The sequence below is a fragment of the Gouania willdenowi genome, unplaced genomic scaffold (assembly GCF_900634775.1).
Source record: "Gouania willdenowi unplaced genomic scaffold, fGouWil2.1 scaffold_188_arrow_ctg1, whole genome shotgun sequence".
Lineage (NCBI taxonomy): Eukaryota > Metazoa > Chordata > Actinopteri > Blenniiformes > Gobiesocidae > Gouania > Gouania willdenowi.
In genome coordinates this window covers 228,119-300,207 of record NW_021144938.1, presented here as the reverse complement: position 1 = coordinate 300,207, position 72,089 = coordinate 228,119, and the positions used below count along the sequence as shown (strand labels likewise).

The 72,089-nt window shown below is 37.5% G+C and overlaps 2 protein-coding genes and 1 pseudogene across 3 annotated transcripts; 1 reads left to right on the top strand and 2 right to left on the bottom strand.

The window, feature by feature from the left end:
- Positions 1-19,566: 19,566 nt before the first annotated feature.
- Positions 19,567-47,209, top strand: LOC114458805 (DNA repair and recombination protein RAD54-like; annotated as a pseudogene).
- An 11,442-nt stretch (positions 47,210-58,651) lies between these two features.
- On the bottom strand, positions 58,652-65,347 carry LOC114458804 (tubulin alpha chain-like). Its single transcript, XM_028441188.1, has 4 exons — positions 65,336-65,347; positions 65,033-65,227; positions 64,404-64,951; positions 58,652-59,052 (listed from the first exon to the last, which is right to left on the bottom strand). The coding sequence occupies exons 1-4, from the start codon at positions 65,345-65,347 to the stop codon at positions 58,671-58,673; spliced, it is 1,137 nt and encodes a 378-aa protein (XP_028296989.1). The 3' UTR covers positions 58,652-58,670.
- On the bottom strand, positions 59,857-63,693 carry LOC114458813 (G2/M phase-specific E3 ubiquitin-protein ligase-like). 2 transcript variants are annotated; one of them, XM_028441197.1, is made up of 8 exons: positions 63,446-63,693; positions 62,867-63,244; positions 62,367-62,471; positions 62,027-62,300; positions 61,755-61,933; positions 61,481-61,653; positions 61,163-61,377; positions 59,857-60,798 (listed from the first exon to the last, which is right to left on the bottom strand). In XM_028441197.1, the coding sequence occupies exons 2-8, from the start codon at positions 62,867-62,869 to the stop codon at positions 60,551-60,553; spliced, it is 1,197 nt and encodes a 398-aa protein (XP_028296998.1). In that variant the 5' UTR covers positions 62,870-63,244; positions 63,446-63,693; the 3' UTR covers positions 59,857-60,550. The 2 variants fall into 2 exon arrangements, with proteins under 2 accessions (XP_028296998.1, XP_028296999.1); XM_028441198.1 differs by lacking the exons at positions 62,867-63,244; positions 63,446-63,693 and having other exon boundaries at positions 62,367-62,804.
- Positions 65,348-72,089: the final 6,742 nt, after the last annotated feature.

Here is a 72,089-nt window from a genome sequence, read left to right as displayed (position 1 = left end):
AATGAAAAATAAAAAAAGTAAAAAAAAGACATTTACAACACGGCCATAGTGTACATCCGGGCATTTTTTTGCTCATTATTGGAACGCAATGACGTACTTTGGTACAAAGTAATTTGGTACAATTACAAGTTACCTGTTAAAAAAATAGAATCAGTAACTTACTCTAAGTATCACTATATTAAAGTAATGTAACTGATTACTTTTGGATTACTTCAACACCAAACATGCAAATAAAGACAGAAAATGATAGAATACGTGTAACCTGCTCACTGTATTATTTTAGACAGACATAAAATCACCTTCTATAGTCACACTGTATTAAAGGGAATGTTTTAGTTTAACATAGACTGGGAGAAACCACAATAGTTTAAATAAATAAGGTTATCAATCAATTTACTCATTAATTATGAAAAACTCAGTTTATTCATTGACCTAGACCACAGTCCATACAATAACATGATTATTGTATTGTATAAAATAAATGTTATTGTTACAGCTTTGTAATATATGTAAAAAATAAAAGCACCACCTGAAAGTGGTGTCAGATAGTTCTATATTTATAGTTACAAAGATTATATACACAACATAGCAACAATTATTATTAACATGCTCCAATGTTAACTATAACTTATTTTGTCTACACTGGTGTCAGCATGTACAACAACTGTGTTTGTGTTTATTATTCAAATGGTAAATGTACTTGATTTATATAGAGCTTTATCCCTACAATGAAATTCTCAAAGCACTTTACATATCAGCTCATTCACCCATTCACACTCACATTCACACAAAAAAGGGACAAAACCGACTAAACCTCATCAAACCAACCAAGTCCCCATTATTCACAGAATGAACAAAGAGCTGTGCAAAAGGCTCAATATTTAACATTTAATAACTCAGCTTCATTTATTAATATAAGTGTTTTATATAACAAAAACAAATCTACAACAACACCTTTATTATTAACAAAAACACATGTCTGTTAATTGTAACATTTGAGCATCATGAGGTACATTTAACAAACACTAAAGAACTAATCAAATGTAATGGTAAGTGCTTCTTTTGTTTAGCTAAGCAGACATTAAATTGCTGTTTTCATGGTACAAATCCCTTTTTGTTCGTTCAAGTTCAAGTTCAAGTTCAAGGTTCTTTATTGTCAAATATGCACCATGTTAAACATACAGCACAGATGAAATTGCAATCCCCCCCAACCCCCAGTGCAAACCTGCAGTGCATAAAAAGAGCACTTAAAACACAAAAACACACAACAAACACACAAAAAAACAACTAGCAATACTATACAACAAATAACAACTAAAGACATTCGGACAACAAATAACGAACAACAGACAATCGACAGACAAGGCACTTGTGAGTGTTCCACTATGAGGTAGAATGTTAGAGTTAGTAACAAGTATTTCAAATTGATTCAGTGAAAGGTATCAGGAGTTAAATGAAAACATTTTACAAACAACAAAAACATTTGGTGTTTCTGTATGTGAGACCATATAACAGTTTAAATGTACGTCTAAAGGAAGGTACAAACATGTTTCAGTTAAAAAAGAGCTTTAAAAACTAGTGTTGTGGTGGTCAAGACCGGTCTTGGTCTCGAGACCAAATTTTAAAGGTCTTGGTCTTGTCTCGGACTCTCAAGCATCTTGACTCAGTCCTGTCTCGGACTCGGGCTGCCCGGACTCGGGATTTTCCGTCAAGACCGTTTGAGACCAGCTCTAATTCCTGCTATTTTTAAACTTTTTTATAATGTGATAATAACACGGAGAAGAACGGAATAAAACAATCCTTTATTCATTATTTAATCCACACCGTATAATGACCACAACCTTCCTTAATGTGACTGAGTGACGTGTGTGACACACTCATACGTGTGTGTGGCTACGGTGTCAGTTTGGACCGCGGAGCGCAAGGGAGATATGAACTAATCACCGGTAAAAATCCCAGTAAAACTCCAGAAAACAATCACCATGAATAAATATTATCTCCCTGGTAAAGACAGTAGCTTTAATAACTGGTAAAATGATAAACTGATGATATTACAGCCTGTGAAGGCTGGATAGGGGACGCACTTACTCTGCTTCTGGGTCCTAGTGCCAGCCGACGGTGAAGCCTGTTTCGTTTACCGTGTGTACTGAGGTCCGTGTGTGTTTAATAAGTCCGTGTGAAAGTCTGCATGTTTATGCCTCTGTCCATCCACTCTTTTCATTATATCCATGTCTTTTAAGGCTTTATTACATAATGTCGGCTGTCGTCCGGGCCGCCGCCATCTTGGTTTATGTCGTCACCAGCACGTCATCGTCGCAGAGTTGCACTAGCACAGAATGAGCCAAATAACTGTAAAGAGGTCTTATATTAGTCTATTTTCTTTTTAAAGTGGTGTTTTTTTGTGTCTTTAGACTCCAATTACATTTATGTATATAATATGTTCCCCACAATATAAACAGGTTCACAATATAATTATTTTTTCTAGTTTCTGTTTCCACTGTATCCAGAATAATAATAATTCTCAACAAGAACTATTGATTGATTTGTCACATGACTGTTCCAGGGTTTGAGTTTGTTTTATTTAGTTTCACATCTACCTGTAGCTCTTTGTTTTTTAGACTGATGACAACTTGTTTGTAGTTTTATTTCAGAAAGTTTCACTTTTACAGTTACAGTTGGAAACCTTTGTTAATTGAATATCCTAGTTACATTACAGCAACCAAATTAAACTATATCAACTAAGTGAATTAATAAAAATGGCCTGTGTAAAGGCTTTTTCAAACTAAAAAAATATCTTGTGAAATCTGTGACCTGTTGACCTGCACAACTCAAAGAATCAGAATCAAGAATCATTATTTCTTGGCAGAAATACTTTAAAACACTTGCTGTACATTCAGCTGACATAAAAATATTGTTTTCAAATATGTAGAATAATTGTGAATTTATCAGTAGCAGTAGTAGTTTTAATATTTTAGTTAATTTTTTGCAGGCACCTTTTTTGTCCGTCAAATGTATTTAAAATAAACTAAAATTAAAGAGAGAATGTTATTTAACTGTTGAACCTTGCCATCATTTTATTTATTTATAGATTTTTTTAAATTGCAGAAAAAAAATGTTTATGGTCTCGGTCTCGGCTCCCGAAAGTCTTGGTCTTGTCTTGGTCTCGGTGCATTCTGGTCTCGGGCAAGTCTTGGTCTTGGATAGTGTGGTCTTGAACACAACACTGGTCACATGATATGAATTTCAATAGAAATACGGTAACAGGTTAAGGCTATTTTTATTACGATGCACTACTGGATCTATTTCACAAATAAAAAAATATCTATACAAAAACCCAAAATGTATTCACTATTTTTGGAAAATGTTGGTTTTTATTTTATTGTCTGAAACCACAGCACATATCGGTTTTTCAATATCGGTGAGAAAAAAAAAAGATACTCATGTCAAACGTGATTATATTTTGTTGCTAATATCAGCCGATAATATCGGTGGGCTAATTATATTGGCCATCTATAGTTGACATGGATTGCTGACCATTTGGCACATGTGGATGAAAAACAGAGAGAGAGAATAAAGTATGGAAAACAGAGGCTACATTTACACACCAGAAATAAGAAAACTGAACTAGGATCATTTTGCATTTAAATTAAAGCTAAATTTGTTCAATGCAAAGTGTTCCTAAGACGTCCATATGCTCCTATCTGCAGGCCTCAACATCAAAACAGCTGTATCACCATGGATACGATGCATTAATTACCTGTGACTGATGTGAGGAGCAATGATTAGAGTTATCAACAATGAGCATCGTGACTGAGGATAAGCAGGTTGGAGAAGTGAAGCTAACCCTGAATCTCTGCTGCCATCTACAGGTCAGAACACAGCAGTGCTCATTCAATATGTACATTTAGGAGACCATCAACAAGTACAATATATACATATAAATGTTCACTACTTTAAACTACAACTTAGTCTTAGTTTCCTCCTTCTGACAACAGTAAAGTGCAAATAAATAAAGTGGATTAAAAGTATATTCTAGTCAACACATTTTTGTTGTTGTTTTAGTAGACTTATCCATCCATTATTTAGTTAAGTAATTTTTACTTTTTTCACAGGTTTTTTTTTTTTTTTCCCGTCAAAATAATTTACATTTACAAAGTCATGGATTATGCAAGAGACTCATCGTGAAAACTTGATTTTGGATTTAAAGAAAAAGGAGAGTTTTTGTTTAGTGTCATTTAAAACATAACTAAGCTATGATTTGTTTGTGGACTCAAATAGAGCAGATTGGTCTCGGAATCTGGTTTTTCTGTATTTCTGTTTTGGTTTTAAATCAGAAAAACAAAATAACCACACTGTTTATTTGTCATTTTGATTTGGTTTTAAAACAAAATAACCAAAGAATGAAGGGTGCACGGATTCTTCGGATAGAAAAAAGCGGTCGTAGATGGTGAACGGCTTAGGACAACTGTATTAGATATTAGATAATAAAGTGAAGCTAGTTTAGTGACTGTGTATTTTCATGACACACCATTTCACCATGTCATTTCAAACATTGAAAGTATTTAGTTATGAAGATTCATCAGCAGCCTGGATGTGATGGGTGTGTATGTGATGCCTTTCAAAACTGCTCAGCAATAATATGTTCATGATGTCACCGTGTCGCAGTTTGTTTGGGTTTACAAAAAAAAAAAAGGGTCAATATTGAAAACGTTTTTGTACCGCTAAAAGTCATTTAAGTTAATATTGCATGGTTATTTAATATTATTCCCGTGATTCCAAACTTCCTTTAAATCTCGGGTCACAAACTCACTTCCTCCTTCGTCTCCACGACTGTGGACGGAGGCTGTGCTGAGAAAACATTCAGAGGAATGTAACGTTTTTGTGAGCGGAAGGGTCCACAACACGGCTCCACTATGATTATTGTTGCTGGACGTACTATTCTGGTAAGTAAACATCCATGTTTATCCGTGAATACAGCATTATAAATGCTCATATTTTCACCACATAAGCAAAACAAAAGCACGTGAGGCTTTTACTCCGGAGCAGAGCATCTCACTCTGGAGAAGTCAAGTCATTTATAGCAGAAAAACCTCCAAAGTCCGTGTTAACATGCACATAGTTCTAATGTCGGCAGTTAAGAAAGCTAAGCTAAGCTAAAACTTATCACATGGTGCTCGAGGTAATAAACCTAGACGCTGCATCCAAAGAAGGAGAGATGAATGATGTGACTACATATTAGTCTTTCTTATTATTGTTTTATATTATAGTTACTGGTATTCTCATTGTATTATTGCTATTACCTCATTTTCTTATATTGGTTTTATTATTATTGTATTATAGTTACTGGATTCTCATTATAGTATTTTGTTATTGCTATAATTATTTTATAATTGTACTACTACTGTATTATTGTTATTGCTAGTTTTATATTCTTAATTAATATTTTATCTTATAGTTACTATAATATTATCATTGCTATTACCTTATCTAATATTTCTTATTGTATTATAGTTACTGGATTCTCTCTATATTTTATTGCTATTATTATTATTATAACTATTACTATTATATCTCTATCTAATTGTACTACTACTTTATTATTGTTATTGCTATTCTTGTATTCTTATTTATAATTTTTTATAACCATTACTACTTTCACTATTAATATTATAGCTCTATCTAATTGTACTACTACTGTATTGTAGTATTGTTATTCTTATATTATTCTTTTTTTTGTATCCTTTTATCTTATAGTTACTGGTATTCTCATTGTATTATTAATATTGCTATTACCTTATTATTTTATGTTTATTATTCTTTTTATTATTGTATTACAGTTACTGGATTATCTTTGTTATTTTGTTATTGCCATTATTAGTGAGGATGCAGGAGGCATCTTCACTATTGTATTCGTTAAACTTTATTATTATAGTAGTTATTCTTCCGCCATCGCAAGTAACTCCAACAGTTTTCAACCGATTTTAACAAGTTTGGTGTCAAAACGTTCAGCTAATATTTCCCTCTTCTGCTATGTTTCAACTTTTTAGTAATTTTTTAAACTATTTAACTTTTTCCACTTTTCACTTTCCCATTCATTTTCCCATCCACTTTTGAGAAAATTCAACTTTCAACCCTCCAACTTTCCAAAGTTCCACTGTTCAGCCATTTTTTAACCGATTTAAACCATTCAACTTCTAAAATGTTCACAAATCTGTTGTCTTTTAACTTCTATCTTCACATTTTCTCCGTCTTTAACTGTTTTTGACCTATGAAGCTTCAAGCACACCCACCAACTCTTCACATTCCTGAAATGTAGCAGCCCTTATTTTAATCCTAAAAAATCTGCAAACAAATTGTCACAACTTCCAAAATATTGAACACAAAGACCTAATTTTCTCAAAAGTAGTAGAAATGTGTGTTGAGCCACTCACAATACCACATTTTTTGCCATAAGTTCAGCAGTTTTCGATTTATTAAGCCTGAAGTGGACATAATCCTACAAATCCACAGGCTTGTTTGCATTGGAGAACCGTCAGGTCACTGCTTAAAATCCATGGTCTTTCTCTCGTCCTCCTGGCCTAATTTTTTGTCCTAAAAACATACAATTGAACTCATTTGTAGCCTAAAGCCTTGTGATTCTCACAAACTGCTCAGTTTTTCTGTAAATTATACAGTTTTTCAGTTGTGATGTGTTTTACACAGGTTCCCCCTGGCTGTAACAGGCCAGTTACTGCCTCGTCATCCTGCACACACATTCTCCACACAGGTGCATGTGATTAGTGCTGTTACCATGGTAACTAGGTAACTGACTGCCCTGATGATGAATCCACCTTTCTGTGTGATTTACATGTTCTCCCAGTGCCTTTTTATCAAACTTGTATCTTCCAGCCCATTATTTAACCTTTCACCTATGACTTAATCTTTTAAATCCACCTTTCTGTGTGATTTACATGTTCTCCCAGTGCCTTTTTATCAAACTTGTATCTTCCAGCCCATTATTTAACCTTTCACCTATGACTTAATCTTTTAAATCCACCTTTCTGTGTGATTTACATGTTCTCCCAGTGCCTTTTTATCAAACTTGTATCTTCCAGCCCATTATTTAACCTTTCACCTATGACTTAATCTTTTAAATCCACCTTTCTGTGTGATTTACATGTTCTCCCAGTGCTTTTCTCCCCTTATTGGAACTTTTAACCCCTTCAGCCATTTTGTAACTGATTTAAATGAACCTTTAACATGTTCAGCTACTACCTCCAACCCATTACAACTTTTTTCAACCTTTCCAACACATTTTAACACATTTCAACAATTTCAACTTTTTTCAACTTTTTCAACCTTTTTCAACTTTTTACTACTTAATACTGTATAAACTGGACTTCTAACTGGTTTGACTGGTTTTTCCTTTCCTACTGGGATTTTAACACATAATACTGTATAAACTGGACTTCTAACTGGTTTTCCTTTCATACTGGGATTTTTAAACTTCTTTCAACCTTTTTCCAACTTTTTTCTACTTTTTCAACCCCTTTTTTTTTAACTTTTTCAGTCCATTTTCACTTTTTGCAACCCATTTCAACTTTATTAACCCATTTCAACTTTTTTTTTTCTTCTACTTTTCCAACCCATCTCTATTTTTTTCAAACAAATTGCTAATTCTTGGTTAGTGCAAATGTTAGAGGAATGCTAACACTAGACTAATGCAATCGCAAAGGCTGCAATTTTTTTTAATTATTATTATTTTCATGTCCTGTTAATTTCAGACAGTGTTTAAGAAGTACAGTCCAAATGTTTTAATGTTTCATGAAACGTGAAGTTAGTTCGATATGTTTAAGAGGTAAAGCCACAGATTTGTTTGCTTTACTGTTGTAATCTGTGCTTTAAAAATTACATTTTATATATATTTAAAGTTTAAATAAATCTGAAATTGTTTATTATGAAACAGATTGATTTATTGCTTGTGTTCATTAAAAAACACATGACAAGAGGCCCTTGAACAAATAACGGCATATTAAATCGCAATCGCAATATTGAGGAAAAAAATTAGATTATTTTCCAAAATCAATCATTAAGTTTGTAGTGTATAGTGCAAAGTTTGCCATTTTGAAGACAGCCCATGACCTATATGAATACAGACACCCTCCATTCAACCTATTTCTAGGTCACATGTAGTGTTGTGGTGGTCAAGACCGGTCTTGGTCTCGAGACCAAATTTTAAAGGTCTTGGTCTTGTCTCGGACTCTCAAGCATCTTGACTCAGTCCTGTCTCGGACTCGGGCTGCCCGCACTCGGGATTTTCCGTCAAGACCGTTCGAGACCAGCACTAATTCCTGCTATTTTTAAACTTTCTTATAATGTGATAATAACACGGAGAAGAACGGAATAAAACAATCCTTTATTCATTATTTAATCCACCCCATATAATGACCACAACCTTCCTTAATGTGACTGAGTGACGTGTGTGACACACTCATACGTGTGTGTGGCTACGGTGTCAGTTTGGACCGCGGAGCGCAAGGAAGACATGAACTAATCACCGGTAAAAATCCCAGTTAAAAATCACCAGCAATAAATATTATCTCCCTGGTAAAGACAGTAGCTCTAACAACTGGTAAAATGATAAACTGATGATATTACAGCCTGTGAAGGCTGGATAGGGGACGCACTTACTCTACTTCTGGGTCCTAGTGCCAGCCGAGCGGTGAAGCCTGTTCCGTTTACCGTGTGTACTGAGGTCCGTGTGTGTTTAATAAGTCCGTGTGTGTCTGTGTGAAAGTCTGCATGTTTATGCCTCTGTCCATCCACTCTTTTCATTATATCCATGTCTTTTAAGGCTTTTTTACATAATGTCGGCTGTAGTCCGGGCCGCCGCCATCTTGGTTTATGTCGTCACCAGCGCGTCATCGCCGCAGAGTTGCACTAGCACAGAATGAGCCAAATAACTGTAAAGAGGTCTTATATTAGTCTATTTTCTTTTTAAAGTGGTGTTTTTTGTGTCTTTAGACTCCAATTACATTTATGTATATAATATGTTCCCCACAATATAAACAGGTTCACAATATAATTATTTTTTCTAGTTTCTGTTTCCACTGTATCCAGAATAATAATAATTCTCAACAAGAACTATTGATTGATTTGTCACATGACTGTTCCAGGGTTTGAGTTTGTTTTATTTAGTTTCACATCTACCTGTAGCTCTTTGTTTTTTAGACTGATGACAACTTGTTTGTAGTTTTATTTCAGAAAGTTTCACTTTTACAGTTACAGTTGGAAACCTTTGTTAATTTAATATCCTAGTTACATTACAGCAACCAAATTAAACTATATCAACTAAGTGAATTAATAAAAATGGCCTGTGTAAAGGCTTTTTCAAACTAAAAAAATATCTTGTGAAATCTGTGACCTGTTGACCTGCACAGCTCAAAGAATCAGAATCAAGAATCATTATTTCTTGGCAGAAATACTTTAAAACACTTGCTGTACATTCAGCTGACATAAAAATATTGTTTTCAAATATGTAGAATAATTGTGAATTTATCAGTAGCAGTAGTAGTTTTAATATTTTAGTTAATTTTTTGCAGGCACCTTTTTTGTCCGTCAAATGTATTTAAAATAAACTAAAATTAAAGAGAGAATGTTATTTAACTGTTGAACCTTGCCATAATTTTATTTATTTATAGATTTTTTTAAATTGGAAAAAAAAAATGTTCATGGTCTTGGTCTTGACTCGGTCTCGGCTCCCGAAAGTCTTGGTCTTGTCTTGGTCTCGGTGCATTCTGGTCTCGGGCAAGTCTTGGTCTCGGATAGTGTGGTCTTAAACACAACACTAGTTGACAATGGCGTCAGGCGGGATATAGACAGCCGTGATGATGACAACAGTTAGCTCTCTTGGTAGTGTTAATGTTAATCTTCTGCTCATATTTCTATTTATTTTATTCTAATTCTTGTTCTATTCTATATACAGTAATTATATTATGTTGTTTGCACATTGTGTTCTTTGATTTGATTAGTCAGTAACACAAAACCTAAAATCAAACAGGAAAGTAGAAATGTCCTTGTACTGAAACTGTATATACTGTATTTTAACTTTTGATTGCACTGTTTTACATTGTTTTTGGATTTTTGCACCATTGTTGTTATTGTTTCTTGAGACATTTGCACTATACCTGTAAGTGTTATGTTGTATTATAGTGTATTATTGTAATTTTAAATTTTAAAATAGGTTGTATATTTTTTCAATGGGTTTGTTGTATCACAGAATTGCATTGTTTTGTCTTGATATTTAAAAGAAATGATAATGTGTTCACAGTGATTCCAGTATAAAGAAGTATTCTGTGTATAGTTATAAGTTTGTTAGTCATAGTTCTGATATAATCATATAATAATGAGTAATGATATGATTACAAACCGATGACAGTAGGCTCCAGGTCTACATAAAGCACTCTGGGGACACGTTTCCCTGTCCCAGTTTCGCTGAAGAAGGTATTGAAGGAGTCGTCTCCTCCTCCAGATTCCTGGTTAGAAAGCACCTGTCCGTTTGGCTGAATCCCATGCTCCAGACAGAAAAGTTCCCAGCAGGAGTTACCGATCTGTACTCCAGCTTGGCCCACATGAATAGAAATAATCTCACGCTGCAGAGAGAAAACAATATATCAGGATCCTGGCATCACTTAATCATGACATCAGTTGGTCATATGCTAATTTGTTTATTGCAAAATCTAATCATTTGTTCAATTATGAATATAAAGCAGATGAAGACAATGAAATCCTGTCTTACCATTGTTTATCTTTCTTTTTAAATGCTCAGGCTTTGGATAGAAGTTGTAGTGTCAGAGAGAACTTTCACTCTGCGTTTCGACACCGTGTAGAACCAGTCTCTCAAAGCATTTCATCACTATAGGTGTTAGGGCCACTGGACGGTAATCATTGTGGCTGACAGGAGGCGACTTCTTTGGCACGGGAATGATTGTGGCAGATTTTAGGCAGGGGGGGATGACTGCTTGGTTCAGGGAGAGATTGAAAATGCTATTGAAGATGGGCGTGAGCTGGTGGGCACATGCTCTGAGCACCTTGCCAGGTACTCCATCTGGACCAGCAGCCTTCCTGGGGTTCACTGCCAGGAGCACCCTTCTGACGTCACGCTCCTCAATAGTGAGTGAAGAGGTGCTGGAACCTGGTGGGGGCAGGGCTGAGGCTGGTGAGTGCTGTGGGGTCTCAAAACGAGCAAAGAAGTAGTTGAGCTCCTCTGCCAGTGAAGCACTTCCATCCACTGTTGGTACATCACAGCCCATGTAGTTTGTGATGTTCTGTAGCCCCTGCCCCACCTGCCGTGGGTTGTTGCTGGACAGATGGGACTCAATCCTCCTCTTGTAGTCCACTTTGGCTTCCTTGATTCCCCTTTTCAGGTCGGCTCGGGCAATGCTGTATAGGGCCCTGTCACCAGACCTGAAAGCAGCATCGCGGACTCTGATGAGTTTGCGGACCTGGCTGGTCATCCAGGGTTTCTGGTTAGGGAAAACCCGAATGATTTTGTCAACAGTCACGTTCTCGATGCAGAACTTGATGTAATCTAGTACAGTCACTGTGAATATTTCCAGATCCTGATGTTCAAATATGTCCCAGTCTGTGTGATCAAAGCAGTCCTGTAATTCTAGAAGTGCATTATCAGGCCAAGATGTAACAGTCTTAATGACAGGCCTGGTTCTCCGTCTGATGGGGGTGTATGCTGGAGTGAGCAGCAGGGAGAGATGGTCTGACTGGCCAAGGTGGGGGAGAGGTATAGCTCTGTAAGCACGCTTGATGTTAGAGTACACATGGTCCAGAGTGTTCTCCCCTCTCGTAGGACACTTGACATGCTGATGGAATTTTGGAAGTACAGTCTTTAGATTAGCCTTATTAAAATCTCCTGCAATAATGTGGACACCATCAGGGTGGACTCGCTGTTGTTCGTTTATGGTGTTTAGCAGGAGAGAGAGCGCTGTGTTGACATTGGCGTCAGGCGGGATATAGACAGCCGTGATGATGACTACAGTTAGCTCTCTTGGTAGTGTTAATGTTAATCTTCTGCTCATATTTTTATTTATTTTATTCTAATTCTTGTTCTATTCTATATACAGTAATTATATTATGTTGTTTGCACATTGTGTTCTTTGATTTGATTAGTCAGTAACACAAAACCTAAAATCAAACAGGAAAGTAGAAATGTCCTTGTACTGAAACTGTATATACTGTATTTTAACTTTTGATTGCACTGTTTTACATTGTTTTTGGATTTTTGCACCATTGTTGTTATTGTTTCTTGAGACATTTGCACTATACCTGTAAGTGTTATGTTGTATCATAGTGTATTATTGTAATTTTAAATTTTAAAATAGGTTGTATATTTTTTCAATGGGTTGGTTGTATCACAGAAATACATTGTTTTGTCTTGATATTTAAAAGAAATGATAATGTGTTCACAGTGATTCCAGTATAAAGAAGTATTCTATGTATAGTTATAAGTTTGTTAGTCATAGTTCTGATATAATCATATAATAATGAGTAATGATATGATTACAAACCGATGACAGTAGGCTCCAGGTCTACATAAAGCACTCTGGGGACACGTTTCCCTGTCCCAGTTTCACTGAAGAAGGTATTGAAGGAGTCGCCTCCGCCTCCAGATTCCTGGTTAGAAAGCACCTGTCCGTTTGGCTGAATCCCATGCTCCAGACAGAAAAGTTCCCAGCAGGAGTTACCGATCTGGACTCCAGCTTGGCCCACATGAATAGAAATAATCTCACGCTGCAGAGAGAAAACAATATATCAGGATCCTGGCATCACTTAATCATGACATCAGTTGGTCATATGCTAATTTGTTTATTGCAAAATCTAATCATTTGTTCAATTATGAATATAAAGCAGATGAAGACAATGAAATCCTGTCTTACCATTGTTTATCTTTCTTTTTAAATGCTCAGGCTTTGGAGAGAAGTTGTAGTGTCAGAGAGAACTTTCACTCTGCGTTTCGACACCGTGTACTGTGAACTACACGCACTAAGTCTGACGTCATAACCAGTACGTCATTGCGTTCCAATAATGTACACATTACACGCAATTACGTACTGGTTATTACGTCAGATTTAGTGCGTGTGTACACACACGCACACACACACACAGTACATACAAATAAAATTTAGAGAAGAGAGGAAAACAAAAAAAAGAATTAAATGAAAATAATAACAAATTAAAAAAAGTTAAGTCTGTAGAGCATTCATCATCATACCTTTAAAGATGTATGCTCTACAGACTTAACTGTATAACAATATAAAACAACAATCGAGCCTTAAAAGTTGATTTATATAAATGATCATCTCCTCCTTTATATTATCCACAGGTTTTTATCCAGAGAACTTTGCTGATGAACTTTATCCAGAGAACTTTACTGATGTCAGTAAATGTTTTAATGCAGATCAACCTCTCAGTGACTTTCACTTAATGATCTACATCTACAATGTTAGAAAGAAAACTACCATTTGCACACAAAAAAAAGTCGTAAAGCAACACAACATTAGTAATTATGTGAACACGTCTGTGGTGTGTGATGTTACTCATGTGTTTCAGAGAAAAGTGTTAAGGTTCATTAAAGTGTTAAGAAACGGTGTTCAGGTGGGCGGAGCCAGGTAGAAACCCAGGGTTTCTTTGATAAAACCTGCCAGCGACCAGGTTTAGTTCACGGACAATGTTGCCATGGTAACATACTCAGAGAAGAACATACCTCGCTTTTTGGAATGGGATACTCTAGGGCTGGGCGATATGGCCTTTTATAAATACCGCGATATTTTTAGGCCATGTCACGATACACGATATATATCTCGATATTTTGCATTACCCTTGAATTAACACTTTGATGCACAAAATCACACCAGTATGATGATTCTATATGTCTACATTAAAACATTCTTGATCATACTGCATTAATATATGCCAATTTTAAACTTTCATGCAAAAAAGGGGATATCACAACTAAGTCAAAGTTGACATAACTGTATTTATTAAACAGTGAGTGGCTCAAACATAAAATTGTCAACAGAAAGTGCACGTTCTGTGCAAAATTGTCACAGAGACATTTCAAAACAAGACATTAGTGCAGGATGCAACTCACATGGCATTTCAAAACACAAAATTAAAGTGCACTTTTTGTACATAATGCCACTACAATATTTTAAAACAAATAGTGCCCTTTTGTGCATGTTGTCATTAAAATGACATTTCAAAAAAAATCAAAAAAAAAAAAAAAAAAAGTCAGCGAGTTTAACGGTATGGTCATTTTCAACACCGCACAGACTACAAGCTGCGATATATCGAGTATATTCGATATATCGCCCAGCCCTAGGATACTCAGAGTTTCCCTCATTTGAGCCTGAACATAGTCAGAGTTTGAACATAACCCGCTTTATGGAATACCCCTCAGCTCTCCTTGTCTGCAACAGAAAGGAAGTCATTAAAAAGCAAATCATGTAAAAAAAAAAAACCCATTAAAACATCAAGTGATTTTTGATTGAATGAATGTCTTAGCAGCAGATTCAAGGTCCATAGAAAAACACTATTACATACAAAAGTAATCATAAAAACAGTTCAAATGAACATTAGATTAGACAAGGCATTTGTTTCATTTACTATGTATTTATGCTGACATAACCTACAAGTGCAATTCAGCTACTACCAGTGTTCATAACACTGGTAGTAGCTGAATAAGAGTTTTAAATAATGTAAGTTAATGTCTAGCACAAACACACACACAAACACTTACTTAAAATCATCGACCCTAATGAAAAAAAGAATAAAAGATCATTTAAGACAAGGTAATTTTCAAATATTTTTTTTAAATTGTATGTAAGCAATTTATCAAACTGGTTCCAAGTACAACTAACATCAAACAAAAGGGCTGACATGTTCTTATAGTCACACACAGTCTTTTTTCTTTGTTTAACTTAAGTAGTGTAGCATTAGCAACACTTGCTACATAACAAGGCAGCATATCTGTCTAGTGATTTCTATTTGTTATTGAGGTAACACTCATATTAATAAAATCCTAATTTAAACAGTATTTGAACGCCTCATTTCACACAGTTCAGACAATCATATCCTTTACAAAATAAAACGTTACTGCTTTGGTTGCATTAGGCCTGGGTGATATGGACCAATATTCGTATCTCTATATTTTTCTTCAAAATGGAAATAGGCAACATAAACCATTTATTTTTTTCAATAGTTTTACATGAAAAACAATAATGGGTCAAAGTCAGTGGAGCCACAAAGACCCTTTTATTAATCACTAGCAGCACAATAACAACATTTTGTGTCACTTTTGACTTTTTCCTTCATTAAGGCTGAAATGTGATTAAATTATGTAGTGTTGCTTCATTCAGGGCAGCTCTGAGTTGCAGAAAGTCGTTTTTAAAGTAAATCACATTCAGGACACTGTCTCTTTAAGAATGTGTAAACAGCAACAGAGAGTTAGAGAAGAAAAACACATGCAGTGTTTCCTCAAACATCTCTCAGTGTTTAACACTCAGAACTGAGGACAGACAGACATCTGCACTGAGCTTCTGACAGACAGTCGCTAACACAGCTGACTGTGTGTTCGTGCACTGGGGGGGAGGGGGGTCAGTTTTTTAGACAAGTAAACTAACACTGTAACACACACACACAGCAATATACAAAGCAGTGAACAAAATTGGGTAGTTAAATTCCATCTCAAACGGCGTCTGACTTCTAGAAACTCTTTCTGAAAGCATGCCGACGAGTCGGTACGCTCTGTGTCGAGAGAGGGCTCGTCAAGACCCGCCTTACATTGCTTCTGATTGGTTGATTATTGTGTGATGCATGCCATGGTTGGTTGGATTTAGGCACAAGGAGACATGGATTAGTTGTCTCGGTCAGTCAATCAGAATTACTCGAGCTACAGCATGCCACGAAGATCAAAGTTTATTATCATAAAAAAATGGGGAATGGGGAAATATAAGCGTGAGAAATGTCAAGTGTGGTGTGAGAATGCGTCAAATTGCGTGACTGTCACGCTCAAAGCATGAGGCTTGGCAGCTCTGCAAATGTAAATGTCTAACTTAAATACAAGCAACATGAAATTAACAGCAAATATGCAATGTGTTGACTTGTATATGAACTGTAAGTATAATAGATAAACACATGTGCTTCATATACCCATTTATGTTTTAATTTAGGCTGTATTATAATTTAGGAATTAGGACTGGGCGATATATCGAGATTCAAGATGTATTGAGTTTTCTATTTTGGCAATATAGAAAACTACAAAGTCGCATATACAGATATATCTCGTATTTTGTATAAAAATACTTGTTTGACCTAACCCATAACAAGCCACACTATAGAACTCACTCACACAGGAGATGTTGTATTGTGCAGCTGTTTGTTAATAAATGAGCCTGTGTGGCATTTTGCATCAGCAATTTTTTTTTTTTTTTTTTTACCAAGAATTGTCTTTCTGGTCAGACTTGATATGAAATACAAATTACTGAGATTCACCATTTTGAGAAAATGTATTGAGATATGAGTTTTGGTGCATATCGGCCAGCTCTAGTAGGAATGTTCACAGCATTTTAATTCTAATCACATTTGTATTTAAGTTTTAAGTTGTTGACATTGACAAGTGGCTATTTTAGATTTCCTGTACACTTGTATTAAAATATAAGGGATACTGGAGCTTGGTTGGGTTGGTGGGTTAGTCATATGTTAATGACCTGTTTGCCTTAAAATCACTACATGCTGTAAAATCATTATACTGCTGTAATTATTTTACTGTTGCAACTTAAGGGTTCAAGTTAAAGATTACTATATGATTATGGTCCAAAGCAACATCAAATGCAGTTTTTTTTAATCAAGGGACATGAAACTTATGTTGCCGACTGGCTGGCTGGCTCCCCACACCTCGTATGAAGTGGGTCGGTCTGTCAATGACTCCCGGGACACGTTCGTCCCCCAGTCTGCCCCTGGTCTAATGACAGAAACAAGGAGGAAATATATCATTGATCCAAGACGAGGGAGCCGACTTGTATGGATCTGCATCAGGTTGTCACCTTTCAGATTTTTTATTGAAAGTTATAAAGTGGTTTGATTTTTATTTGTTGATGACAATATCAATATATTTTGATACACTTTTCATTCACGTGTATTTTTTTAAATTACTCATAGTCTTGTTATCGTCACTCTAAAAAATGAAGTTGATGAAAACTGTGACGTATAAATCAAGGCCTGATAAAGATTGTGATGTCATCACTTGTCCACACACAGAGGAGGAGCCAAGCACCGAGTCAGCGGGCCAAACGCAGCCAGGACGAGGTGGACCAGGACTGGACACTCAGAAAAGTAGGAGTGTTACTCATGATGGTGACTGAGAAACTCTTTACTAAAACATGAACAACTTTTCCATCTGTGTTCTACGGTTTGAACACATTGAGCTCAGATTGATAGGCCATGTTGTAAATGTCATCCTAACGTACTACTCGTACGAATTCTGATGTCAAAATCAGTATGTAGTGTGTTTACATGAGTACAACAGTTTCTTCAGTGTTGTTGGGACAACGTTTTGGGGAAATCTAGCAAATATGGTTGATTTATTGGGAATTTCCAAAGTTTAGAATTTTAGAGGCGTACTGTAGCGCCACCTTTAGGACGATTGGCCTGTTTTTGCAGCTGGGACAATCTGGAATGAGACTGGACCTTTGTGCAAAATTTGGGGATTTTTTGTGCAAGAAGAATAAGTAGAATATCGTGATGTGATATTTTTGTCCATGATGCCCAGCCCTAGTTGCAGTTATTGCTTTATCCAAATAATGATTATAAAGATAATGTTTGTAATGTGTGTGTATGTGGAAGATTGTACAGATGTGGTAGTTTGTACTCAGATCTGTGTTTAATGCACTACTTTCCTGTTCAATCGTGATCTAACACTGCTTGGTTTCTCAGGAGAAAAGAAGAAAAAGTGAGAATGAGCTGCAAGAAAACCACATTTCTCAGTTCAGAAAGCCTCTGACTCCCACTAACAACCGACTGGCCTGTAGTGATGGAGATAAACACGTAAGCATTGGAAACAAGCAACGAACCACGTTTCATTGGCATTCTTTACTAAATGCAGCTGTTGATCACGTAACATCTGTTCAAATCTGTCTACAGGTGTTACGGGGCCGAGCAAACACCCAATCAGACCAGTCAAGTCAAAAATGTAACAGAATTTATTGAGACCAAAAAATGAAGGTAGTCGCAGTCCAGGAGCCAACCGTGGAGGCAGCAGGGCAGAGTCTGGAGGGGAATCAATATCACGTAGGATAACTGACGATCTGGCGTCGAGTGGAGGAGAAGACCAGGTTACACACTGGAGCCTGTTGGTGGTGATGAGCTGCAGGTGAGTAACGAGCTCCAGCTGCAGTGCCGACTCCTCCCCACTCCACACCAACAAGGACAGACAGGAACAAGAGGGAGGGAAAAACAGAGGACACAGGAGGGAGGAGCCACCAAATCATGACAACAGGAGGCATTTATCCGAGCTATCCTCTCCAAGCCTTTCAAAATCCCCATTCCGAACTACTCAGGTAACACTTTTCCTCTTATGTTGTTGTTTTTTTCCTTCTGTCATCACCAGAGGGGTATTCCAGAAAGCGGGTTGTGTTAAAACTTTGAGTATGTTTGTGCTCAAATAAAGGAAACTCTGAATTTCCGGTTGTATAAAGCAAGGTAAGTTATACTCTGAGGGCCGGATTCACAAAGATCTGAAATAAAGGGTAGTAAATTAGTTGCCTACTTAAATGAGCGTTTTGCTCGTTTATTGTGGAGACGTCACTGCGCACAAGCACTGACATTTGAGGCAGATGGAGTTCTCTGTCTGCTGTTCAAACATTTATTAACGTAGAAAAATAAATACACAATAAAAATCTTTTTTTTTTTTTTGGTAAAAAAAAAATACAGTTGTGTTTTGTTTTACCATGGGGAGGGACGTGTCCCCAAATAAGGTCCTTTTTGAGATTTGGCCGTTAACCTATTTAGAACAGGCTGATATTCCTCTATAAACACCTGCAGGAGAACTTCTAGCTCCATCAGGGAGAAATAAGTTGTTCTCTTCCGTCTCGTTGCCATGGTAGCTCGTTGTATTTTGGCTCCATTGATGATGGCTTTTTATCGTGCTCATGCACGTAAGTAAGAGTTGATTGACCCACTTCATACCAGCTGTAATGAAACCGGATACCCAGAGTTTCCCATGGTGGGGTATGTTAACTCAGAGTTTATGGATAGACTCAGAGTTTATTGAACCTCCTATCTGAAATACCCCCTGCAGCTTTCAGTTGTTGTCTTATTGATTGACCTGCAGGTTCACTGGGAATCAGGGCACTGGGTCTGAAACGTGCTGGAGTGAGGAAATCACTTCATGACCCTTTTGCAGAAGATGCTTTAGTTCTTTATGAGCCTCCAGCTCTGAGTGCTCACGAGCAGATAAAGGCTGAAAAGTAAGTTTAAAACATCCTCACATCAACACTAAAGCTGTGCACATTGTAGATGTTTGCAGTCAGTGAAATGTAACACAACTTCTCATCCTCCATCTAGAGAAAAACTACCAGTACATGTTGTTGTGGATCCAGTTTTAGGAAAAGTCCTCAGACCTCATCAGAGAGAGGTAAACCTGCAACTCTTTTTCTTACACTTCAGATCAAATCCAAATATCGAACATTATGACAACTTTCATCACAGCAGGGCCACAAAACTGTGTTTGTCTGATGTGAGGGTCACATTATCAACATACGTGTCTGCGTTAGAATAATGACCAATCAGAATCATGTGTTTTTGGAGCCATCATTGTTGTTGTTTTATGTTTTTTCTTCTGTATTTTAGGACTCCTTTGGCATATTTCTGTTCTCCCTTATTGTATTTTATTTTTTATTTTTTTTGCAGTCGTTTTGTGTACTTTTTTTTTGATTGTCATTTCTTATATTGTTCTGTATTTTTTTTTAGCCTCCTTATGTGTTTTTAGAGTCATTTTGTGTATTTTTGTTGCCCTGTTCTGTAATTTTGTTGTGTTGTGTTTTCAGTCATTCTGTGTATTTTTTTTTGTCATTTTGTGTTTTGGTATTCATTTTTTTTGGTATTTTTTATTGTCATTTTCTGTATTTAATTTCTTTTGTGTTTTTTAAATAATTTGGTGTAGTTTTGTGGTCCTGTTTTTTTTCTGTATTTTTTTTTGTGTGTTATGCCACATTTTATGTTTTTGGAGTCTGTTTTGTGTATATATGTTGTCATTTTGAATTATTTTGTCATCGTATTCTGTGTTTTTGGAGTATTTTTGTGTATTTTTTGAGTTGTTGTTTTGTGTTTACTTTTATGTTTGTGATGCCTGAGACTGCCTGTGTTTTTTAGACACCATTCTTATATATACTGCAGCAGTAAGTCAGATTAGCTCATAAAAAAACTACAACAAAATGATTCTCAATGTACATCTTTAAAGCAATAAATAGGATTATAATAAGAGCAAGAAAAAGTCATTGCCATGTGACGAAGAATACAGTGACGAGTGTGAGGTTTACACTCATGAATACTTTAATGAGGGTACGTGATGGCACTACAGGGGTACTTGAGCGAGAGCGAAAAAAAATTTAACAAATGAAAGCGTAAAAAACATGGGGCTTTATAATGTTTATTTTTAATTAAAAATTATAATCATAATCATAAATATTACCAGCAACTCACAAAACGACACCAAAAACATGCACTAAGAGAGAAAAATACTTATTATATCCAGCAACACACAAAACGACAACAAAGACACTAAATGAGAGAAAAATACACAATATCACTACAAAAAACACAAAAATAACAGAGAAACATACAAAATCAAATAAGAAACAACCAATCGACACCAAAAACACACACTGAGAGAGAATGATTTAGATAATAACAACAACATACAAAATTAGAGAAAAATATACTGAATAATGAAAAGAACCAAATTAGAGAAAAATATAATGAATAATGAAAAGAACAGACAAACAACAACAAAAAACCAAAAAATGATGATGAAAATAATCTGGATTAGAACATGAACTGAAAATACAAGGGTCAGTCTTGGTCCCACTACAGGAGGGTAATGACGTAAATGATAAAAACTATAGAAATAGATCTATTCAGGGGCACTAAATTTACAAAATGGCATTATTTAATGTGTGTTATCACTCCATCATTCCATCACTGTGCTCTAAAGTGATTTTTCCACACAATTCTAAGCAAAGGGGAGTGGTGGCCTAGTGGTTAAGGACGCTGGGCTTGTAATCGGAGGGTTGCCGGTTCAAGCCTCACTGGGGCCGTCACTGTGGGATGTTGAGCAAGTCCCTTAACCCCGAACTGCTCCCCAGGCGCCGCAAAATGGCTGCCGACTGCTCCTCAGGGATGGGTTAAGTGCAGAAGACAAATTCCAATAATGTACTAACATTACATGGCCAATTAAAGGCGAAAGCCCGATTTAATCTTTAATCTTAATCTTAATCTTAATCTTAATCTTTAAATTCTTCTAGTCGGACAAAGGGGGTACTTGAATTCAAAAGTTAGAGGAGGGGGTTTCTTGAGCCAAAAAAGTTTGACAACCTGCTTTAAAGCATCCAATGTGGCCCACAGAAGAAAGTAAAAAAGTATAGAGAAAACGTGAATGACATAATTCAGTTGTACATATCTCAGTCTCTCCAGTGAAACTCCACAATATTTACAGGGCTCAGTTTTTTCATGCTTATATCACATGATGGCAGTCATTTTTAATCTCACACTGTTGAAAGAACTCCCAGTTTTTCTAAAATCCTGTAATTTCATAGTAAATAGTAAATGGACTAGATTTATATAGCGCCTTATAACCACAGTGAAGCAGTCTCAAAGCGCTTTACATATCAGCTCATTCACCCAATCACTCTCACATTCACACACCAATGGGACAGGACTGCCATGCAAGGCGTTAGTCGACCATTGGGAGCAACTTAGGGTTCAGTGTCTTGCCCAAGGACACTTTGACACATAATCATGGACTGGGATCGAACCCCCAACCTCTCGATCAGAAGACGACCCTCCACCACCTGAGCCATGGTCGCCCGTATCATGCAAACAATAGCACAAAATTCCCCTAAATTAAACAAAAATCTGTCCCAAAAATAAGTACTTTTGAAGGCAAGATCCTGCTGGATTGATGTGTCATTCATTGCTTGAATATCGTTGATTCTTCACATATCTTACATATCAGTTAATACGTGGAAGTGCAAACTAGGGCATATTATTGTTAAATCTGCTCTTTGTCCTTCCTAAAATCTGTGGCCCACTGCAGATCAAACTGCTCCATCTTTGGCGCCTGAACTAAAAACAGTTTGACAGCAGTAAAACACTTCCTTTTCCTGTACTGACACACTTTAAATATAAAAGATGAAACCAATGAGGGACTTGTTTGAGTTCTGGAAGATGCACGGGTAGCAGGTTAGGGTTAGAAGCATCAGAACCTTGGTTACAAAAGTACGATTTGCAGCAGTCACTTATTGCATTATATTGTATTGTATGCAGGGTTGGGGTCAATTACATTTTTTAATTACATTTTCTTCAATTGTCTATGTTCAATTACAATTACAGTGTCAATTATCAGTACAATTTCATTCTCAATTACTGAAGTTTAACAACAATTAATCACAATAACTAAGCCTTTAATAAACAATCTCATGATATGTAACCTTCATCTTGTGTTAGCTTCCTGTTAGCATCTCTAATGATAACAGGTCAGTTTTGAATCATGTCTTAAATCAGCTGTAAAATACACTAAAAAATATTACCTTTGATTTCATTTGTTTCTCATCTGTTGGTTACCTTGTTAGACTTCCTAATCAATGAAAATATTGGTTTTAATATCTTTGGTGTGGACGTCTGTTCCTTTTTTTTTGTTGGCATACCTCTAGATTTCATTATTTTGGTGGGAAAAGTAAATATGAGACATATTTTAATGATTGCTAACTATGAAGATGGGTTCAAGATGGCTGACAGTGCAGTAGGGCTGGCGTGAGCTCTCCATTTATCTCAGTCTGTCGCTGTTAATGCTGATAATGCAGTGACCCACTCAACCTAAATATATCTTGCCACTTCCTTTGCCATTTGTTAGTACTTTTTTCTGTTTTTGGGCCCAGTTTGAGAGTCAAACAACGTGCTTTACTTACCTGTGCCCTGTGACTCTTATAACATCGGCTCGTTCAGGCATGGATGCGGTCACTAACAAAACTTTGATCGATACCCTACAGCAATTAAAAAATGACTTGTTGTCTCACTTTGACTCTAAACTGGACTGCATTCAAAGCAGCATGGATTCTATGAAAGAGTCGCTCGTGTCGATGGGTGCTAAAGTCGGTGAGCTGGAAGCCAGGGTTAGCACTAATCAAGACACCCTGTCTACTCTGGAGGAACGGGTTAAGGCCCTGGAAAAACAAAATGCTTACCTGGCTGAAAAAGCGGATGACGCCGAGAACCGTAGCAGGTCCTCAAATCTACGTCTTGTCCGTGTTCCAGAGGGTTCCGAAGGCCGGGACATGATCGCTTTGTCGGGCAGTTCCTCACTCAACTCTTCGGTAAAGAAAACCTCCCTTCTCCTTTGGTCATCGAGAGGGCACATCGATCTCCAGGAATGATCGGACGTGATTCCAAAGCAGGTCCTCGGCCAATCATTGTAAAGTTCCTCTACTTTCAGCAGAAGCTCAGAGTTCTCCATCTCTCCCGCGACAAAAAGGAGCTTGTGTACAATGGAGCCAGAGTGCATATTTATCCTGACATCAGTGTGGCACTGATGGAGAAGCGCCGCTCTTTTAATGCCGCAAAGAAGAAGCTCCGTGACCTGGAGATACAGTACAACTGGGTCTATCCCTCTACTCTTCGAATCCATGCAGATAACGGCAAATTCCTACTGCTCCGTTCTCCTGATGAGGTGGTCGTGTACATCCGTAACGTTTCCAAATGATCCACACAACTCTGGTCTGTAAACCTTCTTTCTGCGTGTCACTTATATTTAAGTTTCTGATCTGATGCGGCTGACTGCTGACTATTGTGCACGCTGTTCTCTGTTTGCCGTAAACGGTGGCTGTCGTGATTTAATCACCTGATGCATATCCCGTCTATTTGACTGTTTGGAGCAGCAGATTCGACTGTTATAAAGTCAATAATATTAATGGTTGAGTGGCTTCTGTTTTTGTTACATTAATTAGGGTTTATTTAATTTTTCTCTAACAAATCCTATGTCTTTGATTGATATACATTTTGGTATGCTATCTAGTCTAAGAAGATCTCCCTAATTTAATATTGCAGACTGAGATTTCTGTTCTGAGATTTCTGTTTTGTTTTTGTTGCTGTTTGCTGTTTCTTGTATTATGTATGTATGTGTGATTGTGTGGTGGTGTGGAAGTGTATGTATGATTATATTTGCTCTTGACTGGTTGTTCTCACTCTTATTTGTTGTAAATTGCTTTATATTTTTTCTCTATATTTTCTTTTTTATTAAGTATGGTTAATGGTCTTAAAATGATTCATGTGAACATTAGAAGCTTACTTCCTAAAATCGACCAATTGAGAGCCTGGATAACTTACAATAAACCTTGCATTATTACAATATCTGAAACATGGCTTTCTTCTAGCATCTCTGACAATGATATTCATCTGGAGAATTATATTTTGTACAGAGCAGACCGAGGCTCTAGAGGCGGCGGCGTAGCCACCTTTACAGCATCTAATCTTCAATCTCTGCTTATTCACCCAAAAGAAAAACCAGTGCACTTTGAAGGTCTGTTTGTAAAAGTTATTTTGCATGAAAATAAACAATAAATCATTGGTAATATTTACAGATCTCCTAACTCCCCTTCTGATTCCGTGAAAAATATATTGTCTACAGTTTCATCCTTAGGCCGTAATAATGAGATGATATTACTGGGTGACATAAACTGGTTGGCTCCTTCCTCTGCATCTGAGCGAAACATTTTTAATAGCTCAAACTTTTCCCAGTTGATTAATGACCCTACAAGAATTAGTCCCACATCACAATCTCTTCTTGATCTGATCTTAGTAACTCACCCTGAGCGCTTTTTAGACTCTGGTGTGTTATCTGGTTGTTTTAGCGATCACTGTATTGTGTATTGTATATGGAAAATTAAACCTCCATGTCTCCCCCCAAAAATTATTAAAGTTCGTAGAACAAAATGGTTAAACAGTGAAAACTTTATTAACGATATTTTAAATATTAACTGTGACAGATTTTATTTAATACCTTCCATAAATGAAGCCTGGGACTATTTCTCCTCTGAACTGCTAAATGTTATTAATCTTCATGCTCCATTTACAGAAATCAGAGTTAAAGGAAGCCATCTTCCCTGGGTGAATGGAGAACTCCTCAGTCTGTTTAGACAATGGGATAAGGCCTGGTCAACATTTAATCAAACTAAGCTTGCTGCTGACTGGGATGTATATCGACACCTGCGAAATATATGTACCGCGCAAACTAGAAATGCTAGATCAAATTATTACAAAAACAGTCTTACAAATAACTTTAAACATCCTAAACAGTTTTGGAAGCAAATAAACAAATTATCAGGTAAATCTAACTCTGCAACACATAATATGCTTATTAATGATGTAATTACCAATGACTCTGGTGCGATTGCTTCTGCCTTTAGCCAACATTTTTCACAACTTCCACAGGTCCATTCTCCTCCTTCACTTTCTTCCTCTGATGCTCCATCTTGCAGCAGTTTCTCATTCAGTAGGGTAAGCCCAGCTGTAGTAGAGCACATCATAAATGAACTTTCTCATAGCAGTGCTTGTCCAGACGGCATTGAGACCAAGTTTATCAAGCTTGCCGCTCATGTTCTATGTTTTCCTTTAGCCGATTTGTTTAACTTATCATTTAGTACATGTGAAGTTCCCTCTGCCTGGAAATGTGCAAAGGTCATCCCCCTGCATAAAGGGGGTGACACTAGTAATGTCAATAACTACAGACCAATCTCTATGATTAATAGTATTGTTAAAGTCTATGAGAAAATAGTCTTTAATCAACTATCAGAACACCTCTCAACCAATAACCTCTTATCTCCATTTCAATCTGGCTTTAGAAAACACTTCTCTACTACATCTGCTTTATTAAAATTTACCAATGGTATTTTTTCTGGCTTTGACAATAATCTGCTTACTGGTGCTTTATTTATAGATCTCTCCAAAGCGTTTGATATGGTCGATCACTATTTGCTTTTAGACAACTTCATTCTATAGGCCTGGATAGGTCTTCGCTCCTCTGGTTCAATTCTTACCTTCATCATCGGCAACAGTGTGTGTTTTACAATGGCAGCTACTCTGAATTTTTATTTATTGAGAAAGGTGTTCCACAGGGTTCTTCTCTTGGCCCACTTTTATTTTCAATATTTATTAATGATCTCCCTCTTGCATGCAATGACTGTAACATCCAACTTTATGCTGATGACACCGTGATTTATTCTGCAAAATCTAATATCTCAGATATTAATTACTCTATTCAGCATGACTTCAATGCAGTTCAATCCTGGCTACAATCTAATAAACTATTACTCAATAACTCGAAATCAAATTTTATGTTGTTCCAGAAGCGGGTTCGCCCAGTCTCAGCCAATGAGATTAAACTTACTTTTTCTGATTTGTCACCAGTCCCAGTTGTTGATCAGTTTAAATATCTTGGTCTATGGCTAGACTCCTCACTGTCATTTAAAACTCATATACAAACTATTACAAACAAAATTTCTTATCGCTTAAAATTGCTTTATCATTCAGTTAATTGTTTTAGTTACTCAGTTAGAAAAAGGATAATTTTACAATTGATTCTTCCCATTATTGATTACAGTGATATTATTTATCAAAACACCACTGCCACGATTCTCCAACCACTTAATGTCACGTACAATAGTCTGTGTAGATTTATCCTCCGCTGTCCCTTCAGAACTCACCACTGCCAAGTGTATGAACATTTGTCATGGCTCTCTCGGGCATCTAGACGACAGCTTCACTGGCTATTATTTATATTTAAATGTATTAATTTAAGTTTTTCTGATTATTTAAAACAATATATAATTCCTTTCAGATCGTCATACAGTTTGTGTCATGCTGATCAACCATATCTTGTAGTCCCATAGAGTCAAAAAAGTAGTCGGTAAATTTTCATTCAAATATAAAGCTCCATTTGACTGGAACATTCTCCCATTATCGATCCGCTCTCTAACCTCTGTGTCTCTGTTTAAAAATGCTCTTATCCTCCATCTCCAGAATATCTCAGTGTTTTTGATTATAGGCTATGTAACCGAAACCTTTTTTATTCATTTAATCTAATGAAAGTTTTTACTATCATTAGATAGCTACTCAGGGATTAAAGTTTTCCGTCAGGGTGACGGAAGTCCGTCAAATTAAAATTATGAGACGGAAAAATTATTATTTGTTGTGAGATGTTTCTAAGGTAGGGCAGCTCAGTGCGTGAATGTGAGTGGCGCAGGTGAGTGACGTAGGTGTGCGCGCGCGCAGGTGTGTGGAGAGAGCCGCGGAGACGAGGGAGAGTCCTACACGGCGACTGGGAGATAGCTAGGGAGTTAAACGTGTTTAAGAGAGGAATAAAGTGCAGCCTTGAAACAACGACACGGCCTGGTTCTTATACGCCGGCGGTATCAACTCTGCCGAGTGTGACGAGCGGGTGTTAGCCCCGGAGGAGTAGCAGCCTCCGGCCCTGGAGAACCCGGATCTCCCCTGTGCCTTTCGACCACGGTTGGGAGGCTTAACAGGAAAGGTTTAACATATTATTATTACAACAATATTATTATTACGATTACACCGCATAAGAAGAGGAAGAAGACTCTTCTTCCTCTTATGTCATATAAAGATGTATGAGAACAGCATTAATGTCACCATATTTCCTCTCGGGGATCAATGGTTTACTGAATCTGATCAGATTTATTGATTAGGTTTTTATCAACTTAGATTAAATTAACTCAGATGTTGGTCTCCCATCTTTTAAAAGCTGTCGTTTTTCCTCAAAAAAAGTTTCTTTATTGTCTCTAGCGCTGTCATCCTGACTGTAGTGTTATCCCGCCCACTAGCTAGAGAACATAGCAGCAGCGGTCACGTGGTATCTATTCACTAATGTACTGTGAACTTACGTATAGCATTTAGCATAGTGCGGTTACGTCCAAAGGCAGATCTCTACGCTGCCTTTGGACGTAAATGGTTGTCATCTTGGGGACCTGACTGCGCATGCGCAAACACATAAAACCACGCATTGGGAGCCGAGGCAGAGGAGCAACGTGCCTTTGGGAGGGGGCGTGGCCTCCCTCTGCCTTACAGCGGAGTGAGACTGCAGCTGTTCCAGGAAATAGCAGTAATTTGGGCTATGAAAATCACAAAATGCTGACACTTTTACACTTAGGTACTGTAGGCTATTGGAAATGGAAAATTAAATAATTTATAATTATATTATAATTAAAACAAATAATAAAAATATCAATTCACCCTTGGGTTGGCACTGCCTACCTTACCTACCCTGACGGCACGTCACTGTCTGTAGCTCTGATGAGATGTTGTTCGAATGTAACATTCTAATAACGTTGCTCCAACGGACTTTTATTTTGTAAACCGAAAGTTCCCATTGAAACGTTTGTACTTGAGGTAGCTTGCTGACTGTGAATGTTTACTTATGAAGCACGGACAAAAAGCTGGAATTAAAAGACCAAAATTACAGAACGGACTGAGTTATTCTTAGTTAGCCAGGCATAACAGTTCCAACACTGAGCAGGGGAAGATGATTAAAGCTGATCACGTTTTCACGGAGCACCGCTGCGATACACGAAGCTTTCAGGGGGGAGGGCGGTGCACTCAATAAGCGGTCCCAGGAAACATTTTGAAATGAAATCCACGTTAACTGGCTAGTTGGCTAAACTAGCATGTACTCAATGGGACCATGTTTGCGCTAAGTTAATGCGTAAAGGGGTCCGCTGACGGCTAGGTCACTAGTTTTACTCCATGTCATTCAGTCAGTGAAGGCTTTAAAGAGCTTATGATGTGCTCACACTCTGGTGTTTATTAGAAAGTACGGACAGAATTTGACATTTATTCATGTTTTCCAGAGAATTTCATTGCTCAGCATGGTTTGCGAGTACCAACCCCAATCCTCATCATCTCATACGAGACTTTCCGCCTGCACGCTGAGGTGCTGCACCGCTGCAAAGTGGGACTCGTCATCTGTGATGAGGTACGTGTGGTTTGAACTCATTCAGCCATCGGAGCGATCAGGGAATGATGAACTGCTGTAATGGCCGTGTGTCGCAGGGCCACCGTCTGAAAAACTCTGACAACCAGACGTACCAGGCTCTGAACGCCATGAGCGCTCAGAGGAGAGTGCTGATATCAGGGACTCCGATCCAGAACGACCTGCTGGAGTTCTTCAGCTTAGTCCACTTTGTGAATGCTGGCATACTTGGTGAGGAGTACTCGCTCTCTTTGTCCACCTCGTGCACACATACAGTACCTGTGATTTCTTCTCCCTCTACCAGGCACAGCCCACGAGTTTAAAAAGCGCTTTGAACATCCCATCCTGAAGGGTCGGGATGCTGATGCCAGTGATGGAGACAGACAGCGAGGAGAGGAGAAACTCAAGGAGCTGATCAGCGTTGTCAACAGGTTTGCCACCAGCTCACAAGTAGGACTTTCCTTACTGCTTCAGGAATGACTTGGGAAAATGTGAACGATACAAGATTTTCCATAATTTCTGTGTTTCGATTGTAATTGAGAAAAGACGTGGAAAAATGACATCTTCTTTCAGTGGATCAGATATTTTCAGTTTATAAATTGTTAACTTAAACACTCACTGCTTTCTACCCGTTAACTCTTCAAAGTCAATGCCACCATGCAGTGGTTCCATATTTGGGGGGCGTCATAACAGGGGGGTGGGGGCTACTAGAATGGCCTTAGCATGATCATTAATAATAAAGCTTTATTATTGTTCTAAAATATGTGATTGCAAATAGGGCTGGGCGATATGGGTGAAATGTCATATCTCAATATTTTTCTCAAAATGGCGACGTATAAATATACAATATAAATCTTGATATTTTTAACTCAAAGAAATTTTACCAGAAAGACAATTCTAGTTCAAATTTGCTGATGAAAAATGCCACACAGGCACTTTTATTAACAAACCGCTGCACAATATACTGCCATATTTGGCTTTTTCTCCTCTAAGGGGCAGCATGTGTGAGTGAGTTCTGGAGTATGACCTGTATAGGAAAAGATCTGGGTTAGGACGCACTCATGAATCCATCTAACTGTGCTTTTCATGCTGTTCTGAGAAGTAGTGAAGGCACTGATCCCTAAAACAAGTCTAAATCCAAAATGAGCTATAAACTAAAAATATATTGATATAAGTGATATTGTACATTTCTATATCGCCAAAATGGAAAACTTGATATATCTTGAATATCGATATATTGCCCATGTTTTTTTTATATTATTATTATTATTTGAAGAAGAAGTTTAAAAACTCAACACTTTTAAACCAATTGCAGAGCTACTGATATGTGCGCATATGCAGTGTTCAAACAAGAGTGTGGAGAAAATGTAAGAAGCTATATGATTGGCTGAAACCAAACACACCTGATTGGCTGATGAATCTGTCAATCAGTTTTATCAGCCAATGGTGACGTTTGTTGACCCGCTACGTGAAGGCAGTCTCATAATTGACCACACACATTTCTCTCACAAATGCACAGAGGTTTCACAGCACAGAAGCAGTTTGTAAACGCATATTCAGAAATTTTCATTACCTTTGGATTTATATTACAAGTGTGCCTCAAAATGTGAAGTAGAGCTTGTGCATTTCAGAATTTCTATTACAATTTTGCATAAAATATATATTTGTGAAACAGATCGTGTGCATTTGTGAATCTGAAATACAACTGCAAGAGTTCATTCATTATGGTACTGTTCTGATTCCATAACAAACTCTTCACCATTTACTTGAACCTAGCTGAGAATCCATTCTTTCTCTAATGTTTGTCGAAGCAGAGGATTTTCTACACTTGCGTACGAGGACGGCTGATTTTCTGCCTTGTCTTAATTATTTCAGCTGTTTCACTTTGTATGTTTTTTGTCTGGATTTCTTTGACCTGCATCCACAGGTGTTTGATCAGGAGAACATCTGATATCCTCTCCAAGTATCTTCCTGTGAAGATCGAGCAGGTTGTGTGCTGCAGGTAAGGAGCCTTTGAGTGTAAAAAGAAGCTGCAGGAACACACGTGTATGTCTGTGTTATGTAAGACTCTGAGTACATGATGCCCTGCAGGCTGACTCCTCTACAGACACAGCTCTACAAACGCTTCCTGAAGCAGGCCATGCAGTCCTTACAGGAGGACAGAATCAGTGTTTCCTCTCTGTCCTCCATCACTTCACTGAAGAAACTCTGCAATCGTGAGTTCTGCATCACCTGCTGTTCAAATCATGGTCGTATCTCCACACCTGATTGTGCTCTCCACCAGACCCTGCTCTCATCTATGACAAATGTGTGGAAGGGAACGAAGGCTTCGAGGGAGCACTGGACCTGTTTCCTTCAGGCTACTGCCCTAAAGCTGTGGAACCGCAGCTTTCAGGTGAGAACCTGTAAACATCAACATCAGCTTCCTTGAATTAAACAAATATAATAGAACGTCCTCATCGGAAGCACATTCAACAAGTAATGCAGCTTATTATCTAATAGCTAGCTCTAATAGCTCGGGGCTAAATCTCCAGTTTTATGACAACAATCTACCAAGTCCTATTGCATATGATAAAGATTCTTAGAGTGTTTAATTCAATTCAACTTTATTTGTATAGCACAAATTACAGCAGTCATCTCAATACGTTTATCAAAATATAAAATTCATAATAAGAAAGAAAAAACTCAACAAGATCCACATGAACAAGCATTTAGCAACAGTGAGAAGAAACAACTCCCTTTTAACAGGAAGAAATCTCCTGCATTTATAACTCTCTGAGGGCCAATGTTTGTGAAGAGACGCTCAAGTTATAGTTTTTTTTGTCTTTGTTACGTCATAACTTTAAAGCCAAAAGTGAATTGTTGAATTGATGAAGTTGATGATGAATGTAGTTATAGAGTTACTCATGCTTGTTATAGGCCCTCAATAATAAATACTCACACACACTGTAGAGACAAAAAATAACACTTGATTCAAAACTCTGATTTGAAGACGTACTTTTCAAATTTGAATGAGGCATTATGTGGGATCCGCAGTAATATTGGGACTATTATGGACACGCCCTCCCAACTCATTCATTTTATTTTTTTCTATTGTTTTATTTAGTTGATTGTTTTTGTTTAGATTGTGAAGCACACTGTTTATATGTGGCATTGAGTGCCACATATAAACAGTTGAAGTGTTGAAGTATTCGACTGCTTCATGTCCACAACACTATTAACTTTTCCTTGGAAATCTTCCCTAGGAAAGATGTGTCCATGTATCCGTACGTAGAGATCGATATCTATCAATCTTTTTCCCTGACTGTGATGCCTTTCAGTGATGAGTCAGCACTACTAGCCAGGGTTGGGTTCAATTACATATTTCAATTACAATAACGTCTTTAAGTATCTATGCTCAATTCCAACAAAATTATGATTATAGTGACCAGCATTTTTTACACTTAAAATTATAATGATTATTTTTCCACTAAAAGTCAATTACAATTACGTTTACAATTACTAAAGTTCAAATTTAATTAATCACAATTACTGAGCCTTTAATAAATAACCCCATGAAACACAACATTCTTCTTGTGATAGCTTTCTGTTAGCATCTCCCTTGATAACGGGTCAGTTTTGACACATGTCTTAAATCATCTGTAAAATACACTAAAAATATTATGTATCATCTAATTTGTTTTTCATCTTATGGTTACCTTGTCAGGCTTCCTAATCAATGAAGATATTGGTGTTAATGTCTTTGGCGTGGGCGTCTGAGCCTTATTCCTGTCCGTATACCCCTCAATTTCAATTTATTTAAAAAGAAGATAAAATGATCCTCAACAGAACTGAAATGGGAAAACTTGAAATGAAACATATTTTAATCATTTTTAACTACATAAGTGTAAGCCACAGAACTCGAACATGGTTCCCCAGCTTTGTGTTTAATAAAATTGTAGTTTTTATAAAATTTCTGTTTAGTGGTTTGTAAGCTGCACACACATTTTTAATCATAACTTGTTCTGTTTTAGGAAAAATGCTGGTTCTGGACTACTTACTGGCCATGACGAGGACCACTACGAGTGACAAGGTGGTTCTTGTCTCCAACTACACGCAAACACTGGACCTGTTTGAGAAGCTGTGCAGATCTAGAAGGTGCTTTGGAAACGCTGCCCATGTCCGACCTTGGTCATTAGTTTTCTCTGACGTGTGAACCTTTGTGTCGGTCTGTTCCAGATACCAGTATGTTCGCCTGGATGGAACCATGTCCATCAAGAAAAGGGCCAAGATTGTTGAAAGGTTCAACGTTCAGTCTGTGAGTGTGACTTTGTGGAACAAGAATGAAAGATATGAGAAATGAGGGCTGTGTTCGAAATGTCCCACTAACATTCTACAATCACAACGAGTATATGCGGTCTACTGTATATTAATAGTATGATTAGGATGATGGACCGTTCCCATTGAAGTATAATTCCAAGTTTTTCAAAATGCTTTTGGAACCTATAACGACAAAAATCTGAAAACATTTTAAGTGAGAAAGTGACCAGGTAGAATATCAACATGTGCTCATTTGATCCATAAAACTTGCGGAAAACACATTTAATTCCCACATTTCAGAGATTTTGGGAGAACCTCCATGCTATTGACAAAACTTCCAGTTAACTTCAAAACAAGAGCCCTATTTACAAAAGGGGTTTTGAAATGGGGATGTTAATTTTTTAGCTTGAAGCCGGTTCCATGACCATTTTACGTTCTGCTTGCAATGCATCATGCGGCGGTTCTGTGTGATTAGTGTGCCCACCGTGCAATACTTAGGAAATGTCTCGATATAGCATACATCTGGGTATTTCTCACGTACTCAATCTTTTCATACTATCTAGTGTGAGCGCACTACATACTCATTTTGACGTCTGACTTAATGTGAGTAGTACGCTAGTATGGGATTTTGAACACACCCAAGGAACTGCACCTGAATGCATTTGTTTTTCAGAACCCAGAGTTCATCTTCATGCTGAGCAGTAAGGCTGGGGGGTGTGGCCTCAACCTGATTGGTGCAAATCGTCTGGTCATGTTTGATCCTGACTGGAACCCGGCCAACGACGAGCAGGCGATGGCTCGGGTATGGAGAGACGGTCAGAAGAAAACCTGCTACATCTACAGGCTCCTCTCTGTGAGTGCACACAGTTAACAGAATGAAAATACTACCACATTAAATCAGCAACAAAAAACTTAAACACAACACTCCCTCCTGAAAACCACTTTTTCTACTGAATACAAATGTATTTGGGTATGAAGTAATGCTGTTGATTGATCTTGGTCCAACTCTCAACATTTTAGTCAAAGTATTTCAATTTGGCATATTTTATTGTAAAATGTGAGTGACTGCCTTCTATGTGTTGAAACCCAGCTATTACAATTGATTTTTGCTATTGGCTGAGAACAAGATCATGTGACATTATGGGACCATCTTGTGTCACAAACAAGCATTGTTAGCCCCCCGGTCCTTTGATAAATCAACTGTGGTCTCGACAATCTGTGGTGAGTAGGTTGGATTGAGAGAAGAGTGAATAGAGAGGTATATTGAGTATTGAGTAGCTAGTTAGCATAGCATAGATTGTTACCGTAATTGGAGATTTAATAGTGTGGACTGGGCATGTCTTAACTGCTCCAGGATTCCCGCCCATAATCAAGGCATTTTTTTAAATTCCAATTCCAATTTTTTAATAAAGCATGTTTAAACACAAACAAGGTTTGACCAAAACGCTGTACAATAAAACATATAACATATAAGAGAAATACAACATTGAACAATTAAAAATGACATAGACTCAGACGGTGTTAAAAGCCACAGCAAACAACTGTTTTTTCAGAAGAGATTTAAAAATGGGAACAGAAGGAGCCTCTCTTATATTTATCTCGTTTCATAGCCTTAGAGCTGCCGCAGAGAAGGCCCGATCCCCTCTGGACTTCCTTTTCGTCCTCGGCACGGCCAAGAGCTGCTGGCCAGCTGAGCGTAGAGCCCGAGATGGAGTGTATGGCTGAAGAAGTTCAGACTTGTCGGATGGATGGAGGCCATTTAGACATTTGTATGTCAATAAAATAATTTTAAAATCAATTCTTTGGCGTACAGGGAGCCAGTGAAAGGAGGAGAGAAGAGGTGTTTTATGCTCCTGCCTTCTTTTACCAGTCAATAACAGGGCAGCAGTGTTTTGTACCAGCTGGAGGTGAGCCTAACATAGACAGAGTTACACTAGTCCAGTTGTGTTGTGATAAAAGCATGGATAACGGTCTCTAGTTCTTTCTTACCTAAAACAGGTTTAAACTTAGCAATGCACCACAGCTGAAAGAAGCTCTTTTTTAAAACGTAAAGTTGACATCTTATTAAAAGTAAATCCAGAGTCCACGATGACTGGTCACAGACTTTTTTGAATATTTGTTCATAGAGTCCAGACTGAACAAGACTTTGGATTTGCTTGAACCAAACAGAATAGGCTCTGTTTTGGATTCATTCAAACTAAAAACATTAAAAGATATCCATGCCTTAACCTCAGGAGCAGGAATCATTGGGTATCAGGGGCATCTAAATCTGACAATCATCAGCATAACAATGAAACGAGATGCCATATTTTCTCATTATAGACCCCAGAGGTAGATGGTACAGAGCAAAAAGAAGGGGACCAAGGATAGACCCTTGAGGAACACCACAAGATGGATGCACAGAGTCAGATGTAAAACAGTCAATTTTTACAATAAAAGTTCTGTCGCAAATATGAGTAAAACCAGTTAAGATCTGCCCCATTGAGCCCAATTCAATGCTCTAATCGAGAGTGTGCGATATGATGATATTAGATCGTTAAGGATTTCAACATGACGATGATCTCCCAAATCACGGAGATTGTAGAATCGTCTGTAGTTCACATTTTAACCCTTGTGGTGCCGTGTCTGCGTCATATGTCTGTGGTCCATACACAGTCATATGATGCAGACACGGCTCCCCCCCCCCAGTGTACGGACACAGAATTAGCTTAGAGTGCTGTTTCCTTCGTGTTAACGCCTGTCTGTCAGAGGCTCAGTGCAGATGTCTGTCTGTCTGTTAAACTCCATCAGTTCTGAGTGTTGAAACACTGAAATATGTTTGAGAAAACACTGCATGTGTTTCTCTTCCATAACTAACTCTCTGTCGCTGCGCTGTAGCAGAGATCTGCTGCTGTAGCTAACGGGGCTGTTTCCATATTCTTAAAGAGACAGTGTCCTGAATGTGATTTACTTTAAAAACTACTTTCATCAACTCAGAGCTGCCCTGAAAAAAGCAACACTACATAATTTAATCACATTTCAGCCTTAATGAAGGAAAAAGTCAAAAGTGACACAAAATGTTGTTATTGTGTTGCTAGTCATTAGTAAAAGGGTCTTTGTGGCTCCACTGACTTTGACCCAATATTGTTTTTCTTGTAAAGCTATTGAAAAAAATTATAATAAATGAAGTTTATATCACCTTGTGCCATTTTGATATAGAGATATGAGTATTGGTCCATATCACCCAGGCCTAATGTAACCAAAGCAGTAACGTTTTATTTTGTAAAGTATATGATTGTCTGAACTGTGTGAAATGAGGGATTCAAACACTGCTTAAAGTAGGATTTTATTGATATGAGTGTGTTACCTCAATAACAAATAGAAATCACTAGACTGATATGATGCATGTTATGTAGCAAGTGTTGCTAATGCTACACCACTTTAGTTAAACAAAGTAAAAAGACTGTGTGACTAAAATAACTTGTCAGCTTTTTTGTTTGATGTTAATTGTACTAGAAACCAGTTTGATGAATTGCTTACATACAATTTAAAAAAAAAAAAAAAGAAAGATAATTTCCTTGTCCTAAATGATCTTTTATTCCTTTTTTCCATTTAGGGCAATGTTTTAAGAAGGTGATTTGGTTTTTTTTATTGGTAAAGAACGTTAAAATAGTCTAAATGATTTGAATGAAAAAAATCGTGATAAAATCGTGATTGTGATTTCACAAAGTAAAAATCGTGATATGATATTTTTCCCATATCGCCCACCTCTAGTACACCGTATCAAAAGCAGCAGTGAGATCTAAAAACAAAAGGATCACTGTGTTCCCTGAATCCGTTTCCAAGAAGATATCATTACAGTAAAAACCTTCAACAGTGCAGTTTCTGGACTGTGAATTTGTTTAAAACCTCATTGAAAATCCTCATAAATGTTATTTGCAGAGAGGAAATAATAATCTGGTTAAAAACAATTTTCTCTAAAACTTTAGACAAGAATGGGAGCTTAGAGATGGGTCTAAAGTTAGAGTAGACTGAGGGATGAAGGGCAGGTTTCTTAATAAGTGGGTTTACTACAGCATGTTTAAAAGCAACAGGGACAACACCAGAAGTCAAGCTGCTATTTATGATCGCAAGAACTGATGGTCCGAGCGTGAGAAAAATGTCTTTAAAAAGGCGTGGCAGAATATCATCAGTAGGGGAGCCTGAAGGATTCATATGATCCACAATTTCCTTTAATTTCTGTAAGGATGTCGGCTCAAACTGAATAAAGGTAGCTGAGCAGGGGACAAAGATAGAAGGGTCATGAGCAACCTTATTAATAAAAAACTGCAAAAATGTGTTACAGAGCTCAGTGGAGGCATCGAAGCTGATTGGCTGAGGCCCATCAATGAGAGGATCCGGGTAACATCGTTAAACCAAGGCTGAGGTTTAGGTTTTAAACGCTTCATTTTTAGCAGCACCGCAAAGTCCAGGGTTTTTAGACATTCAGCTTGTGTGAGCAGATGCTCTGTATCTAAGCTCACAGATTACCCAGAGTCACCAAAGAGTTCTCAGTGAAGTCAGAAGTAAAGTATTGTGGTGGAGGAGTTAACCACATTGGAGAGCGAGGCTGGAGCTGGAGCTTTAAATTTGTGTGCAAAGGAAAAGTAAAAAACAACAGGTTTATGATCAGATAAAATTGCATCACCCACATTCAAATTTAAAATAGACATCATTACACAAGAACAAATACAGAATATGACCTAACTGGTGTGTGTGACCCACTACGCATTGCACCAAGATTGGATGAGATCCACAAAGTCATGTGTGTTGTCAGGACAACACACATGACTTTGTGGATCTCATGTTGAAATGCCGAACAATTAAAAAACAATCAATCATACTTTGGCATTAGTTCGGCCAACCAGTCTGAAAAGTCATTTATAAAATCCTTGTTGTATTTGGTCTGTAAATCACAGCACACAGTACCATCTGGGATCAGCCCAGCACAAATACTGTAGAAACAGTTCAAAGCTGGACGGAGGAGATGGCGCTGAGAGCTGTTTACAAACAAAGCTCTTCTTAAAAATAATCACTAGACCTCCTCCTTTACCAGACTTTCTCGGACTATTAAAAAATAAACAGTCAGTAGGCAACTGATCCGAGAGAGCAGTGGACTCGCCAACGCGTAGCCAGGCCTCAGTTACGAAGAGAAAATCCAATCCACTGGAACCTGTTTGCCAGGGATCTTGCAATGACCAGCGCCATCCTGATAGGAACCGAGAGGCCATCCTGAGTAGAGGCAAGGCACGGAGCCCAAGTCAGATGCCACAGATTCTCCACGTTTCTTCCGTGTGTCCTGAGATTTGAAAGACAGCACCGGACTGGGGGTCGACTCCAGAGCCCACCACGGGAACCAAGTAGGAGATCGCAGGATCACAAAGTTGCCAGGGTATGCAGTGGATCAATCCAAGATCTGATGAGAGCACAAGGGAAGCCTTGAGTTTAACAGCCGACCGCCTCGTTTGCCTCTGTGTCTCCAGGCAGGTGAGGATGTGGTACGGAGCATTTAAGGTGGCACATCTACAAAAGTTGAAAGGATCACAGTTTTTTGCTCTTTTTGCCTCAAATTAACGGCAGAAAAATGAAGATCCAAAAGTGTCTGACGGTGATGCACCAGGAGGGAGTCGATGTCATTAATAAGAAGTGTCAAAAACAATAAAATCACAAAAATAGTGGACAGAGGTAGACGACAGGCCACATACACCAGCGCCATCTTACTGATCATCATTTCCCTCCACGTGGCAGGTCAGGAGAAAGCAGAGGTTTAGTTACTTTTTGCGAGTTATGGGAAAGATCCTTTATTGTGATAAACTAACATATATTTAAAATCAATTCTGTGCACTTGGCTGTGAGCAGAACCAGTCGCCAGTCCTTTAATTTGTGTGTGTGTGTGTGTGTGTGTGTGCGTGCTGACAGACTGGGACCATTGAGGAGAAGATCCTGCAGAGACAGGCCCATAAGAAAGCGCTGAGCAGCTGTGTAGTGGATGAGGAACAGGACGTGGAGCGCCACTTCTCTCTGGGCGAGCTCCGAGAACTCTTCACTCTCAACGAAGACACTGCCAGCGACACACACGACAAGTAAACGCTTCCTCTGACAACTCATTAGTGAGGATGCAGCAGGCACTTGTTATCCTATAGCCTATAGCTCGGCTAATGCTAGGTTGGGAATGCTAGATTAATGCTAATGCTAGGTTAATGATAATGCTTGGTTAATGCTAATATTAGGTTTATGCTAGGTTAATGCTAATGTTTGGTTAGTGCTAATGTCAGGTTAATGCAAATGCTAACTTTGTGTTAATGTTAGATTAATGCTATTGTTAGGCTAATGTTAATGCTAGGATAGTGCTAATGCTAGGCTAATGCAAGGTTAGTGTTATTGTTAGGTTAATGATAATGCTAGTCTAATGCTAGCTAATGTTAAGCTAATGCAGTGTGACGTGGACCAGCACCTGCATCCTCACTTGTATTTTATTCAGGAAATGCAAATATTGTAGTTTACAATGTTATTATTGTTTGCATCATATGTAGTTAAACGATTCTACTAATTACTGTGTAATGATAATGATAGATATTTTTCTCAAATTTAGAAATGATAAGAAAGTCACTTCTTGCACCAGGAATTAATAACAATTGTTCATTATCTTATTATTAATAATAATAATACATTTTATTTAAGATCTCCTTTCATAACAATCAGGCACACTTTACAAAAAAAGATAAAAACAATAACATGAATCAATGAGGTAAGTAAAATTAAAAAGCGAAAGCACAAAATGAAATTTAGATTATTTGTTAATTTGTAGTTTCATGTATAAGGCTGACCTTACGCTATCATTAATGTCATTCTTATGACATTAGCATGAATGAGATGTCATGAAGACTGTCATTAAGTGTCATTTACTGAATTCTGACACATTTGGAATATGTTGGTATTTCTTGGGTTAGGGCAGGGGTCTGTAACCTGTGGCTCTAGAGCTTCATGTGTCTTTTTGACTCTTTTGGAATGTCTCCCTGTAGCTTTAAAAATTATATTTAAAAAATGAATTGTCACGTTTTACAGAGGGTTTTAAGGATTAATGACATTAACTTCAAATACAATTCTGATAAAACAATTTGTTAACTTACTTAAACATAAATCACATTGTGCAATAACTCTGCCACCTTCCTACTTCACCTCCTACAACATCTACTGACCATCAACTTTCCCTACACCTGTGGCTAACCTTAAGGTTTAAATCCCTGGTAATATAACTAACAAAAATAGTATTCTGGAAGACTTTGTGGGGAAAGGTTTATTTAATTCCCAACATGGCAGCTTAACATGCATGCTTGACATGTTGCAAGAAATTAGCAATTAGTATGTGACATCACATGATCATGAGTTATCAAATTCAAGTAATTTTTTTCACCTTCAAATCCATTAACTCGTAATATTGTTCAATACTATTTTAACTGTATAGAATTTAATATATTGTTAATGTTAAACAAAGTGTAGGGTCTCATCTTTTGATCATGCTGGTCTTTTTCTCTCCTGTGTCGCTGTAAGGTTTCGCTGTCGTCGTGTGTGAATGGCAGACAGGTCCAGCCTCCTGCTGATGGTTCAGACTGTACCAGTAACTATTCCCAGTGGAACCACTGCTTTGACAGGAGAGGCCTGAGGGACCAGGTGCTGAAGGCCTCCTGGGATGCAGCGGTCTCTTTTGTCTTCCACCAGCGTTCCCACGAAGACCAGAAAGGCCTAGTATAACACGGTCACACTCTACATGCATGTACTATTTATTTGTTGTATCGACTGTTTTATTTTTAATAAAATACATGTGAACCATAAGGTGTGATATCTACTCTTTAAAACTATAGGTTATTTACATAACCCTGGTTCTCTGAGTAATAGAAGTGAGATGTCTCACTATGGCAGTGGTTCCCGTACAAGAAAGCGCTCAATTTTCTCTTTCGCTGTTTCTGTTTTGTTGTCCTATAGCCTTTGTAATTTTTTTTGAGAATAGTTTGTTTTGTTTTTTTAAGAACTGTTTTTAGGTATAGAGTTCACATCTGTATTATGAAATGAGTGCATACAAAGTAGTAAATTAAAATATAATTACCGATCATACTGAACACATTGGGAGAATTTGGCAAAATATCAGGGTTCAAAGTTAATTTACAAAAAAGTGAAATCATGCCACTTAATACTACTGCCAAATTGATTAATTTTGACCTTTTTTCCCTGAAAGCTAACACATGAAAATTTAAATATCTAGGAATCTGGATCACACATGATTTTAATGACATTTTCAAAGCTAATTTCCTCCCATTATTGTGTCATTTAAAACAAGACTTGGAACGGTGGGGTCTGCTGCCTTTATCATTAGGAGGTAGAATCAATGTAATTAAAATGAATGTGCTGCCTACATTTTTGTATGTTTTTCAGAGCATTCCTCTGTTCCTGTCAAGATCTTTTTTCACATCAATTGATAAACTAATATCGGAGTTCATTTGGAATAAGAAAACACCTAGGGGGCGGTGTGTAGCTCAGTGGGTTGAGCGCCCGCCCCATGTACGGAGGCTGTAGTTCCTCACCTGCAGCGGGTCCAGGCTCGATTCCCGGCCTGGGACCCCCTCCTGCGTGTCATTCCCTGCTCTCTCTCACCCCCTTCCTGTCAAGCAACTGTCATATAAAGGCCACTAGAGCCAAAAAAATCCTTTTAAAAAAATTAAAAAAAAGAAAACACCTAGAATACATAAAAATATGTTACAACGCCATTGTCAAAATGGTGGATTTTCCCACAATAACTTTCAATATTACTACTGGGCTGCCAACATATGAAATATACTCTACTGGAAATGATCCCAAAACTCTGATTCAACCCCTAAATGGCTTCAATTGGAACATTTGTCCTGTCATTCTACCTCTTTAGATGCATTGCTTAATACAGATCTTCCTTTACTTAAACTTATTTCTGAATATTCTTCAAATCCAATAATTAAACACTCTTTTAAGATATGGACGCAATTTCTAAGAGTTTTTTCATTAAAAGATATTTCAATCCACGCCCCTATAACAAAAAAACATCTCTTCAAACCATAAATCATGGACAAAGCGTTCAATGTCTGGGTTAAAGGAGGAGCCACAACAATTGGAAATATGTTTATTAACGACACTTTTGCATCTTTTGATCAATTGACATCAAAATTCAATATTCCAAGGTCACATTTCTTCAGATATCTTCAGATTCGTAATTTTGTATCAACATTTATGTCCTCTTTTCCATCCACACCGACCTGCTCTCTCCTAGACTCGATTTTGAAACTGAACCCATCTTCTAAAGGCTCGATTGGACTTGTTTATTCTTTAATTAACACTCACGACTTGAAACCTTTGATCAGGTTGAAAAACTGTTTGGAGGAAGAATTGGGGTTAGGACTGTGGGAGCTGTGGGAAATATACACTCTTCTTCCATTTGTTTAAGACACGCCGTCTTAAACAAATGTCTAAACGTCTAAAATGTTTCCTGCTATTGATCCCTTGTGTGACTGTTGTCGGCAAGCACCAGGCACTCTTACACACATGTTTTGGTCCTGCGCAAAACTGGATGGGTTTTGGAAACTGATATTTTCAACATTTACAGATGTCATAAAAACGTCATTAAAACAAACACCCATAGCGGCAATATTTGGGGTCATACCACCTGACTTGCATCTCAGTCGTCGGGCCAAAACTATGGTTGCTTTTGGTTCTCTTTTGGCACGCCGACTGATAATGTTTAAATGGAAGGACAAACATCCTCCGAGTTTCAATCATGGCTAAATGATATTAAATGATGGCTGTTCATCATAGGAATGGGATCCACACAAGGTTCCTGCTGCTTAACAGAAGGTTTTCCTTGCCACCATGATGAATTCATGTTGGGTGTGGGATACATATGTATGTGTATATACGTATATATGCATATGTGTGTATCCATAAAATGAAGAGTCCGTCCTTAAGACTGCTCTACTGTAAAGTGCCTTGAGATTCCATTGGTTATGATTTGGCGCTATACAAATAAAGATTGATTGATTGATATTGTTCATTTCTTGAAATATGAGTAAATACGATACACCACAAGGGGCAGTGGCCAGAAATTTTATACTAGCTGGCAACCTTTTCTCACTTACATAAAGAAAATGGAAGCGAAGGATACTGTAAATTAGAGCTGATGATCCCACCACTTAATGGGTAACTTATTAGGGGGCCAAGCCCGTGGGGCCTAGGACCAGCGGTGCTAGGAACCCTATTGTAATCGTAAGGATTTTTATTATTATTATTATTATATTTATTATGTTTCCTTGGGTAAAAGTAGTGCTGCAGGCTAAACCGTGCTAGGTAGGGCGGTGCCCTTTGGTGGTTGGGTCCAAAACCCCCAGAGGACCTTGGACGCAAAAATTCACATATATCCGCCAGCAGGTGGCGCTCTAACAAAGGTCAAAGCGTTTTGGCCAATAAATCCCACACCGTTTGTTGCAAATTTAAAACCTTCATATCCACAGATTCCTTAAATAGCACTGAATCACCTTGGCTAGGCCACGCCCATTTCCGCCTAAACTTTTCTCGGAGCAAAATCGCAAAAACTGAAAAACCTACTTTTTTGAACTCCTCCTTGGGGTTTTGTCCAATCAGCGTGAAACTTGGCACGTAGAGTCTTCAGTTGGACGTAATCTCCAGTTAACTCTATGAGTTTGTTCGGGTAAAGTTTTCTAGCTGGCTATAAAAATGCAAATTGGCGCATATCTCAGTCAAAATAAATGCTAACAACACCAAATCTGAGTTCCTTAGTTGGCATGTGACTGTGAGGGTATGCGTCAAATTTGAATGATGTAGACCACTAGGGGGCGCTACAAATAACGAATATTTATATCTCTTAATTGGCACGACCAATTGTTACCAAATTTGGAGGGGATGATCTTGGGTCCTTCCTGAGGCGATATCTCAAAGTTATTCACGATTGGTCAAAGTGGGCGTGGCTAATGACATAATAACACATAAATAAACAAACATTTATTTCTGCTGAATTATTATGTTGAGGGCAGTGAATTTTACAGGGTTGATATAGACGACTACACAGACCACCCATACCAATTATAGCGTCACGAGGTGGTGCTATAATTGCAAAAACATTTTGGCCTTTAACTTTCACAATTTAATTCACATCTTTAAAAAAATTCATATCCACATGTTCCCTACATAGAGTCGCATCTTCTGACATAGGCCACGCCCACTCCCACAGCACATTGCTCTTTGTAAGTCACGACATATCAAAAACCTACTTTTTCAAATTCCTCCTTGGGGTTTTGTTTAATCCCCATGAAACTTGGCACGTAGAGTCTTCAGTTGGACCTGATCTAAAGTTGATAAAATCATTTTGTTGGATCAAAATATGCGCGAATAATTACTGAGTAAAATTTTCTAGCTAGCTATAAAAATATGCAAAGCTATAAAAACTGTTGCATATCTCGGTCAAAATAAATGCTAACAACACCAAATCTGAGATCCTTGGTTGTCATGTGACTGCAAGGGTACAAGCAAAGTTTTAATAAGTTATGCCACTAGGGGGCGCTGCAAATATGGGAAATTTATATCTCTTAAATGGCAAGACCAATTTTTACCAAATTAGGTGGGTATGACCTTGGGACGCTCCTGGGGCCGTATCTCGAAGTTAATCGCAGTTGGTCAAAGTGGGCGTGGCTTATTACCAGTGCTGGGAACGTTACTTTAAAAAAGTAATTAGTTATAGTTACTCACTACTTGTTCCAAAAAGTAACTGCGTTAGTAACTGAATTACTCTGTAATAAAAGTAACTCATTACCAAGGAAAGTAACTATTTGCATTACTGTTAAAAAAAAAAAAAAGTTGCTATACGTCAAATAATTCAGATTTTTTTAGATGCATGTGTCGTGAGGTGCTTCATTAATTTTGAGTTGCTTACAGCGGATGTTGACAAAGTCTTCACTCCTGGATATAAAGAACACTTCACATGCACGTTCTTGCCTTTGACCACAATTAATTTAAAGTAGTGTTTGTATCGTCACCTTAAAAATGACAACTTTTCATCAGACTGCTCCACGCTCACCATCTCTGCTGCTTCATCCAATCTGCAGTGTGTGTGTGTGTGTGTGTGTGTGTGTCGCAAGTGCTGGCACGTCGCCTTAGCCAATCATAATCGCTCACCTTGTTTTTAACCCACCTGCTCACTACATTGAGTAAGAAGCCAGGGATGCTTTCGGATCACAGTTCATTTAATCAATACATGTAATTCACCGCATTTAACGTTCAGTAACGATAACAGCGTTGTAACGGCATAAAAAGTAATAAGTTAGATTAGCCCGTTTCTGAAAAACAAACGCTGTTACCTAACGCCGTTATTTTAAACGCCGTTATTTTAAACGCCGTTATTCCAAACACTGCTTATTACTACATAACATATAAATAAACAAACCTTTATTTCAGCTGAAGTATTATGTTGAGGGCTGTGAAATTTACAGGGTAACTATAGAAGAGCACACAGATCACCCATACCACAAAGTGTACCACGAGGTGGCGCTATAATAGGTGCAAATGCATTTTGGTCTGTAACTTTCACACTTTAAATCACATCTTCCAAAACTTCATATCCACCTGTTCACAGCAAATGGCACGTTGGCCTGTGTCCTGACGCTCGCCACGAGCCTGTCATCATTCGTGACGTACTTTCAGGGGCTCCGCAAAACCTGGGGTCCGAGTCGCGAGGGAAGGCCTGGCCCCCTTTCATAACTGCTTGCAGTTCTCGTTATTATTATTATTATTATTATTATTATTATTACTATTATTATTATTATTATTATTATTATTATCTTGTTACTGTTATCTTGTTATATTATTTTATTAAGTTTTGCACATGTTAGTCTAACTACTGTTTATATTTATGTTTAGATTTTTTCTAGTTGATTGTTATTATTTAATGTCAAGACAGTTTTTGTGACTTTTAAAGAAGTTGAGTGTAAAATGTCCACTTTTCTGTGTTCTGATGCTTCAGCTGCAGCAGGTAAAAAAGACTCAATGAGAAACAGGGTTTTTATACTGTAGATAGGGACTTTAGACTTGAAAGTGGCTTGTGTATAAAAAATCTACACGTGAAAAAATTTTAATGTCACAAATGACAAGAAAAAATGTATAGACTGATGTTTACACATAAAATTATAGCTGCAAACTTGTAATCCAACATTTATTCACATGTTCACATAAATGTCAATAAATGTCACTGTCCTGATTAAATCTTGACTGTCAAGAAGTTATTGAGATATCTTGACCATAAACTACTTACCGATATGCCTGATGTGTGAGCTTATGTAATGACCAGTCTTTTGTATTGAAATGCAGGTTCATCCAGGAGAAGAAAGTGGTGAGGTTGAGGACAGAGAAGCCTTTGTGGACCTGCTGAAGCAGCTTCTCTGCTTGGATGGAAATGAAAGGATCTCTCCCTGTCAGGCTCAGTTCCACCCTTTTCTTCAGCACATCCCACCTCAACCAGCAGGAGACCAGCAGACACCATCAACCCTCATTACAGGCTAATGAGACCTCCTGCCATGCATCAGATGAAAAGTGTGTTCTAGATGATGCCTCTGCATCCAAGTCATCAGATAGTGACACACTGAATTTGGCCACTGCAGAAGCTGATAGTCTCCCTCCTCTGACTGACTTGGACTTGGTGTCTGCTCCCACTCCTCATTTAAATGATGACGTTCTGGATCAGTCTTCAGATGGAGTTACCGGCTGTTTTGGTTCTTTGAAGAAGAGGATTCAAAAACATTTCAAAAGAATCAAGACTTTCTTTTTCAAACGCTAAATGCTTGTTCTTGTAAATACATATATTCAATAGTTTGTTTTAGATCATTTTTTTGGATTTTCACAATGATTTTTTGAAACAAATAAACATGTAAATATGTATTCATTTGTTCTTGTTCCAGGTTCTTCTTCCGTGTTATAGTTTAAGAGCCACTACATCTCATTTTATATAATAATTGACTTAAACTGGTGGTGATCAAAGAACAGGTGGAAAAACGCTAGAACCTTGATTGTTCTGATTGACTCAGATTTGACATTCAGCAGTTAGATTAAATCAAAAACAAAAACAGCCTTCCACCACCTAAAGAACATCTCCATCTCCTTAAAGGTGCCGTGCACACCTCTGAGATCCCTCTCTCCCAATCCCTCCCCTCTGCTCTCTTGGCCTGCCTCCAAACTTCCAAAGTCCCTCCCTCAGAGGAGCTAACAAGCTAACTTTAGTCCAACAGCAACATCACAGTAATATAACATGCTCTGTTAATAGCATATTACTGCAGCGCTTCTTTCTCTCTATGTCAGGGGTGGACAATTGTTTTTTACATGGGGCCACGTGAGAATAAGAAAATATTATGGAGGGCCGGACCAAAACTGAACTGAAATCTGCATAACATTAATTGTGTTTCTTTATATAAAGCAGTAAATAACATTGTTTTGATAAGCTGGAAAGACTGGTAAGAATATATGTTACAATTGAGCAATAAAAGAAGGAAAAAAATGACATTTATTCACTAAAACTTCCCAAAACAATGGTTAACAAAATGTGAACATTTGTACAGTTTTTGAGTCACTATATTAGTGACCATTTTCAGCCACATTCAGTATGACATTGTATGACATATTGGAACAATTAGGTGCCTACATTGTTGGTTAATCACATTCACACTCATTGTGTGTTTTTTTCCAGTTCTTTTTTCTTATTAAGTGAGAGAAATCTAGTCTCTGTTGGTCTTTAACAAGTGCATCAAAGTCAGCTTGAATGTCTGAGGTGGAGATGCAAAGCACAGCTGACAGATGATCATCAGTGAGAGAGGATCTGTACCTGGACTTGTTAAACTTCATCACTGAGAATGTTTGCTCACTTATGTAGCTAGAGCCAAAGAGCACAAAAATCTTCTGAGCATGTCTCCTCATGTTTGGAAACCTCTCTTGCTTAAGAGCAGAGTAGAAATCCAGCAGTGGTTGTGACTTGAAGTGCTCTGCATCAGACTGCAGGTCAATGAGTTCCAGCTGGACATCACTTGGTGCATCATCCACATTGCAGGTAAATGGTGAGGAAATCAAGTGCATCTCACTCTCCATTGTTCTGAGATCTTCAAATCGCCCTCGAAAACTCGCCATGCGGTGCTCCTAACATAGATGAGTACCTGCGGAGGTGATCATCTGATGGTGTGACTTCCTTCAGGGTTTGCATTGAGTGAGATTGTTGCTCTCCAGTTGCCTTGAAAGAAACTGTAACTTGGCCATGAAAGCCTTCACCAGGTTGTGCATTTCATGGACAAAAGGCCCTTGCCTTGCAGTTTGGTGTTCAGTGCAGTCATCAGTGCAGTCACGTCAACAGCAAATGCAAAATTTGTCAGCCATTTCTCATCTGAGATGTCTTTGCCTTTCTTCTCACAAAACGCTCGGATCTCTGCTTTCAGATCCCAGACTCTTTTTAGCACTTTGCCCAGGCTGAGCCATCGGATAGTTGTGTGATAGCTGATGTCACCATGTTCAGTTTCGTGCTCCTCTTGTTGCTTTTGGAACGTCGCTACCAAATTTTCCGATATCCGCACCATTTCACCATCATTTAAGTTTTTATATTTCTCTGAATGTTTCGTCTTGTAATGTCGACTCAAATTGTAATCCTTGAACACAGCAATCTGGTCCCTGCAAACCAAACACACCGCTTTACGTCTGACTGTGGTAAATAAATACTTGGCAGTCCATATCTTGTTGAAAACCCTGCATTCAGCATCTACCTTTCTCTTTTTAGTCGACATTTTGGGGGTGAAATGCGTCATACTAAGTTAGGTGCATGCGTGTGCAGGCTCGGTGCAAAACAACCGGAGGACTGCTGAGGCAATGGTGCACGAGGAGTGGATGGAGCGGTATCTCAGTCTGGATCCAGTAAAAAGTGACCATGAAAAGCTGTAAATGGACTGATATGCAGTGGGCTTCTAGTACTTCATATTGAAATTGTGTTTGTGAACATGTGGGCCACTGTGCCAGTTTTACTAAACTTTATAGCTACTTATACAGGCTCTGAGTTGAAATAAATAAAGTGTGTCAAAATAAAGCGGTCACTCTCCGTGGTGCTGAAGCGCTGATTTGTTCCACTACTGCTTACATACCATTGCGCGACGTAAAAAAACAAAAGCTACAAAATAAAAGCAATGCACACTCATGAGGTAAAATAAAAAAAATTGTTTGTTTTGTCATTTCTTATGAAACTTACGCGGGCCGGTCAGTCAGCCGCATGTGGCCCACTGGCCGTAAAATGCCCAGGTCTGTTCTATGTGCACACACCATTCTAGCAGCAGCAGCAACAACACAGTGTCACTTACAGTACCCAAACGGAGGCTGCTGCGTGCACATTAACAAACACAGGCTCTCAGTGACGTGCCGTGAGCACTAGGGTAGGGTAAGCAGGGCGTTCCAAATCGTGACCACCAATGTCAACACCAATGACAATTTCATATGTTTCTGCTGAAAAGTGTTAAGTCAATTCAAATCAATTCAACTTTATTTATAAAGCATAATTTACAACAAAGTCATCTCAATGCGCTCATCAAAACATAAAATTCAGATCCACATGAACAAGCTTTTAGCATCTACCAAAATCAACGTCGTAAAACACCATTAAAGAAACATAAACAATTATTTAATATAGCCTCCATACTCTCCCAACATTTATGAAACTGTGCGTAGGTAAGATCACTTCAGGTGGCGTACGCTGAAACACATGAAATGCATAAGCAAAAAAAACAAAACAAACACTGGTGTTGTTTTTTATTATTGTTTGTAACTTTTACAAAAATATTTGCAAGATTACAAACTCAATAAGGATAATGAACTCAACTTCCAACTTCTTCAAAAGCACAGAACAAAAAAAGGGTACATTTAAGGAAAAAAAAATAATATTATATTATATATATTATAAAAAAAAATATTGCACAATAACAAATATGGTGTATCAGGGCTCCCATATATATATCCCAATATTGTCTTTTTCCTCCCACCTTGTTTGCACATGCTGTTGAAGGTAAAAACTACATGTAGTGCAATTTTTTGATGACAGCTATGCATGTTAAATTATTGAAATTAAATAAATACCTCAGATTTCTCTCTACTTTTTTGACATTTTATTTAATTTTGACAAAAGAGTTTCACATCCAATTATAAAATAACACACAAGTAAATGAAAATCAATTTAAACATATTAGTAACACGGTCAAATTACAAATGATTAATATCATTAGAGGAAGGCATTGCAACAACAACAAAAAAAAAAATAGAATAGAATAGAAGTGTGAGGTCATGTCTGACAGATACCACAGCACACTTCTTGACCATTTGGTCAGGAAGAGTTTCCCACTTTTTCCCCTCACATACAGAGACAAAGAGCTAAGAACAGGAATTTACGACTGTTTGTCCTTCTCCCTGCTGTGAGCACATGGCAGAATCTTTGCTTTGTGCTATACTGTTCTCCAAGAATTAACAATGAAACATTCCAAAAACGGACACAAATTTCTGATAAAAGTTTGAAATGTTTTTTCTATACTGTCAATAACTGTTTTATTCACAGGAAGTCAAGGACAACCTTAGAATAAGATCATATAATTGTTTTACAGTAAAAGTGTTCCTAAGGAATATCTCTCATTAACGTTGCATAAAGTATATCATGTTTGGTGCCACAATAAACATGAAAATATGATCTCTGCTTTTGTCTAGTTTGGAAAGTTATAATCTAACTGGTTTCTGAGTTATATTCATATTTCTTGTTCCAAAGGATTTCTCATGCATTCATTCCTTATCACACTTACATGATTGCCACAACCCACAGAACATCCCAAGCAATCTAATTGGCTCCCGAAAACACGTCGACCAATAGAATCGCTTGGACCGCGATAAAACCGAAGCGCAAAATTCAAATCATTGGATTTTGGTGCTGGCCGCTAAGATACCCACTGCAGTGTTATGTACGTCTTCTTTAATCTTTTATTTTCTTTGTAACAAAGTGTTTTCTTTCATTAGACCTTTTAAACAAGCTTGCGCTTCCCAGAGATAAAACCTCCTGTTTCAACTGAAGATGCTGAACCAACACAAGAACCAAGAACCAAGAACCAAGAACCACGCCTGAAGGAGCTGAACCAACAACCAAGAACCACGCCTGAAGGAGCTGAACACTGAACTACAAGAACAAAGCCTGCACACGCTGAACAAAGGCCAGACAGACCTAACACAGGTCAGAACCAGTGGAAACCTGCTGACTGAACGAGCTGTGAAACGTGCTAAACAAGGAACAGAACCGACCAGCCTAACACAGGCCAGAACCAGGTCCAGGAAAGGACCCTTTCGGACACACTCCAGCGGTCCAGAGCCACGCTTTGCTGCTTCAGACTCCTCTCACCAGACCACCACTCTGCCACCAGAGAAGGATCACCGACCACGGACCCATCAGAACCGAGGTCCTCTGGATCTCAAATTCTAATCTGGCCAAACATAATTGCAGCCACATTATTCTATACTGATCTTATTATAGCTCACACACACACACGCACGCGCACACGCACACACACACACACAAATCATGCAACTTTTCTCTCCTCCCTCCTTTCTTTCTCTACTAAGCTTTTACCTTTAAAGTGTGAATACATTTACCCTTAGTTTAGTGAGCGTAGTACTCTTTTAGCTTTATTGTGTTAGTAGGTTTTAACTTGTTTTGATTAATAAATGTTTATACTTTGAGAAGTTGTCTGTGGTTTATGAAAATATTACAATCATAAGGTTTGTTATATGGAGAGTAGAAAGTCTTGACACGAGTTCACAACCCTGGATGACAAGGTATTAATAACTAAGTAAGTGATCTGAATCACTTGAACTCAATTTCAGGTGGCACCTCTTGGCAAATTGCTGTAATATTAATAACAATAATATTATAAATCTTATTACTCCTTGTCCAAGCTCATCCTCCTACACAGTCGAGCAGGGACCCACCCACAGCAGTCTGTCCTGGCCCACAACTTTCTGACTAGCCCTGCCACTTCTGTCCCATGTGTGAGGCTGTTCTCACTTTCAGGTCACATAGTGACAAAAAATATCTTCCTTGAGCTCTGATAATGTGAACTGGCTAGTTTGTCTGAGCTGAAGGAGAAGAAATAGGCCTGAAGGTGTTGTGAGGCTGATGGGTGTTATTTTTTTGCACTACAATGTTTATCTAGTGCTGTTATTTAGTACTTGGAGTTCCAAAAAAATTTAGGCCAAATGACTGTTTATATTTCAAATTTTACTTGAATTAAAAAAAAACCCACTTTATGTTGATTTTTTTTTTTTCACCATTTCAAGCCAACACTGCTGTGAAAAGTACATAATGTAATTAAAATGGCACTTTTACTTAGATTTGTTACATTTTTCCACAATTGTGACATTAAAATTGTTTGAGTTTACTGTATTTCTGTCTGTGTTTATTATTTGATTCATTCATTCACTAAAATCCATTTAGATTGAGAAGTGTTGCTTTTTAGGCAAATATAGTTATGCATTTAAAATGTGATTAATTTAGATTATTAATTACAAAGCCCCAAGTTAATTAGATTAATTTTTTAGGGGTGGGACTTATACACAGTGATGGGAGGGTTACTTTTACAAAGTAATTTGGTACAATTACAAGTTACCTGTTAAAAAATAGAATCAGTAACTTACTCTAAGTATCACTATATTAAAGTAATGTAACTGATTACTTTTGGATTACTTCAACACCAAACATGCAAATAAAGACAGAAAATGATAGAATACGTGTAACCTGCTCACTGTATTATTTTAGACAGACATAAAATCACCTTCTATAGTCACACTGTATTAAAGGGAATGTTTTAGTTTAACATAGACTGGGAGAAACCACAATAGTTTAAATAAATAAGGTTATCAATCAATTTACTCATTAATTATGAAAAACTCAGTTTATTCATTGACCTAGACCACAGTCCATACAATAACATGATTATTGTATTGTATAAAATAAATGTTATTGTTACAGCTTTGTAATATATGTAAAAAATAAAAGCACCACCTGAAAGTGGTGTCAGATAGTTCTATATTTATAGTTACAAAGATTATATACACAACATAGCAACAATTATTATTAACATGCTCCAATGTTAACTATATCTTATTTTGTCTACACTGGTGTCAGCATGTACAACAACTGTGTTTGTGTTTATTATTCAAATGGTAAATGTACTTGATTTATATAGAGCTTTATCCCTACAATGAAATTCTCAAAGCACTTTACATATCAGCTCATTCACCCATTCACACTCACATTCACACAAAAAAGGGACAAAACCGACTAAACCTCATCAAACCAACCAAGTCCCCATTATTCACAGAATGAACAAAGAGCTGTGCAAAAGGCTCAATATTTAACATTTAATAACTCAGCTTCATTTATTAATATAAGTGTTTTATATAACAAAAACAAATCTACAACAACACCTTTATTATTAACAAAAACACATGTCTGTTAATTGTAACATTTGAGCATCATGAGGTACATTTAACAAACACTAAAGAACTAATCAAATGTAATGGTAAGTGCTTCTTTTGTTTAGCTAAGCAGACATTAAATTGCTGTTTTCATGGTACAAATCCCTTTTTGTGAGAGTTAGTAACAAGTTGTGCCAGTTCAGACATTTTTATATTGAATTTTATTATTATTATTATTATTATTATTATTATTATTATTATTATTATATTATAACCATATTTATATTTGACATAGTGAAAGTATAGAATAAAGTTGATTACGATTTTAATTTGTAATTTTTTTATTATTATTTATTGTTTTATTTTATTTATTTATTTTATCAATTACTAGACATTTCAGGCAACTCCATTTAAACTCCAAGCGAGCACAACTAAGGTCACTTAGTGAAAATGCGGGGGAACAAACCTGCCGAAGTTAAAATTAAATGAATAAATAAATACGTTTAAAAACAATTACAAAGGAAATGTTTTAATTAAATACAAATAAATAAATATAAGTGGGGAAAAAAACAAAAGTAAAAATATGATTTAGAATATAAATACATCATTGAATAAATGCATGCAAAAAATATTGTTAAAAAAATGAAATGAAATAGATAAAAAACTTTTTTTTTAACTTGTATTCATTTAATCATGTATTTTATACCTATAAAACATTTAAAAATGTTTTACCTTTATTCTTTTATTCATTTATTTTTTAATTATGGCAGGTTTGGTCCTCCATAGAGAAACACTGGCCGAACGTGATCTCAGTGGTGCGTTCAGGGTCTGTAGGAAACCGGTGACATTGCTATGAATTTTACGCAACAGACAGAACGTGAAAAGTGGTCACGTGCGTCGTAAAACTGAACGTTTCACCTTACGTAAATTATTTTATTTTTATAGTTCATATAAAACGTTAAGATAGCCATTTTTTATGTATTGCTCACAAATAAACACAAAAATAGACTGTGTATCTTGAAAAGTTTTTTTTTTTTAAAGTTTTTACGTCAAGTTGCGTGACGTCGTAGCCATGGAAACGAGTTGGATGCGGCATTTAAATTCACCTGCTGAACTTCAACGTTCTTAGCGAGCAGCGAGAGACGTTGAGAGGAGAGCTGTGAGCATCTGTGAGCATCTTTGAGCTGAGAAAGGAGAGAAAAACTCTACAAAATACTGAGAAAAGTCATCAGAAGACCTCTACACGACCAGAAGAAGAACTTCAGACCAGGACCAGAACTTCAGAAAAAGGACTTATAAGACGACGAGACCAGAAAAGTGAACCATGGCCCTGCGCATGGCTCAAGGTAAGACACGTTTGAATTATTCTCACCTGATAGGCCTTATTTCATCATTTTAGCACTGAAAAGTTAAACATATATTATGATTTATAATCTATAGGTCTGTCTAAATCAGGTTCGGGGCCTGAGACGTTTATATTTTATATTATAGGCCGACAGAAAATGGTTTTAACATAACGAAAATCAAGAAATGCTGATTTGTCATGTGTTACTTTGACTTTTGTAATAATTTTACTCTGATGTGACACTTTTAGTGATTATTTGGGCTGTTCCGACTGTTTTGCTGAGGTGTAATTATTTAAAAAAAAAAAAAAAAAGTAGATTTATTTAAGTCCTGTACTGACTGAGGTAGATTTAATGTAAATTTGTACTTTAGTTCATAAATAATTTAAAGTCGAGTTTCACTTCATATTTTTCTAGATAAAATTGATACTGAACTATTTGTTTTGGTTTGTTTTGGAAGCAGCCAATGAGGTGGGTGAAATGTAGTTACCATGGATACTGTTTGCATTGTTTGTGCTTGAATATTTACTTCATTTATTTACAGATACAAACTTTATTTCCTACATTGATCACTTTCTTAAAATGTCTCCTTATTTAAATTTAAATAGCTTATTTTTTCCCTCTTATTTAATTTGTTTTTAAATCCTCCTGTGGACAAGTGTTACAAATTAGAACACGTTAAAACAATTAAAAATTGTCCAATGTCATTGTGCTGTCCATATCAAAATAGAAAATAAATAATCAATAAATAAATTCCTTTAAAAAATAATAAATAGCAGTGCTAAACATCCATCACTGCACAAATTAAATGTTTATTTATGTTTTATCTGTATATGTTGTCAAAGTTTATCACTACATAGTGCAATCTTTTTGCACAGCTATGAATGTTTTAATCTTCCAAGAAATAAACAAATACATTTATTATTTTTGCTTTATTGTGACCATCATTAGCCCTCCTGAAGGAAGGATAAACTAAAGTTTATAAGGGGAATTAAATTGAATTGAATTGTTTATTTTTGAATATGCAAACAAAATAATTAAAATGGGGGAATAAGAGCATAAATTTGAAATTTGATAAAACATCAAATACAGAAGTGTAACTTATAAACTACTGCTCCTTCTAATCTAAACTAATGAATTACAGTGGCAATCTTCATTGTACTAAGACAGTATGTAATATATATACAGTATGTATATAAGTGCATAGCATGTATATCACAAAATATCGTCCCAGGTTGCCCGTTAAGCCCTTGAAAAACAAATGAAGAAAAATAATAGTATAAATTACAAGATAATAATAATACAACAATATACCAAATACAAAACAATTGAACAATAGTATATTATATATATATATATACTGTATATACATGAAACAGTGTCCTCTTAACACTCAATGCTATCCAACACCTCCCTCATGCCTGTACCTTTTAAAAATTGTTGTTGTGCCTTCTTTTGAAATGTTTAATATTTGGACTCTGCTTTAACTTAATGGTGAACCTGTTCCATAGTGTCAACACACTACCTGAAACAAAAACTTTGCCTAGTTTTACGAATTGGAGTTAAATTACCCTCAATAATGCTATATATCTCCTGCATTTTCATCGATAATTGTTTTTTTTAGTCTAGCTGTCTGTTGATGTCTGAATTGGACAAATTTTGTCATATAATGAGTAAAATGTTCCTAAAACTCATTATATACTTTTTCTCGACATATTATATCCCAATTATACTGCAGTAATTCGCTTTTTAGTGTGTAATGCTCTCATAAACTGTCAACACTGGCAAATAGTGGTTTTTAACATTGATTAGCAATCTGCTTATTGTGTTTTTATCAATGCCATTGGTAAAAATATTGTCAATGAGAGTGGCAGAATGAAAACCTCTGTTCCCTTTAACTTCCTTCCTCATTTCAGAAGTGCGCTTTTCTGATTTCTGTTTGTGAATCGCACCATTACGTCGTTGTAGTTCCTCCTTTGCAGAGGGTGGGGTGCCTCCATGTGATTACAGATTCCCTTGGACAGTAGGAAGTCGCTCGAATCACCATCCATCTCACCAGGCTCTCCCCCGTCGTCATTGGTCAGCGCTCAAGGGTATGGCCAGGGTATTATTTGGAGTCCGTCGATGATCATATCATTGACCCGCGTAAGTCTGGGACTCTGCTTTCCAAGTAGGTGGTGGTGCGCTTATCTTTTCTCTGCATTCAGCAGCCGCAGAGCCTTCACTTCTTTGACCTGGTTCAGTCGAACAGCATACAACTCCTCATCAATGCCTTCCCCATCATCGGATACTTCTTTTAGCCCATGTCGCCAGTTTTTATTGGCAAAATAAAGCTATCAGGAGTTAAATGAAAACATTCTACAAACAACAACAAAAACATTTGGTGTTTCTGTATGTGAGACCATATAACAGTTTAAATGTACGTCTAAAGGAAGGTACAAACATGTTTCAGTTAAAAAAGAGCTTTAAAAACTTCATATTTACAATGTAATGAAATAAATATGTTTAAATATCACTGTTCGTTAAACATTTTTTTTTTTGTTTATTTCAGGTATGGGTCAGCCCGAGGGTTGGGTCGCAGGCTGGGCCGAGCCCGAGGGTTCCCCACTTCGGAGGGATGTGGGAGAGGGAGATCAGATCAGTGAAGGCTTCTCTAAGAGTCATCTTGAAAGAGCAAGTTGTCCCGGAGCCAGTCTTTTCCTGAGACTTTTCCTGCTCCAGATGGTCGGGTACGTACAGCTTCTGTTAAGGTGAAATCGAAGATTTACACCCGCCCGGTCGTTCGGTTGATCCCTCTTCCTCAGTTGGCTGAGGAAGAAGATAGTACTCCAGGCAGTCTTCCCGGGGATGGACAATTATCCTGACTGTCAATTGGGGGCGGCTGTGTTGGGAAGACTGGGGGGAACTAATGTTTGTTCCGTGTTTCTACACGTGCCTCTTTCAGTGTTGCACATTGTTCCATGTCCTGTTCTGACAGAGCTACCATGTGTGCATCATCTGTTCTAAAGTAAGTTAATTTTAAATGTTCTTAATTTATTAATATATATATATATTTATTTATATATTATTATTAGTTTTAATTCATCACTGCAGAGTAAACAGTTGGTGGAACAATGACTGATGACAAACTTTTGGGGTGTGCAGTTACATCAAGCCCTTTAATATTCTTCTCCTTCCTCTCCCTCATCTTCCACACTATCAGCGCCAACTTCTTCATAATCTTTCTCCAGGGCAGCCATGTCCTCTCTGGCCTCTGAGAATTCTCCCTCCTCCATTCCCTCTCCAACATACCAGTGGACAAAGGCTCTCTTGGCGTACATGAGGTCAAACTTGTGGTTTAGTCTGGCCCAGGCCTCAGAGATGGCAGTGGTGTTGCTCAGCATGCAAACGGCCCTCTGCACTTTGGCCAGGTCTCCTCCAGGAACCACAGAGGTAGGCTGGTAGTTGATGCCCACCTTGAAGCCGGTGGGGCACCAGTCCACAAACTGGATGGAGCGTTTGGTCTTAATGGCTGCAATGGCAGCGTTGATATGACAAGCCCTTTTAACATTTAATAAGTTATCTGAAATTCAATTGCTGATATCTGCAATTCAATTGTTGGCTGAGGTGGAGTGATACATGTTGGGGAAAGTCCCAGTGAAGTTGTGTCCTATATCGTCACTCATGTAATGCCTCTGATCCAATCATATTGCCTGGTCAGAACAAACTGTTCTGTACAAAAGCACAAGTAGTACCACACTATACGTTGTATAGTAAATGTTCACTGACTGTTTTAATATCTTATTTCAACAAATAATAAAGGCAGGTGTTGAATCCACTTATTCATTTATTTGAAATACCCTCTATGATCATAGTTAAGTAATGTAATATTTTGTCTAATGACCCATAATAAGACTACCGTATTTTCTGGAATATAAGTCGCACGAGCCAAAAAATGCATAATGATGAAGAAAAAAAACATATATAAGTCGCACCAGCCAAAGAGGAGCATGCACTGATACAAAAGCCTACAGTGTCCTCTAGTGGCCTTCACATGGATAACCGCTAGAGCGTACTGTAGGCTTGTGTATCACACTGATCTCTGTGCCTCTACCTCTAAAATGTTTAATATATTTGTATACAAGTCACAACCCAGCCAAACCATGACAAAAAGTGTGACTTATAGTCCAGAAAACACTGTACTTCTTGCAGTACACCACTTTACACCCTGTCATTTTACCTCAGAAATCAAAGACACTGCATTTTATCTTGAAAATATATTTCTTTATTTTATTGTACAACTGCAAAATGTCCTGCCTCCACTGCATAACATTGGAACATTAACTGATTACCACATTTGAGGGGGGAAAAGGGTGAGTTGTACTTAACATGAAAATATCAGTTTCTGAAATATTTGTCTCCAAAATATGAACTTCTTTTAACAGTATAACCATACTATAACTTCTAACTATTGTTGTGTTCAGTTATGATTACTTTACACAAATGCACTGAAAAAGCAGTTTTAATTTTAAGAAAATTGCAGCAACATTACAGAAGTCTGAAGCGGGCTTTGCCTTAGTGAACTTGTACTTCAAAGCCTGAACTGACTTAAACTTTTTGTCCACAGAATGCGGCACTGAAAACAAATTGCAGAGACCTTGTTTGTTGCCGTTTGACTTAAAGACACAAACATATTAAACAATGGATTTTTTTGTATTTTGTTCAACCTCTTTGTGATATTATATTGATATTTTTATTGTTTTGGTCTGGACTTGGTCTCGTTCCCTAAATGCCTGGGAGCTCTCTGTTGTTGGGCAGTTCTTGGTCATATTTAGTGTGGTCTTGACTACAACATTGGTTTAAAGATTTATTAATTTTAGGGCAAATGTAATGCTACAGTTAAAGTCAAGTAAGCTTTCAATTGGTTTTAATACAATTTTATTTGCAATAGAGGCTGAGAAAAAACTTATTGTAGTTTTTCAGAAAATGCTCAGGTTTTGGGAGGTTGTTTTGAAACAATGCAGAGATTTTAGAGTGTTTATGTAGGACCCTAGTTATATTATGCAATGCCGAAACCTGGAGCCTGCAGAATTCCTTCTGTCATACAGCTTTTGAATTTTTCATATTGTTTGTGAATGGGCAGTCTGAGCACTATGGCGCATGTGTTTGCCTCTGGAAAGATTTTAGTGTCTTCATTGTAGAGAAATTCAATGACCGGATGCAGTGGGAAGCCCAGGGGAGGCACTGCTGAAGCTCCAGAGGCAAACTCCGGCACCATTTCCAGCGTCAAGGGGCTGCATTCTCCTTCTACAAAGACACAAGCAAAGGAAATTGTAGATCACATGGAAATAAATATGAATGCCTGTCACACTAATACGCTTCAAGTATTGTACAACTGTATCTACATGAAAGTGATGATATAGTCCAGATCTATAATATATATATATTGTTGAACATTGTTGCTAAACTCTTCTGAAACTTCCCAATAGAGGTCTGAGGCTATTTTCAAGTTGTCGTTTTGACATATGCAAGGCCACCCTGGGGCCCATCAGCATAACTATAATTGCACAACAAGACACAAATGGCTCACCGATCAACCAAACCTGATTCCAATTCCTAGGGCTGGCTTAGTGGTCCTGCCAAAAACACACATGCCATTGAAATATCGTACCCTCAACATCGATTAACCAGTCTCTCCAGAAACAGATGGTCTGATTTTCCAGGGGTCGTCTGTTACTTCCAGGGACCGAGAAATCAACTTGAAACAAAGTAGAAAAGTCTTTTGCCTCCAGTGGTTTTGGTGCACTGGTGAACAGGTCCTCAAAGATTTCAGGGTGAGCCCTAAGCTCATCAAGGAAACCAAGAGTTTTGAAACCTTCCTCAAACCTGGAAAAAAACACACATAAATCAGAACATTACAAATCAATGTTTTATGAACAAGTTACCCTTTCACACCCCTCAGTTTTGCCCTGATGGATAAACTGCTCACTGTCTGAATGCCACATGCATTCGCCCATCAACAAAATAATGTGCTGCAGATTGGACCAGGGAATCCCTCTGCTCCAACGATGTGATGTATCTCAGTGTTCCCATCATGCTCACACTGTCTTCTGCATCTGTGATTGCATCATTTGCCTCACGGACAGTCTCAGCTCCTTTTATCTAAAAAAACATATATATTGACTGAGAGTCGTCACATTTTGGGGAAAAAATCTACAGTGAAAATGTAATGAGCAAGCTTCAAAAACGGTCCAATACACAACCTTTAATAACTTTTCTCTGAACGACTGGTCTCCCACTTCATCCAATGAAGCAGCAGGTGGAGATTTACCACAAAGCCGGAGAAAGAGACGCTTAGAAAAGAAGCATGGGCGAACTCCACCATGGATTATACACACAGTCACCATCTTTCCAAACAGGGTGTACAGTCCAGTCTCAAGATCTGAAAAATAAACATTTATGTAAAGATTAAAATAATTAGTTTTAATTAGTTACACTTCTTTTTAAATATGCAAAAAACTTCATAATTACTTACAATGAGTATCAAGCGCCAACAGTCTATCATCCTCAGGCCCATCAAATATCTTTGAGTGCTGTATAGCCCTCATTAGCAACCGCAGGTATTCCCTGGTTGGCCCCCCGTCATCCACAGCCCCTTCTCCTTCCCCCTCACTGTCGACAAATATCACATCCAGCTTTGCCAATCCAGAGGCACTGCCCCCGATGTCCACGCGATGTTGCAGAGTCGTGTCAGCCATGACAGCCCCACATCCACCCCCGGAGCCCTGCCACCGAGGAGTAATCCATTCCTGGAAAAATACAAACGTTTACCAAAAACGAATTGCAATGAAGGCAAGAGGTGTGTTCTTCATTACCTCAGTTGTGTTCCTTTCAAAAAGTGGTCCTGGCACAGGCTCACTTTCAAAGGATCCTGCTGGTGCAGGCTCAGGAGGTGCGAGAGGCATATTTAATGTTGTTTCCTGTGATATAGTGTGAAAGTTCACAGACAATTAACTCATGCAATCCAAGGTCAACATTTTTTTACACCACTTTTTAAAGTTACTGTATGAGGAACTGCAAACCTGTAACACTTAAGCAAGTGGGAGTATGTATAGTCTACTCCTCCCAGTACCCTCCCTTAATTCTTTGACAGAATGGACTTGGATCTTTGTCAGCCTCTTGCCTTTATCAGCCCGGGCCAACTCAAACCCAACCAGATTTGCATTGTTTTGTCTTGATATTTAAAAGAAATGATAATGTGTTCACAGTGATTCCAGTATAAAGTTGGTCATATGCTAATTTGTTAATTGCAAAATCTAATCATGTGTTCAATTATGAATATAAAGCAGATGAAGACAATGAAATCCTGTCTTACCATTGTTTATCTTTCTTTTTAAATGCTCAGGCTTTGGAGAGAAGTTGTAGTGTCAGAGAGAACTTTCACTCTGCGTTTGGACACCGTGTACTGTGAACTACACGCACTAAGTCTGACGTCATAACCAGTACGTCTTTGCGTTCCAATAATGTACACATTACACGCAATTACGTACTGGGTATTACGTCAGATTTAGTGCGTGTGTACACACACACGCACACACAGTACAGACAAATAAAATTTAGAGAAGAGAGGAAAACAAAAAATGTAAGCTTATTTGGGGGTAGTTCTGATGGACAAACTAATTAAACTCTGCCAAGCTCCAGTTCAGTTTAATTTGAGAGCGTTGTTTTTTCTCTGTCTCACGCATTGGTTTCCCTAAAATTGAAGAAATACAAAAAGATTTATCATTCAGCACACATAATTTACTGTTTAAGTTTGTACAATGTCAATCTAATGTGAACATGTTTTGTAAATATAATTTATAAATGACATATAATTACTTTATATTCATTGTCTCATTTTGGTTAGGTAAGGCCTGTTTCAATGGTTTCACTCGCTCAGACATCCTAAACTTACCAAAACCATATCTGAGTAAACTCCTCTTGTTGTTTTGGTGTTGGGATCCGTGTGTAATTTGGACCAGGGAACAGAAAAAGACTCACATTCCACACTGGGTTTTCCCTCCTCCCAACTGTCCCTGCAAAAGAATATGGCTTTATTACTTTTTATTTATTACTACTATTATTACTAGCAATCAGAATATGGGCTATATTGTTTGCTTTCATTAGTCTGTCTACATACTTGACCTTAATGTTTATTTTAATATTCGTGAAACAGCCAAACAAAGTCCAGTTACCTATTCTATTTTAAATATAAACTGATTTTCAGCTAGCATCTTAGCTATATAACGTTAATAGCATTGCACTACCTGTTTGGTGACATTACTCTAGCTAACAATACTGTAGTACTAGCTTATGGCTAGCTCTAGCGGCGGTAGCATTAATTTTACTACACCGTTATAGTTTAACTGTCATTCGATGTCGGGCACGTCGGAACAAGCGTCTGGTAGGAACAAGGATGTCACTGTTACTCTGCAACAGCTCCTGTCTGGCTCGATTCGCCACATTAAAACATCGATCAAACGCAGAAACTGCGGTCTCAGTGTTTCCCTCTCGATCCATTTTCAAACGTTTCTCAGCAGATTACGCGCGCTCCGTACGTCACGGTTGTGGAGTTGCCCAATGAGAAGTCCTGAAAAGTCAGAGGCTGCCAATTACCATATTAATTTCGGATATGTAGTCCGAATTACCATATTAGTTTCGGATATGTGGGCGGGACAATGACGTCATTTCGGATATGTAGTCCGAATTACCATATTAATTGTAGATATCTACAGTGTTATTTGAACATGTTGTAATTCAATTGCAGATATCTGCAATTCAATTGTTACATGTAAAAATGTAATTGCAGATATCAAGAATTCAATTTCGACATGTTGTAATTCAATTGCAGATATCTGCAATTCAATTGTTACATGTAACAATTGAAAGTTAAAAGGGCTTGCCATACGAAGCAGGCGTTTGTGATTTCAGACACAGACAGCTGCTCATGGTAGGCTTTCTCAGCAGAGATGACCGGGGCATAGGTGGCCATTGGGAAGTGGATACGAGGGTAAGGCACCAAGTTGGTCTGAAACTCTGTCAGATCAACATTCAGAGCTCCATCAAAACGAAGAGAAGATGTGATTGATGAGACGGTCTGGCTCATGAGACGGTTAAGATTAGGGTATGAAGGGTGCTCAATATCAAGGTTCCTCTGGCAGATGTCGTAGATGGCCTCGTTGTCCACCATGAAGGCACAGTCTGAGTGCTCCAAGGTGGTGTGGGTGGTCAGGATGGAGTTGTAAGGCTCAACTACAGCAGTGGAAATCTGGGGTGATGGGTAGACAGCAAACTCAAGCTTGGCCTTTTTACCATAGTCAACAGAGAGCCTCTCCATCAGCAAGGAGGTGAAACCAGAGCCAGTGCCTCCACCAAAGGAGTGGTAGATGAGAAATCCCTGCAGGCCAGTGCACTGATCCGCCTGTAAAAAAAAGCAATAAAATCCTTATTAGTTTAAAGATTAGGTTTTATTTCCTGCAACTTTCATTTCTTTTAGATGTACCATTTTACGAGTCCTATCCATAACAAGTTCTATGATCTCTTTCCCAATGGTGTAGTGTCCTCGGGCATAGTTGTTGGCAGCATCCTCTTTTCCTGTGATAAGCTGATCTGGATGAAACAGCTGACGGTACGTTCCTGTTCGCACTTCATCTATAGAGAAAATCAAAGCAGTAAAGTTATGTAGTTTCAAAATAATCTAATGAAATACACAATTCAGAATAATCTTCAATCCATCGACGTTTTTTTTTAAAAAAAAACATGACTTATTTAATTGGCGCAGTTTTCCTGATGTTTAGTCACAGGCCCAGGGCGCCATCTGCTGGAAGGGGGCCAAATAGCACCACATTTCTTTTTTTTTTTTAAATGATAATTTAAAAAGGTATAATGAACGTGAAACACACCCTTTACAATCACTGTACATGTTTTCTCCTAATTGAATATTAATACTAAAAATCTGTAACTTTATATGTTAATCTTCTGCTCATATTTCTATTTATTTTATTCTAATTCTTGTTCTATTCTATATACAGTAATTATATTATGTTGTTTGCACATTGTGTTCTTTGATTTGATTAGTCAGTAACACAAAACCTAAAATCAAACAGGAAAGTAGAAATGTCTTGTACTGAAACTGTATATACTGTATTTTAACTTTTGATTGCACTGTTTTACATTGTTTTTGGATTTTTGCACCATTGTTGTTATTGTTTCTTGAGACATTTGCACTATACCTGTAAGTGTTATGTTGTATTATTGTAATTTTAAATTTTAAAATAGGTTGTATATTTTTTCAATGGGTTTGTTGTATCACAGAATTGCATTGTTTTGTCTTGATATTTAAAAGAAATGATAATGTGTTCACAGTGATTCCAGTATAAAGAAGTATTCTGTGTATAGTTATAAGTTTGTTAGTCATAGTTCTGATATAATCATATAATAATGAGTAATGATATGATTACAAACCGATGGACATAGGCTCCAGGTCTACATAAAGCGCTCTGGGGACACGTTTCCCTGTCCCAGTTTCACTGAAAAAGGTATTGAAGGAGTCGTCTCCTCCTCCAGATTCCTGGTTAGAAAGCACCTGTCCGTTTGGCTGAATCCCATGCTCCAGACAGAAAAGTTCCCAGCAGGAGTTACCGATCTGGACTCCAGCTTGGCCCACATGAATAGAAATAATCTCACGCTGCAGAGAGAAAACAATATATCAGGATCCTGGCATCACTTAATCATGACATCAGTTGGTCATATGCTAATTTGTTTATTGCAAAATCTAATCATTTGTTCAATTATGAATATAAAGCAGATGAAGACAATGAAATCCTGTCTTACCATTGTTTAATTAACACATATGCTTTCACAGACTGGACGCTTTCTCCACATATAGTACAAGAATACATTTTGTCAACCTATAACGTGGCATCCAAACATAAGCAACCTGGTTAGCTTCGGGCTTCAGCACATAGACGGCCCCGCTTTAGCTTGGCGCTCGGCGGGAAAACCTACACTGTGTTACAGAGTAGTGCAAAACGCTTTCTTATGACTCCTGACTAAAGAAGAACACAAATGTATCTTCTAAAACAATGCCAACTTGAATTAATAGGCTTTCCCAGGCTGTTATAAGAATTGTATACCCATAAACGCGCATCTAAATGTCATTACATAAGGTTTACGGACTACAGTGTAGCGTCTTCAAAGATGTGTACTGAGTTACTCACCAGGAAACTCAAGACGGCAGGTGAAGAAGCTCTCGGTTACAACCATGGACTTCAAACTGCAGCGTCAGGATGTGATGTCCATGTCCATGTCCATGTCCATGTCCAACGGGAACGGGTCACTCCAGCCGACTCCACTCACTCGCGCTGTAATCACAATCAGCGCATGCGCGGGAGGCTGACTGTGTCGGTAGCGGAACCGGAGACAGAAGCAGTGCACTGATTGGCCAGTTCAAATTCAGCCGCTAACTGTGGAAACTTGTTTAATCTTTTAGCATTGTTGTTACATTTGAGATGCTTTTAAAAATCATGTTTTAAGACCACAGGACTCCTTTGAAAAAGAGGTTTTTAAATTCAATATGACTTTTCTTTAAAATCACTAAATTAGTTTTAATATATAATCGATATTATTTAAAGTTAATATATATTAATAGTAATTGCATATTCTTTTATTGTTGTGTCTTGTTGCACTTTCACATTGACTTTTAGCTGTAATTAAAAAATAATTGCAAAATACAGTACTCGAGTGCAATATGTTATACGTATTTTTTTCAGTTAAAAAAACGGTGCAAGAGAGACGGAATGTATATTTTAAAGAGAAAAAATTTAATCATTACAGTTTTTTCATGATTAACGAGTTTACTATGATTTTAATGTTATATAAACAGTAAAAACCCATTATTTATTTTTACAGTTTTTTACTGTCATGGTTTCACAGTTTTTACCCGTAAATTTTACAGATTTTTTTTACAGAAATTTCTTTTTAAATGCTCAGGCTTTGGAGAGAAGTTGTAGTGTCAGAGAGAACTTTCACTCTGCATTTCGACACCGTGTACTGTGAACTACATGCACTAAGTCTGACGTCATAACCAGTACGTCATTGCGTTCCAATAATGTACACATTACATGCAATTACGTACTGGTTATTACGTCAGATTTAGTGCGTGTGTACACACACACGCACACACACACACACACAGTACATACAAATAAAATTTAGAGAAGAGAGGAAAACAAAAAAAAGAATTAAATGAAAATAATAACAAGTTAAAAAAAGTTAAGTCTGTAGAGCATACATCATCATACCTTTAAAGATGTATGCTCTACAGACTTAACTGTATAACAATATAAAACAACAATCGCGCCTTAAAAGTTGATTTATTTAAATGATCATCTCCTTTTTTATATTTATTTTTTATTTTATTTTTATTTATTCAGTTTATTTCCGACATGGTTACATTCACTTTTTTTTTTCATTTTTTTTTTTTTCTTTTTTGTACATGCCGAAAAAGGAGACGAGAGAAGCAGTTTGCTTATCCGGGTCCCGTCCCCTGTTTTACCATCGCAAATTTACATGGGTTTACATGTCTCTCTGGTCAAACATTCTTGAGTTGAACAGTCCTTTTTTGTGTATTCTCATCTGTGTTGTCCTCCTCCTCTCTATCATTGTTCGTGTTGGCCTTGTTCCCTGCCAGACGTTGTTAGCATTCCTCCAGTTCAAGAACAGTTCCTCTTTCGAAGGTGTTTGGAAGGTTTTTTCCCTTTTCATCCATAGTGTCACCACTCGGGAATGTCTCTTTTGGACACACAAGTTTGCAGCTTGTTTTGTCTCTACATCAAGGCTAATTCAGCTCTATTGGCAGTGTTGTATTCTCCACTGTCAGATCTAACTTGTATAAACACATTATTATATCCTAGTTCACAAGCAAGGTAGTATTTTAATGTATTATATCTTAGTTCATAAGCGTGTTTCTAACTGCTGTTGTTAGTTCTAATGGCAGTGTTGTTTTTTCCACTGTTAGATTTAACTTGTATAAACACATTATTATATCTTAGTTCATAAGCAAGGTAGTAATTTCATTGTACAAGAAAACGTGTTTCTAACTGCACATATGACAATAAACACTTTGAATTTAAATTTAATGTAATCCTTAATCACCCCACCACCTAGCAATTGAAATGAATAAATGACAGACCTTTTTTACTCTTGGTTTCCACATTGAATTCAGTCTCCGTAAAATAATCACAGTCTGAGTTTTGTTTCCAGTGTTTATATAGATCTGGGTCCATATCCATGATTACCATCAGTAGTGTTGTTGTTTAGGTGGATCCTTCGTATTTTCCCAAGTCTTCCATCGTTTTGATGAGAAATGGTTTTCCGTCCTCTTCTTCCAGAATATAAATCCTGCAGTTTTTTGACCACGTCTTCACAATTTTCCCTCCTTTTTTTATTTGGCGTGCCTTCCATGCAATGCTTGCATTTTGTTTCGTCAGGTTTTCATTGATGTACACCTTCGTTCCTTTGAGTTTATTTCCTTGCCTCAGGAGTTGTCCTTTGAATTTCATATTTGTGAAGGTTATTTTTACAGCTCTGTTATCATCTTTCTTTGGCAGGAGATGGCAGGAGTTGATGTTGTCAGGGTTCAGGACAATGTCCTTCGACTTCAGGTAGTCAATGACCTGTTGTTCAATCGATTTTGTTTCTTCGTCACTCGCATAGCTCCTGGGTTTTATCTTTAGGCCTGTGATGATGACATCTTTCTCTCTTTCCTTTTGTTCCAGCTGTTCAACCCTCGCGTTCAACAATTTTATCTCTTCAGCATTTCTTTCATTCTTTTCTTTCAGTACCTTTGCTTCGCTTTGTAGTCTTTCCAGTGAGTTTTCCAGCGTCTTTTCCAACGACTTTATCTCGGCAGATAGGTTTCGTAGACCCTCGCATATCATCTCCTTGACCTCTTCCAAACCCAAATTGGGTTCTGAAGGGCCTCCCTGCGGTTTTTTCACCATTTTCCTTCAGTCGTGGGCCCAATGTTTCAGGCTGTTCTGCTGTTCAGCTGTAGCCAGCTGTAGCCAAGGTCGTGTTATCGGAGCAAACGATAACACGTCTGCTGTCTCCAAAGACCAGAGAACTTTACTGATGAACTTTATCCAGAGAACTTTACTGATGTCAGTAAATGTTTTAATGCAGATCAACCTCTCAATGACTTTCACTTAATGATCTACATCTACAATGTTAGAAAGAAAACTACCATTTGCACAAAAAAAAAAAAAAAAAGTCTTAAAGCAACACAACATTAGTAATTATGTGAACACGTCTGTGGTGTGTGATGTTACTAATGTGTTTCAGAGAAAAGTGTTAAGGTTCATTAAAGTGTTAAGAAACGGTGTTCAGGTGGGCGGAGCCAGGTAGAAACCCAGGGTTTCTTTGATAAAACCTGCCAGCGACCAGGTTTAGTTCACGGACAATGTTGCCATGGTAACATACTCAGAGAAGAACATACCTCGCTTTTTGGAATGGGATACTCAGAGTTTCCCTCATTTGAGCCTGAACATACTCAGAGTTTGAACATAACCCGCTTTATGGAATACCCCTCAGCTCTCCTTGTCTGCAACAGAAAGGAGGTCATTAAAAAGCAAATCATGTAAAAAAAAAAAAAAAACCCATTAAAACATCAAGTGATTTTTGATTGAATGAATGTCTTAGCAGCAGATTCAAGGTCCATAGAAAAACACTATTACATACAAAAATAATCATAAGAACAGTTCAAATGAACATTAGATTAGACAAGGCATTTGTTTCATTTACTATGTATTTATGCTGACATAACCTACAAGTGCAATTCAGCTACTACCAGTGTTCATAACACTGGTAGTAGCTGAATAAGAGTTTTAAATAATATAAGTTAATGTCTAGCACAAACACACACACAAACACTTACTTAAAATCATCGACCCTAATGAAAAAAAGAATAAAAGATCATTTAAGACAAGGTAATTTTCAAATATTTTTTTTAAATTGTATGTAAGCAATTTATCAAACTGGTTCCAAGTACAACTAACATCAAACAAAAGGGCTGACATGTTCTTATAGTCACACACAGTCTTTTTACTTTGTTTAACTTAAGTAGTGTAGCATTAGCAACACTTGCTGCATAACAAGGCAGCATATCTGTCAAGTGATTTCTATTTGTTATTGAGGTAACACTCATGTTAATAAAATCCTAATTTAAACAGTATTTGAACGCCTCATTTCACACAGTTCAGACAATCATATCCTTTACAAAATAAAACGTTACTGCTTTGGTTGCATTAGGCCTGGGTGATATGGACCAATATTCATATCTCTATGTTTTTCTTCAAAATGGAAATAGGCAACATAAACCATTTATTTTTTTCAATAGTTTTACATGAAAAACAATAATGGGTCAAAGTCAGTGGAGCCACAAAGACCCTTTTATTAATCATTAGCAGCACAATAACAACATTTTGTGTCACTTTTGACTTTTTCCTTCATTAAGGCTGAAATGTGATTAAATTATGTAGTGTTGCTTCATTCAGGGCAGCTCTGAGTTGCAGAAAGTCTTTTAAAGTAAATCACATTCAGGACACTGTCTCTTTAAGAATGTGTAAACAGCCCTGTTAGCTACAGCAGCAGATCTCTGCTGAGGAGCAACAGAGAGTTAGAGAAGAAAAACACATGCAGTGTTTCCTCAAACATCTCTCAGTGTTTAACACTCAGAACTGAGGACAGACAGACATCTGCACTGAGCTTCTGACAGACAGTCGCTAACACAGCTGACTGTGTGTTCGTGCACTGGGGGGGAGGGGGGGCAGTTTTTTAGACAAGTAAACTAACACTATAACACACACACACAACAATATACAAAGCAGTGAACAAAATTGGGTAGTTACATTCCATCTCAAACGGCGTCTGACTTCTAGAAACTCTTTCTGAAAGCATGCCGACGAGTCGGTACGCTCTGTGTCGAGAGAGGGCTCGTCAAGACCCGCCTTACATTGCTTCTGATTGGTTGATTATTGTGTGATGCATGCCATGGTTGGTTAGATTTAGGCACAAGGAGACATGGATTAGCTATCTCGGTCAGTCAATCAGAATTACTCGAGCTACGGCATGCCACGAGGATCAAAGTTTATTATCATAAAAAAATGGGGAATGGGGAAATATAAGCGTGAGAAATGTCAAGTGTGGCGTGAGAATGCGTCAAATTGCGTGACTGTCACGCTCAAAGCATGAGGCTTGGCAGCTCTGCAAATGTAAATGTCTAACTTAAATACAAGCAACATGAAATTAACAGCAAATATGCAATGTGTTGACTTGTATATGAACTGTAAGTATAATAGATAAACACATGTGCTTCATATACCCATTTATGTTTTAATTTAGGCTGTATTATAATTTAGGAATGAGGACTGGGCGATATATCGAGATTCAATATGTACTGAGTTTTCTATTTTGGCAATATAGAAAACTACAAAGTCGCATATACAGATATATCTCGTATTTTGTATAAAAATACTTGTTTGACCTAACCCATAACAAGC

Coding starts and splice junctions, on each gene's coding strand:
- LOC114458804 (XM_028441188.1), bottom strand. Junction 64,952..65,032: donor TGGATAGGACTCGTAAAATG/GTACATCTAAAA, acceptor TTTTTTTTACAG/GCGGATCAGTGCACTGGCCT. Junction 59,053..64,403: donor TTAACTTTCAATTGTTACAT/GTAACAATTGAA, acceptor AAATGTTAAAAG/GGCTTGTCATATCAACGCTG.
- LOC114458813 (XM_028441197.1), bottom strand. Junction 61,378..61,480: donor ATGCATGTGGCATTCAGACA/GTGAGCAGTTTA, acceptor GTTTTTTTCCAG/GTTTGAGGAAGGTTTCAAAA. Junction 60,799..61,162: donor CTGGTTAATCGATGTTGAGG/GTACGATATTTC, acceptor GTGTCTTTGTAG/AAGGAGAATGCAGCCCCTTG.